Source organism: Molothrus ater, chromosome 5 (assembly GCF_012460135.2).
Source record: "Molothrus ater isolate BHLD 08-10-18 breed brown headed cowbird chromosome 5, BPBGC_Mater_1.1, whole genome shotgun sequence".
Taxonomy (NCBI): Eukaryota; Metazoa; Chordata; class Aves; order Passeriformes; family Icteridae; genus Molothrus; species Molothrus ater.
The window spans coordinates 49,257,683-49,312,444 of NC_050482.2; the positions used below are offsets into that span (position 1 = coordinate 49,257,683).

Consider the following 54,762-nt stretch of genomic DNA (forward strand, 5'->3'; position numbering starts at 1 on the left):
ATGACATGACTAGCTTGAGAAGATAGAGAAAACAATGCATTCCAAGCAAGCAATAGAAATTATCCATCACTGAGTGCTCAGTTTGCAATTGCTCTGTGATTTAGGCACTTCTCTTGAATTAATTACTGAAGAAAGGAATGTAAGGGTGTATCTGCTTCCCCCTGTTTGAATTGAAAAGGGAAGTGTGCAGAAAAGCACACGGGGTGTGTACATAGGCTTACAACCCTTCTCCTTCAGGTGTGGAATAATGCTTCACAGAGACATCCTCCTGGTTAGTGTTTGGGGTTGGGACAAAATGCCAACATCAGACCTTCCCCAAAAAATGTTCCAGGGCAAATCCAGGTTATGGGTCCTGTAAAAGGTCATCCCTCCTTTTAACTACATTCAGTGGCATTCATATCATCCAATCCATACATTCATACCAATACCATACAATCTAGAGCAAGCTTTCCAATGGAAATGTTCTGAAAATACCAGGTGACAGGAAGAAAACATCTCTGCCACGTTATAGCTCCTGTCTGTTAAATCTACTGTAGCCAGATCAATGCAGGTATACCAAGTAGCATGGGGAAAAGTTGGAGGTACACAGAGTTTGTATCCTGCCTGTTAGACTCCAAATGTAAAGCAGGAGCAACAAACAATGAGGATTTTAAGGAAAGGCTTTTGCCATTGAGGTGGTTAAAGTGATCAAAAGTAACAGAACAGACAAGGATGGGCCTTTCCTGAAACACCAGATCCTGAATGCAGAATGTCACCCAAAAGCAGCATCAATTCACAGGATTACTTGGTTCTCTCCTTTCCACTTACTCTTCGGTTTTGGAGTTTTCTTTCACTTTGTGTTGGCATGAGTAGTCTGTGATCAAAGCCAGATGATTCAGGGAATAAAGGGAATACTTAGATAATATCCGGACAATGCTTGTGTCTTGTACAGTTGCTTATTTTAAGAGAACAAACATGGCAAAATGAGGGGCAGGCAGGGCAGGTCCCAGTGTAGTATGGATCCAGGTCCAGAGGAATCACTTTACAGCCCCTTTGGTATCATTGCACTTAATTTTTTAAACACACCAAGATTATTTTAAGTACACAAGGGGAAAAAATAAAAAGGACATGTCACTATTTACCACAAGACTCGATTTTCTTTTTGGTGTTTGTACAGATCCAAGATCTTTTCTTGGATGGAGGAGAGAATCATGCAACACATATGTCTCTTCACTGCTGATTTTCTTTCTTTCCTCTCTGGTTCTTTGTCCTTCTTGCTAAACTGTGAATGGCTCTGTTGTGCAACTCTGTGGACTCAGTAATGTGAATGAATTTCACAGTTGTAGACATTTTCACAGAAGTACAGTCACAGTTCCACTGTCAAGGCTACACTGAACCCAGAGCAGGTTCATTAAACATATAAAGCTACTCCTCATCCTCCCTGTAATGCCTGTTCAGGCATTATAGGGGTTGGGGAAAAAAAGTCTATAAATTTTTGATGATGGGGTGGTTAACAGGAGGAGCAGATGACTAAAAGAAGCCATTCTCCACCTTCTCCCTCCACAAGCCTTCTGATCAAGGCTTGGTGCCTTACTGAGGGGTCTGTTGCTGTCACACACAAACTACCAGGCTCAGCACTAAATTGAGGAGGTGAAATGCAATGGCTGTAATAGAAGGGTGCTCAAAGTACTTGATGAAAGATCCCCCTCCTAGCCTGTCATTCAAGGTATTAACAGAATATAGGCAATATTGTGGAGGATTTCAACTCAGTCCTCTATTAGCTTATGAATAATTTAAAAATCGAGTCCTTCAGAAATGTGGCATTTGGTGCAATTCTTGTCTCAAATGAGCTTAGAGAAACAGTTTATCAGTCTCCTAATTTATTATTAAAGTTTAGTAAAATTTCAAAGAGTTGCACACTAGAGGAAAATCGCTTTTATGTCTAATTGCTGAGAATAATTTACAGTTATCGGTTTATTAGGAATTTAAGTTTGTAATACAATCCTAATTTCCCTTAATTGCTATACTTGTTCAATTTTATATCCCTAAAAACCTAAGTTAGAATGGTACATTGGGGTTCAAAACTCACACAGTTTACAGTTTTAAGCTGCAAGAGTAATAATCACATCTTTCAGATAGCACATTCTCACCTCATTCTCACAAAGGCACTCCTCAGGTGAGAATCACAGAATGCTGTCTCCCAAAAAAGCCTCATACTGCACGAAATTATATGATAAAAGTGAAAAAAACCCCCCTGAAGATGGAAGCAAAAGTAAGGCTATACAGCAGTGACTTACAGTAAAATACATTAGAGAGCTGATGCATTATTTCAAACACAGAGAATTATAAACCTTGGAACTCCAGGGTAAAATTAAATGTAACAAGAAATCCAAACAAAGCACAAAGGAATGAAGACTCAAATATCTAAACAATCTTAATTATGGTTTGAGAAAACATTTTTTAAATCTCTAACTAGCTAAAAGTCACAACACTTGTTTGCCTAATATGTGATGTTTCTGTATAGATATGAATACACTTGCTCATTTGAAGATGAATGATACCTTTCTACTTCATGGTGTGGAACTGAAAGTTCATGAGAAACCTCTCTTTGTTCTGCAGGGAAGACCAAAAAAACACAACAAGCCCTTAAAAATTTCTTAATCATCTCCAAGTCCACAAATGTAGAACTATCTCAGTACAAACTGCATGGTTTTGCTTGGTTACAGTCACCACAGTAACACTCATGTAGCTGTTAAACAGCTCATCTTCTGGAAAAAAAGAAGAGGAAAAAGCATAAATTAGAAAGCAATATACATACCAGATACTGCAATGCATCACAGGAGTGTCAGTGGCACCATATGGAGCCTGACAATTGGTCAGTGCAACAAGCACACCAGAGGCTACAGCTTCTGGCTCCAGACTGGTACCTCTGCAAATCCAGAGGGGGAAGAGTTAGAAGAACATTTGGAGATTAAAGCCTCTGTGACAGAAGCAGGTGCATGGGGATGTGAGGACATTCCTGAGCTGTCAGTAGGGCCATCCATGCCTCTCTGTCCTGCTGAGCACAGGGAGACACGAGCAACTGGGCTGATGGACCAAGGGCAGCTTGCGAGCAGCCAGCCAGACCTGGCTCCACAGCAGAGCTGTGGATGTCCTATCAAACCTTGTCTATCCAAGAAACAATGTTAACATTGTTAAGCAGGTCTTGATGACAAATTAGGACAACGGCACAGAAATGCTACCACAAACTTCACAGAGGCCACCCAATAGAAATGGTCATTCTGCCAAGAGGTAGTAAGGAAGAATGTTCATAGGTAGTACCAGGAACACCAGATTTTGTAGACGGGAACGAGACTTGTAGAGAAAGCTCAAACCCAACCCCCTGCTGTGCCATTAGCAGCTGTGCTTTCTCTGCACGACTCTAATAATTTCCTGGGTGCTCATGGCACATGGCAGAGATGTAATACTATTAATTACAGAGGGGCTGTAGCTCCTGTAGGCAAAACAGATGTTGTATGTTACACTCTGTGCACATTAGACTGAAAGAGCAAAGAATATTATCCCCAAACTTAAAGCACTACCTGAGTAAAATATTCACATGATAAGAGTTTACCTGACTTCTGCTAACTATTTCCTGGTACAAGAGTCAGATCATGCAATCTGAACTTGGATCAGTGGCCAATCCTATTTTGCATTAATATCTTAAAGGCACACAGAGACAAAGCCTTGCTCTGCTGGGAATAAAAAGAAGCTGAGCCTCTTTCCCTCTCACAAAATATTGTTCATATTGGCCTAGTTTACTCACAAAAAAAGATTGAGGTGAGCTATTTCCCTGGAAAGAACTGCATTTCTAAAAGTTTTCACTGGAATGCCAACAACTCCTAGTTGAACCACAGGCTGAGAGTTCTCAGCCTGTGCTGCCATTATATTTCTGCCTAAATTATGAAAAACAGAGAATCCTTTAAAAAGCCACAGGCTCTTTATGGTCTTGGGAAGAAGAAACCCAACACAGAGCTTTAACCACTGTCAGTTCTGCCCCCCAACAGCATGTCTGAGACCAGCATCTGAAAAAGCTCCCAAAGACTCCAAGACTGCACATTGCTCCTGCAGTGCTACCTGTTTGCCCAGCATCCCTGTGGAAGGAATATATTGAAGCCTGGAGTAGACATTCTCACTTCTGAGTCTAAAACCAGCTTCCTTGTTAACATTTTCTTTGTTCAAAAGTCTCATTGTCAGACTTACCCAGACAGGATTTTTTTTTTCTTTGCCATTGTTAATGGATAACTCTGTCATGGTTGTTAAAAAGGCATATGTGATATGAGTCAGCAGGTGAAGGTAACACACACATGGAGGAGCTAGAAATTCTTCCTTGTTCCTTTCTGGCCATCTTCTGAAAAGCCTGGTTTTGGTTAGCCAAATATTGGGTGGTGCTTCAGAGAAATAACCAGGTAGGCTGAGCCATAAGCTGTCCCAGGAAGATAGGGGTTCATTGCTCCACTTGCTAGGGAAGAAGGCTCAGAGCTGCCAGGCAATTTAGGCAGCAAGACAAACTGAGAAGGAGAAAGGAGCTGAAATTGAGTGTCATTGAGCCCATGGTGCCTCACTGTCCATTTAAATTATAAATACTGCTTTAAAATGTAATTTATTGTTATATCTCTTAAATACAGTGTATTTTATAGACCCAGTCCTAGAGCCAGCACTGTGACAGCGTCCAAAGGATGATTTTTAATTAAGTGGAGGCTGTGCATACATGTAGGGAGCATATTTAACAGATGTGCTGTAATGATGTCAGAATTATAAACTTAAATGAACTTTAGATCTGCATACAAATAAAGAGATACCTGTACATGCTTCTAGACAACTCAGTTTAAAAGAAATTTAAAGCAATCAATTTATGTCAGCACAGAGTTTTGCTATCCAATTACATAAAGTATTAAATATCACAATTAAAAAATTTTGTCATTTATCTAATACAGATTTTTTTCTAAGTTTAACCCTAACTCCCTAACTCTTTTCACCTTATGGTAATTCTCCTTGAAGTAATTACTCAATTTCAACAGCAATAATTTGGATAGCATAAGAGCATGTAACCTCAGCCTTGCTCCCTCCATCATTATGGAAGATTTTGCCTAGAAACATACTTTTTTCCCTTCCCATTATTTGAGATATGACACATAATCAATAACCTGAAACTGCATAAAACTTTCTCATATGATAATGCTATTGATTTTTAAAAGAAATAATTAAACTAACTGTTAAGACGAAGTTCATCAATACAATCTGACTCTTTTGTTCCTCCCTACTGAGTAGGACAAATCAATCAGGGTTATGAAACAGCATAACCAGTTTTCTGGAGCTATTGCACCATTCTGACAACATACTGAATAGCCAGTTTATGCCCCGTTGTTCTCTCCTTGCTCTCCCATCCCCCTGGCACACATCCCTGCAGCTCTAAATCACAACCTTCTCCTGATTCTTCTCTTAATGCATTGCACAGGCCCAAAACTCTCCATCTCCATTCTCTTTACTGGGCTACCTCAGTTTGCTACTTCCTCCACCATGTTCCATCTCAAAATAATGAATGCAATATTAGGAAAGACATACTGTATTTTTCCACATAGAGGTAGAATGCCAAATCGTGTTAAATGTCAAATTTCTTTCCACTTCAATGACAGAAGCAAATCTGCAAATTGGTGCTTCTGCTCTGACTGTATTTAACAACAGGACTTTACTAGTTCTCTGCAAGACAAAGCAGTCCCCTGGCAGAAGTGGAAAAGCCAAAAGCCTGTCAGGGTTCCTCTGGAAGCAAAGCAGCTTCTCCATAGGGATGGCTGGCTCTCATTTTCTCTCATACTCTGATGTCCTTAAGACCTGTGCCACATGAAATCAAATCTCTCCCCACATGAACTTGTGTATACATCAATTTCTCTTTCACCCCCTGTGATCCCACTAACGCCCTCGTCAAGCAGCTGTCGACTTGTGCCACCACTGAGAGCTGCTCCTGCACCCAAGTGGCTGCAGTGAGGAATCTCTTCTGTGGCAGGAGCAGACAGTCTGGCAGGATGGGATCAGTGCCAGGGGAGGAGCACCACAGGTATGTGCCGTGCCAGCAGCCAATGAACCCAGCTCTTTAGGGTTTCTTGATGAAGGTTGTATAAAATGTTCAAGGATTTGGTTGTTTGCAAGGGACACTGCAGCACGTGTGTAGGTCACAGATTATTCATCTCTGCAACAAGTGAGAAAAAGCCTTCAAAATTGAGGTTCATAGGATGCAGATTTAATACCTTCTGTGAAATGCACCCTTTACATGGAACAAGAGATTCAAACCAGCAGTTTATGCTGAAAAAATGGCTAAACACAGTGGAAGAATTACAGAATGTGCATGGCCTAAATCAGACACAGTCAGCAGCCATAGCAGATCCATTACTTTCCACTCAGCAGTCACAGACACTTCTTTACTAACAGTAACATTCATCCACAGCATTCCTAAGATCTATTGGTATTTACAAGTTGCAGGATTTTCCTGAGAGAATTAGGAATTAGCATGTGCTAATTTGACAATGTTATTTCAAGTCCAAGACGGGTCACACACAATTAATAAATCTCCCTGAAAAATAATGCTGTTTTTGGAGGTGCAGGTATCTTATTCAACAACATGCAACTTGATGGCCTGAGAAATTACCTTCTACAAATTGTTTTATTTTTAAAATAATTTGTATATGCATTTTAAAGGCTTATTTACATTAAGTACCATTATTAACTCTGTTAGATGTGTGGGTGGATGTGCAGATCAGCTCACACATGTATCTCTCAGATTAATGTTATTTTAAGCTGTTTACATAGTTCCAAAATCCCCAAGTTTTGGCCCAGTTGATATGGCTCTAACAGGTGTAATTGGAACAAATGTATCAGAGATCAGAACAACGTCAAAAGTAATCATCAGGTCTGTGTTCATAGTTAGGAAGCTTCCCTTCTAACATTTTAGGCTGTAGCTATCACTGAAACACAGGAGTATTTTAACAAGCACTGCCATCAGAGATTAGCAGATTCCCTTAAATAGGTGAAACTTGATACACTAAACCCTGAAAAAGCATTTTTTTGGTCATGTTTAGAAAATAAAAATATGGCATGCCTTGGCTGCCTTTCAGGTGCCAAAATTCAAACCCCAGTGTATGCACCCAGCTCACGTTGAATGCAATGAGAGATGCAAGACACTGCCCACTTGGCCTTCACTAAGTGAAACACAAAAAAAAAAACAAAAAGAAGGGGGGGGAAAGGAAGAGAAAAAAGTGCAGATTTTGCTAGAGATTACACAGCAACAGAGGCAGAGGTCAAACTCCAGAACCCTGACCACCTTCCTCACATACTTCTGGCTATATTCACTGTGGGGAATTAGGCCAAACTGGGGACAAGGCAGTGATGTTGATAAGAAAGTAAAACGGATTAGGAAGCAGTGACATAGTGGAAATAGACAATCCAGAAAGAGAAGAGAAAGAAAATTTAGAGTAACAGATGAAGAGCACTGAAAGCTACCATAAGAAAGGAAGTAAGGTGATGCAACAGCAAGTGTAAATAACAGGAGATGCTGTGATGAGAGGCATTTTTCACACAAGTTAAATAGCTGATTGTCTAAATATTTTCAGTAAATACATAGATGCTTGCCTTTAGTGGGTGTATTTACTATGGCTTGGATGGTAGGCTCACGGCCAGGGTAGAAAACTCTTCTCTTTACTCCTCATCCAGCCCCAGTAACATTTGCAGCTGCTTCAAAAATATTATCAGAGCACTTTGGGAAAAAACCAAAAATCAGCTCTCATCATGCCCTCAGAGTTGAGAAAAGAAGAATTATTTTAATTCCAATTAATTCCATATAAAAGCCACGTAAAGACTTGACACTCACCATTAGGCAGACTCTTCAAAACCGCACTGCTCAAGCTGCTGGCATTTGCAGCACACAGCAAGCAGAAGCCAGAAAGGTGCTGTGACTGTCCCAGAACTGAACACCTCACATCTGGGAGACAACCAACAGCTCACCAGTGCAGTCCAGCATAATCAATATGGCCCTGCTCCTAGGGTAGAGAGAGACTCAGAGCAGGAAAAAGGAATGGACCTTTGGGACAAAAGGAAGGGAATGTGGAAGACAGCAAGAATAGGTATGTCTAACCTTCTGAGCCCTATTTGTACTTTTTGAAATTACCAAACACTCCAAAAAGCTGGAAGACAAGGTGTTTTTCCCTGCTGCAGGCCTATTTTGCATGTGCCTGAACAAGGCCTAAAAACATCCCTATCTTTAAAATACTAAAAGAATTCTCCACTGGCTTCAGAGACAACCACCTCTTCACCAAACCCACCTCCCTGATTACCAGACTCTCTCCTTACATGGTTCTATAAAATTCAAGCTGATACTTTTTCATCCAAAACCAGCATTTATAAAAGCCTCATTTTAAAAATCTGACTGCTGTGAAACTGCTGCTAAGGGGGAAAAAAGGGATCCTTGGTCTCAGCTGTTGTACCTATGCATCTGGTGGCACTGACAAAACTCAACCCCTCAAGGGCCCCAAAACACATGGATCCACACAGCAGCAGAGGGATAAATCCACTTCCACATCATACAACAGTTCCACGTCAGCACAAATCAGAAGAAAATTGCACACAGAGAAGGTTACTTTGTTTTTTCATCCCTCAGTACCCAAGCCTTTTGCATTCCATTGCCCAGTCCCAGTCTTGGAAACAGCCATCAACTGTCCATGCCTTCCATCACGTGGCAACTACAGCCAGCTAAGGGATCTGTATCCCTGTGGGGCTGTGTCTCCCAAGGAGGATGAAAGGGGCAGAGAAGGAGCATCATGAGCTGCGGCCACAGATCTGCTCAAGGTGGTAGATGTCCTTAGGACAGTCAGCAGACAGGACAAGAGGTGCATCCTCTGTTATCACCACATCATCCTCAATGCGCACACCAATGCCACGAAACCTCTCCGGAGCACTCACATCATCCTCAGGGATATAAATGCCTGAAAGAAGAAAGGGAATTAAAACACACAACACTCTCCAGAGCACCACCTTTCCCTTTCTGCACCACCAGGAGAGTGAGGTTGGACTTTCAGCAACATAACGTGTTTGATCCTGAGAATTTTTAATATGGCAAGTTACTCTCTTTCCTCTCACCAACTCACTGTTGGTGGGCAAAGAAAGGAAACTGTCCCTCTGTGCCTAAAGATAATCAGCACATTAATAAGAACTTCCATAGCTACACCTGGCCTTTTCACACTTCTTGCTCTCAGTATTGCATTCACAATGATGATTTTAACAATGTTCTGAATAGAGAGAGAGCAGAGACAAGCATTAAATATAAGTTTCCAGCTGACAGCTCCAAATCTAGTGACAAGGTGAAAGAAAGGTTCCTCACAGGATGCCTAATTTGCAAAGCTAAGTTGTGAATCCCTGTAAATTGCAGACTGCAATGCTTGAGACACTACCAGTGACTGGTAGAAGTTCAGTGGCATGAACACAGAACACAGTACAAGTGAATCGACCCTGATTTCTGCACTGCAGTTCACCTGTGCTGTACAGCCTGAGCTCTACACTACTCTGCTTCCTGAGTTTACTCCCACTATGTGCTACTTTGGCTATGATTGGGAAGGAAATAGGGTTTTCTAATACTGTAATGACTTTGGGAGGGGAATGACTTAAGGCTTTCTAATAATGCTATAGTTTCCAGCTTCACCAGAAAGGATGTGAATGCTTTGGTTCCAGGACCAGCTAATTATTGAAAGGCAATACTGTTACCCTCACTGTTGCATGTTTTTGTCCACCACTGACTGCTTTTTACCTGGTTCAATGGTTATCACCATGCCTGGCTGGAACGGGATTGATCGGGATATATCTGGGGTGTCGTGAACATCCATGCCCAAGTAATGGCCCACATGATGAGGGCAGTATTTTCGAACAGCCTAAGAGAAGACAGAACAAGTGTCACAGAGGCAGTTAAACACAGCCCAACTTGTTCCAATACAAAAGGGAAAAGAGACAGAATAGTTATGTACTTAACTAGCAGTCTTACTGCCACGCCTAGGCCACCAGGGCCTGCCTTCCATGTACTAGAACTGGATGGCCCTTAAAACCCACCAGGCACCTATTATGAGCACATTGCAGATTGCCTTTCCCCTGCACTGACAAGAGCAGCCCAAACCCATCACCATCTCAGCATGGTGTCAACTTTCAAATCGCTGGGCTTTGCTGCCCAACCCTTCCCATCCCGTAAACATCCAAGCCCTGCACAACTCCCATCAGCAGACCTTCACAACTGGCTGCAGCAAGTACAGCTGCTCCGGGCTGTGAAAGTGGTCTCCTATGCACAACAGAGAAAATGCTGTGCCGATTTCATTCAGTAGATACAGCATGATTTTAATCCACCTCTACAAGGCACGGACACCGCCTCTCCCCTCCCACCATCCTGATCCTCCCTCCCTCCCTCTAAAGCAGGAATCAGCGAGAACGCCTCCCTGCTCCACGCTCCTCATTCCCAGGGACCACAGCACTGGCTGTGCTTCCACCTGCCGGAAGGATCCGGCACGACACCCCCCGTCCGCCGGGGCTGCCATGGCACCGGCACCGCGCACAACTAAATCCGGCAGGAACCTGTCCGGCTGCCAAAAGCCGTAGTGCCGTCACCTGGTTCCGCCATCTTTGCAGTACTGGCATCAGCACTCGTGTAGCTCTGCAGTGAGAGTGAGCGGATAAACTTCTCTAACTGAAAACCAATCCTATTTATCTGCAGGTTCAGCTCTAAGGCAGACCAGTTTCCCAGTCTTGTTCACCAGGTAGCTCTGTGAGTCCCAGTACTGACACAAAACGGTGCAGAAGGGGCAGCAGGTGGAATGACTGAGAATAGGCTGCACCTTTTGGTGGCACTGCAGATTTATGTGATGTTAAACAGACCACAAAAATATGAATAACTGCCTGCAGTCAAGCCTGGACCCAGAATCTTGTGTTAGTGCCCATAGCTCCCTTCAGACTGTGCTCTAAAGCTGTTTCTGTGCTGGCAAGTAATGCAGAGCAATGGGAATGGATCTGCAGAGTGAAACAGCAAGAGCCAAGGAACAAATATTCACACTATGTGCATATAAGACTGGGGATTACTTCAGACCAAATTGTGCACCAAATGGTTGAATCACATCTTGGAGTTTAGCCCTGTCTCAGAGAAATTCATTTTTGTGCTGAGACCAGCCCACAACATGAATTAAAGCACCATGTAGCAGCAAATAGAAGAGACATCCTGAAACCACATTCCTGACCCAAATTAGAGCCCTAAAACTACCCAAGGATAAAACAATCAGGATTAGTAGGAGTAAACTAGAGTAAATAGGTAAACTAGAGTAAAAAAATTGAAGTACCTTGAAGAAATGGCTGTCAGTGATGCTGCTCTGCAGGACACCCAAGTCTTTCAGTTTCTGTCCAATAAGGCTCAGCATGAGGCTGTAGATATTTTCCAGACTCATGCCAGGGGAGCAGAGGCTCAAGCAGGACTTCTGGATATCCAGGACAGCTTGATACAGTTCTGCTTGGGGTTTGGTGAACCTGAAGGCCATTGAGTAAAGGAATATCACACAACTAAATCTCTGTTTCCAAGAGAAAAGAGGTTTTGTCCCCAGAACCTATTCTGGGTACAGATTCAGTTCAAGGATGGAGCAGGGGAAAACCAGAAAGCAGAGCAACTGTCTCCTTGTATGAAAGGCTACACCAGCAAATTCACAACTGGCAGAGCTATGTACACATCAACTGAAACTCCTGTTTTCTTACACACAACTGGAGTCAGCCACAGCTGAATGTACAAAAGCCCTCTCTGCACGTTAAGTATGCTGTAATAGCTGAAAATAGCAAGAATCACATATATTCATGCAGTAATTAATGAGGCAGTGGGGAATACAGCTGAATGATTACTTTATATAATTTGATTACTCTGAAGCAGCACAGAATGGGACATGGTAAAACTACAATTAAACACACATTCAATCCATCAATCATTTAAGAACTTATCAAAATTCTTAAAAAAAAACTTACTGCAGCATACCTTCCATTGACAGGCCAGGTACGTGTGATGTCACTCACATAGCAGGAAAATTCACATCCACCATCTAGCAAGACCAGTTCACCATCCTGGAGAATAACAGGAAAGAATGCTCTGTGGGTCAGTCCAGCTATTAATTGATTTTTCTGTCTGACAGCAGGAAAGGAGGTTATGCTTCTGTTTTCACAATGTAGCTGCAGAAAAGTGAATTCCTTTTGCAGAGTAATACCCCAGGTACTACTGTTTACAAATAGGCTATTCCAGTTGGATTGTTGCTCTGTAAGGTAGTCTCTGACTGTTATGCTTATTTACTGTCTGAACTTTTAAGATGAAGATTTTGGAGTAAAAAAAAAGGCATTTGCCTTGAACTATTCTGCTCTCTGAGACAAGTCCTATTCACACCTGGATCACTTACTCCAGCAAATTCTGCCCATGACTCCTTTCACTAGAAGTTCTCAGCTATAGTGACTGAGACAGAGGGGACTTGCAACCAAAGCATAGGATTTCTGAGCTCCCCACAGGATCACCAACAGCTACAAATTTACCCTTGTCATAGGATATGAACCCCAGCAAAATCACTTTGTATCACAAAATCTAAGAGTGTATCACTGCTGTGAATGCATTGGTGAATAGTTTGTACAACCTTCCCTTTCTCTTCTAGGACTTTCTTGACTGTTTTAATGTATCTTTCTGGATTGATCTGGTGATGAAGAAAAAATTTTTGGACATGTGAATATCCAATACAATTCAAAAAAAGCTGTTCCATATCAATGACTATGTATCTCCCAAAAAGTCACACAGAAGAAAGATAAAGGGCCAGGAACAAAACCACTGCCTTAAAGGGGCTAACTAGAAATATAGCAGTAAGATGTTTAAAACATTTGGAGTAAATTCTCTACAGATTTACACAGGTAGAGATTCATTCCACAGATCCATGACTGTGCCAGCAGACATGATGTGGGACGACCAGGCATAACTGCAGCATGTTAAGGAAAAGATTAAAGCAGCAAAATTTCACTGTTAGTGTTACTTCCAGTGCTAGCTGCTATCATTGTGTACAGTTAAGTGACACAGACACAGCAGATAAACCAGCAGTGAGCAGACCTCACTATCCCACTGAATAGGAAGGCCATTAACTATCCTTTTATATTGTATTTTTAAAATTTTTCAGAATAACTGGTTGAATTCTTTAAAACAAATCTGAAATTACAGCACCTGCCATCTTCCAAGCAATTAAACAAGCTAAGTAACAATTTACTGACTAAGGGAATTCAGCCTGTGGTTCGATTGTTCAGTAAATGCCTTATGCTGGGCTTGTCCTCTTTCTTTAAAGCAGAGCCCTCTAAGTAAAAGACTGAAATGAAACATTCAGATACCTCCCAAATTAGACACTTTGCTAGCCTATTTGGAAACAAGATCTGTAAGAAGCAGCACACAAAGGAAGTGTCAAGTTTATGGGTTTAATATTCTACCTAATAGTTTTGGAAAAAAACAAGAGACAATCATTTAACTGAACAACTTTAACAGAAGCAACTGGAGTTACAGCAGCAGCCTGACCTTGGATGACAGAACAACAAAGGAAGCTTCTTCCTGCCAAAAGCAGTCTGTCATATCTTTTGTACATTTGTCTCTGCAGATCATTTCAAGGTCTGCTAGCATCCCAGCTTCAAGAAAAGACAATGCTAGTGGGAAAGTTTCATTCTGCATTAAGACAGAGGAAAACTATGCTCCTCTGAAAAGTAAATAGTGAGCAGAGCAGTGAGGGAATACTGCCCCTGAAAATACTTCTCTGAATCAAAAGAACTACTGTGAGGAAAGCTGGAGAGAGTTCAATTGAATGAGAATCTTCAAAATAAGACAAAACATGTTCCTCTTCCACTTCTTGACATTTAACACTGATCCGTCCCCTACTTGTTCCCTTTCCCTGCTTTGCTGGGCTACATGGAACCAAAATGCATTTCAGCTTCAGCAGAGCAGGAATGCACTTTGCCCTTATATTGCAAAGCAAGGCCAAGGAACGCAAGTGACAGCAGAAGATCCCCTGCGCCTTTGCCCTACCTGTGACAGTGGCTCCCCTATTTTGTGAGGTCCCCAGCACTGCAAGCTGCTGTGAGAGCAGGCATGTTCACTAAATTATCGGCAACCCTGTCTGCAAGTCCTTGCACTGTTCAGAAAATGCTGCAGCAAGAACTGACAGGGAAGAAAGACAAGCTGAATCTGCCACTGACCAAAGTAAAGTTAACGAAGGCAGGATTCCTTTCTCTCGCTCACTTAAAAAATATGTATTTAAGTGCTTTGATCTGTTCAGTCAAAACAAGCAGCAGCTAGGAAACATAGATTTGTATCACAGCACTGCACTTCAAGTTACTGGACAGCACAAGGGTTACCTTGATGAGCTGATTATTCTTCACATAGTGCAAAGTGTTTGATCTGTTGCCACCAGCAACAACAGGGGGGTATGCCAAGATGTCAGCACCACGAGTCCGGCACTCAAATTCAAACTGGAGGAACAATACAGAGAAGAGGAAACCATTAGTGCTGATTCAGGTGATTAACTGCCCTAGAACCACAATAATTCCTGTCCTACAACTGTTTTCTTAATTTGAACAATACAAAGTGAAACTGGAAAGTGAGTTGACTAAATGAAAGTAGTCTTAAATATTTTTCAAGGACTCTGGAGAAAAAAAATACAGAATCATCCACTTTTTCAACAATTTTTCAAGTCTTTACTGGATCTCCAGGAAGCTCTTTCTGGTACAAGCCATTCAATACTGTCTCAAACATTCACTACATTGGCATATATCCAAGTGAGGATTTGTTCTTATATAAAGTAATGCTCTTATTTGCCATACAACTTCGTGAATTTTGAAAGATCCTATATGTCAGCATGACAATATTCATGGTTTGCTTCTGTCTTTTAAAATTGCAAAGTACCAGTATATTTACAGCAGTATCTATTTTTCATGACTGTTAAACTAAGAAGGTTTGAAAGCATGCACTACCTTGATGTCTGAGGGGATAGAAGAAAAAAGCACCATAAGCCTCAAGATCTTTACCTTTCTTGAATGATGAAGCTGATGAAAGCATGGAAATGAACAAATTTACATCTATAAAGACCCTCAACATGTTAATAGCATGTCTTTTCTATGGTTACCAAAATCACATGGGACAGAACACTCCAGGATGCCTACATGGAGCAAAGGTTTTAGGATCATGGTCTGGACTGAAAAACTGACCTGTAAAATACACTTTAATTAAAGTAGTTTTTTCAACTCAGTAGTGCCAGTGCCATGTCAGCACAGGCCCATCCATGTCGTAACAGAGCGTGAAATCCTGCTGATGTTTCTTGAACAGGTATCTCACTGGAATCCCTTACAAAGTTCCTTATCAAATGTGCAGGCCAATTAGTCCTTATTTTGTAACTGAGAGGCATCTAAACTGCTTCAAGATCGCTGGGGTAATCTGATGTAGTAAGGGGCTAGAGGCAAGAGAAGCAGGCTTTACAAAAAGATGTTATAACTACTTAAATTTTGTACAATGGACTTGTACTATAGAATAAGGTGAAAACTTTACTTCCAATTGTTTAGCAGGTTTTGCATTTCAATATAGTACAAAAAGACATCAATAGAAGGAAACTTAGACAAATGCTACATTCCTTAAATAAGGGTACAGGAAGTACAGCTGAAGAATTCCTCACACTGACACTTCTGTATGTCCAAGAAACCACAAGGGTTGAGTGAATAAATGTGCTACAGTGGGAGACAGATGATAAAGAGACCTGACATTTCTGGTTTCCTGGAAGGATAACCAACATCCAGCCCTTCTATCTCACTTCCAGCTACAAAGTACTCACCTTTGCATACAGAAAGGCTTCATCCACAGGGGTTTTACTGGCAAACATAGTCTCTGTGAAAGCCTATGAAAAATAAGGGACTTTCAGTTAGCAAAGGAGCCTGAACTGTTTTTTTTTTCACCTGTTGTCTCTTGAGGAAGGCCCAAAATCAGCTGGCCCAGAACCAGAGGGTTTCACCATTTTCTTTGGTGAAAATGCTGTCAAGACTAGAACCAGTTAAGATGCATTCCTCCCTGTGAAACTGTATTTAGGGGATGACTGACTCTAGTTTTGTATTAAAAAAAAAAAAAAAAAAAAAAAAAAAAAAAAAATTAGATGATTGAGGCTGATCCCATGGTTTGGCATTTTAGAAGTTGTCTCACCTGTGGATTCCCTCGGGTATAATAGGATTGCCTTATGCAGCTTTTCCTTCAGAGAAAGACAACCTGTACTTCTCTTTTCTACTTGGCTATTTATTTTAATAACATTTATGAAACATTAACTACATTTGAGGTATCTGTCAGATTTGTTTAGAAGTGACCAATGAGTTCAAAAGGTATTTGAGGGTGAAGGGGGAATGCAGACACGTTAATAGGAAACATCGTCATAAAAATCCTGTTTTCCTCAAAATAAAAATAATAGATGGGAAAGAAAATTACTTTGGAAAGCAGAGAGGAAGCTGGGAAGGCAGTGAAAAGGCTAGCCTTTGCTTTTAAACAAAATCTAACAGCTGCTGGCTTTTCTTCACTAGAGTTGTGCTAATTGAGAGACTGGTAGACCAAGCAGTCTTCCAGTTTCCCCTTGTCCTGTGGAGGAAGCAAAGCCCAGCCAGTGGCTGAGACACAGCAGTTCAAAAACAGATTAGACCAAAGCTCTCCTTCCAGCTCATGTCACCTCACCAAGGGAATGCACTGGTTCATTAGGGGAACACACAGCCCCATTACCTCTGCTGTCACCCGGCCAGCTATCTTCATCCTCTCAATCTCTGCAGGGGATTTGATCAACCGAAGGTTCTGCACGAGATGTCGAACGGCCTGGATGCGGTTTTTGCTCCGAGCTTTTATGTCAGCCAGGGGCTGCATGTAGTCAGAGTGCAGCTCTGCATGCACTGGTTTTCTCAAGTCATACCAAACCACATTGGATTCACCTGGAATGCAAAACAAAAGTTGACACTCAAATAAATGCAGACATGTTCTCCACATAAGAAACTAACTCACTCCTCCTAAATGACATCTGTTGTTGTATTTGAGAATAATTTTCTCTGAATCTATATTGACAGACTATATAGATACTTTCACTGTCACAGAATACCAGCAATCTCTTCTAAATTTGGAAGATTACCAATTCATAGCGTATAGACTGGACAACTCCCCACTTCTGGGCAAATAATGGGGCTTACAACCATCACTGAATACATGTATCTGGCTCAGATCCATTCAGAGTTCACCTGTCAAAGTTGCACTTGTGTAAGCCAAGCAGCCATCACATCACAGTGCACCTTCTGAATCCTTCTCCCATTCAACCTGTCCACACTGACCATGGAAAGCAATTCACCTTTTTGCATGGAATGAAGACCATTACCAACAACACCTCAAGACACTTGGGGAAACAACTCCTTATTTCAGCCATTCAAAGAAAATGAGCTTACTGAGAACAGACACACTCACAGTGGAAATTTATTCAGAACATCAGTTAAAATCAACATTCTCCTCATGGAACAATTTAAATGCAAATGAGTATAAAAGCCATGGTGAGTCACTGTTGATGTCCACCATGACCCTCCTTCTTTGGTGAAAGTAACCGCACAGAAAGTATCTAAGAAACTGGGCATTCATTAAAGAGTATTGCCCTTAGCTGACTTACTGCTTTTCATGGACCTCTCCCCCACAGAATTAAAAACTTCTGACTCCATTTTAATTTTGATATTCCAAACTTCCATGAATGATCTATAACTTGAGAGGTGCCAAACCATGCCATATGAATTCAGTGTTCCCTTTGTTATTAAATTAAGAAAACCAGCAATTAATGACCATAGTCATCCTCTGTGCTTTCCCCAACTATACACATCTCATACCTTGCCTTGTTTTCTTTTTCAAGCTAAGTAGGTTTGTTCAGCCTGTATCTCACACACATTTCATGCTTTCTTTGATCATCCTTTGCCCTGTGGCTTACCCATTTTCAAGACATCCTTTTTGAAACAAAATAACTGATTCCAATATGGTATTTAATACTCAAAAATTCTCTCCCTCTAGTTGTGTGACCCCTCCAAAGTCACACTTGCCCTTATTATATTGTCATGAGCCTTCTTCAGCTTTATTTTATACTGCATTTAAGTTCTTCCTGGATTATAGGTATTGAGGCTACATAGTGATAGGAGGGAGATGCAAAAGAATATTTCTAAAGGACAGCAATGTTAGTATTTCATGGGCAAGTAATCATCTAGCTAAATGTGAGTGGACTAACAAGCTCCCTGTGTGGATCATTTTCCAAGTCTACTATGAATAAAAAGTGTTCACGTTTCCTGTATGTTATCTGGTCCTGACTCTGTCAGCAAACAGATATGACTAAAACAGAAACATGGTCTTGCTTATCCTGTTCCTTAATATTTCAGAGATATGCAGACTGGCATTCACATGGATACACATGAAAGTCATAAATTTTCAAAACTACATATCCATTGGTGACCCTCAAAGAGCTAACACAAACTTCCAACTGCCTTTGCCACAGCCATACTCCTTGTCATTCTCAAGTTCATTTTAGTTTCAAAGTGATGTCACAGACCACCTCCCAAACCTGACCCATTCAGACTCTGCAAACCACATCCTCATCTCATTCCCTCTCTATTTTTTGTTACCTTTCAGCTTGGCCACCAGGTGCCTGAACTCCTCAATGGTGTAAGCTTCATCTACTCCTGTGAGAGCAATTGCCCCATCTGGGCCTGATCTGGGCCCATCCCACAGCTCTCGATTTGGATCCCTCTTGGGCACAAAAAGTATGGATTTGTGAGATGGCAGTGCTTTGCCAGGAATGCTCTGCAGCACCAGGATGCTGTCAGGCTCCTGAAACCCACAGAGGTACAGGAAATTAGTGTCCTGGTGGAAAATATAAGGGATGTCATTGCTCATGTAGTATGTGGGGTTGGAGAGCAGAATCACTGTGTGGTCCAAACCGTCCCAGCCTTGGGCTTCCTTCTGGATCAACACCATCAGTTTGTGTCGGCGAAGAGCGTATTCCACCTGTGACAATCCTGGGGTTACCTCTCCTGTGAATACAAAACAAATCAGATGCAGAAATTCAAGGCACTAAGGGTATTTTACTAGTCACATGCCTGATTCCTGCCTACTCTCTGATGCCTTACATGTGCATGGCTTCTTTGTAACCCCTCACAAGCCTTTTCCTTGCTCCTCTTCAGCTTCTCTCCCTACAGCACATCCTCATTCAGGCTGCTTCTCCATCATGCAAAGACAGACACTGGTTTTAACCAATTGGATGTTGTGTCACATATTTCTGTGCAAAGGTAGAAACCACAAAACCTGGTAGATTTAAACAAACATCCAAATGTTTGCAGAGAATGTGTAAAAAAAAAGAGGAAGGGGCAAGGCAAACTGAACTTTGACTGCTAAAACTAAAAGCGTTTTACAGCATGGACATTGAACAGAAGTTTGCCTCCTGAGGTTGAGCATTAATTTCCTCAGATAAAGCTAGAATGTTTGTTCAAATACACACTAAGTCAACTCATAAAGTGACTATTTCTAAACCACAAGGGGCAGATTGGGTGTCAGAGATTCTGGGAGATCAGGAAGAAGAACAGAGGTTGCAGAGTCTAACCAGTCACAAGATTCCAGGCAGAAACAAACCACAGATGACTGCAGGCTGCCATCAGACTCCTGTTAAGGGAAGGGATCTTCTCCAGGGCATATGTAGCTTTTGTCAATATTTAACAATTCAGATTTTTCAAAAGTTAAATACTGTATTTCTAATAACACTAAGCAAATGATCTCTCAGATGAAGGCACTGTTTCAACTGCTCCAGTCACAAAAGACATGAAGTACAGCAATCAAGATACTCACCAAAACAGGACTGAAGTTCAAAGGACAACCAGCAACAGCTGAAGTATGTATTTTTAAAATTGTGAGACTCCCTAATTATGATCTAAATTATGATCTAAATTAATATAAGAGCCTTAATCAGTATCTTTGGCTAATACCCTACCTTAACGTAGGTTGAGTTTTGATACTGTTTGTTAACTTTCCACTTTCATAATCTTTTCTTCCTATTTCATGTATTACACAGTAGCAATTCTAGAACAAAAATTGACATTTGACTTGTACTGCAAGTAGATTCTTGCATGAGTGCAGTGGGAGGGGAAATTCTATTTGCATTAACTTTTACACTTTTTCGATTATATGCTCAATACCTATTAGATGAAATAGTCTTTAAAAAGAACCAAACAAACCCAAAAGCCCCACCACATTTATTTTACTCTGTGAATGTAGAAATGACAAGAGAACACAGAAACTGTTTCAATGCAATCTGGCCTCACAATTCCACAATGTTATACTGCAAATTTCCTATGTTCCACTGCATTCCAGTCAGCTTTTTAACTGCCACAGTCCAGTGAATTTCAGAAGCTGCAATGGGGTGAAACATAGGGATCCCAGCTGTCTTCCAACTTTGAGGCCTGGAAATTCTCTTTGCATCAAAGGCATTTGCTTTTTAAAACAATAATTGCAATAAAACAATGTCATATTATTTTAAGGACACCACCTCTACTTTATTAAATGGAAAAATACTTTGGATAACTAGAATTCACTTCCACTGCTTTGGCTGCACTTTAAGGAATCCACCTCATTTATTATGAGCTGTCAATGAGTGCCCTAAGCAACCTGACCTAATGCTGAAGTTAGCCCAGCTTTGAGCACAGGAGGAACCTGTTAACTGTGTGAGGCTCCTTCTGACCTGAATTATTCTACAATTAAATACAGGGGTTTATATATATGCACACACACGCACAAATATTCATCTGTTCTCCCTTTATACCCACCTATGGAAGAACACAGAATATTTTCCTAGACATATTCCTGAATATATTTTTGCTGCAATTTTTGTTTGTTTTTTAGATTTAATTGTGGTGATCTCATGCCTACATGCTCATTTTCATGCATCTCAAAAAAATGCACAACCTTGGCTTCTATCACTACTGTCTAACTTCATAGCCACAAGCTTCTTTTTGTCCTTCTCCTCATATTGAATATTCCTGTGAACAGGGCACATCCTTTAGACAACTGGCGTCCATCTATCAGTGTCCCTCCCCATTCACCTTTGCTGAGCTGCACCTTTGTTTTGTGACTCACAAGACATGGAATATGAACCATTCTGACAGTTCAGCTTGCACAAAAGATTCCTTCTTAATAAAAACCATATTTATTTGCAGGACAACGAGTCCACAAAATGCCATGGCCAAAAAAGGTCTGCAACACCTAAGTAAACAACCCTGAGTACACTATGAGAAAAAAGAAAGAAGCTATCAAAGCCATCACAAATGAAGGCCTATTTTTGGAATCAGTATCATCTCAGACAGGGAAATTAGCTACTAACTATAATTACTGGCTAATGAAAGTAGTCATAAACAGCTGAAACCACAGACAACTCTATAATGCAGCAAATCAATACACTCAGAAAAATGGAAACAGGAAAATATCAATGACCGGCTCATGCTGGGCCCAAACCTCACCTGGTTTGAGCAGATGTGGGTGTGTGAAGGGGCTGGGCTGCCCCAAATACCGGTTTGGAATCTTCTTCTGCTGGGCAGGCTGGATGGAAAATCTTCGGAGAGCACATGACTTGCAAACTGGAGGAAGAGAAATGCACCATGTCAAGGTAAAAAAAAAAACCCAAAACTTTCCAGTTAGGAAACTGCAGAACTGTGGGCTAGTCATCAGACTCATAGCAGCATTCCTTCACTTATATGACATAAATATCCCTCCTTAACTTCTCCATTTGCTGTGCATCACAATAGTTTATGAAACAATGTGCACATAACTCAACTGACAAATATTCATGGAACAGATAGAAATAAACAAATAGATGATAAACCTGACAACCCAGCAACAAAACCCAGGAAGCTCTGTTGGTTCGCACATCCCAATTCATACAAAAGTTGTTCATGAGGCACTCAGCACTCTCCCTCCCTTACTTCCCTCAAACACCACAGGGCTCCACGCACGACACCTGTATATTGTCTCTTCTCAGCTATGTCTTCAAAAATTTTCTCTCACCTGGAACAATTATAGAGTTTTTAAGGCTTTTCCACTGCTGTTTTTTACTAATAATGCTGCAAAGAAACCATCAAATAAGACAGGTTTACACAGGATTTTCTTCTCCTGTCTGGAGGATACCCAAGAGTCCCTGTTTGTGTATTGACCTTCCATGGCAGCAGCATTGGCCAAACGGAACAGTTATGAATCCCACTTCCAAACCACACACAGCCAAAGCAGGTGAGTTTTAAAAACAACTACAAGTATGCATTTGTGAGCTGGGAATGGGCACAATAAGACAAAATCTAAAATTAAAAATGAATTATCAGAAACTTTAGAATTCCTAGTCACAGCCTTTTGCAGCTGGAGAAGTGCTTGTGCCTGAATACAAATCATCCAGACCTGTAGGAAGAAGAGGGTAGCCAGAAGGTAAGTTCAATTTGATGTTTTGGAAAATGGTTGCTCTTTATGTTACTATATGCCTACTAGAAAACCAATTTGTGCTGCCATTCTTAGAACAAATACTTTTAACCTTTCACCAGCATAAGCAAGGATAACACAAGAAAACATCTGCCTTTCAGGTAGCTGAGACTCCGAGGCTTACAGCAAAACATACAGACCGTGGATTTGCTGTGGGAACCAGTATCATTAGCCTCTAATTGAAGATCATTTATGCGTGACAACCAATAGTCATAACACGACGCGTTCACTGTGTGATGCTTGACTGGAGACCCGGGCGGTGAAATGTAACTGCAGTATTTTGTGCAGCCTAGTTTAAATTGGTGTTTCTACTGTTTTTCCCCACACACACAGCAGACAAACAGGACAGCTCGCAACCAGACGGACACAGTGGGCATTAAATAAAGCAACACCTTGAAGGCAGCGAGGAGCTTTCTACCGTTGCTTTATTATTCAAGTTACTGCCTGTTCTTTCCTAGGATTCAGCCCTGACCGGGGCTGCCACTGCGCCGCCGGCCAGAGCCGCTTTCCCGCGACCCGAGAAGCACAAGCGGGGCTGTAAGCTGCGATAACCGGGTGTCGGTACCGGAGCCGCGGGCGGTGCGGGGTGTGGGGGAGGAGGGGTGTCTGACCTGCGGCGCCGCGCCAGCCCCGGGCCGCCAGGACAAGGCCCCGCTGCGGGAGGCGCGACATGGCCGGGCCGCACAGCGCATGGCGGGGCCTTCCTGCGCCGCGCGCTGACACCATCACGGCGCGCGGCCCGCCGCCAATGAGCGGCGCCGCGCCGGCTCGGGAGCGCTCGGGGCCGCCTGCCGTGCCCGCGAGGGGGAGCCCGCGGCAACGGCAACAGGGGAGCGGCGCCGCACGGGGCGGAGCGCAACTGCCAGGCCATGGCTGCCGCTTCCAGAACGTTTCCCCCCCACGCCGCGGGGAAATGATCGGCGTGGGCGGGGCCTCGGGAAGGCGTGGGAGGGGTGGGCTGGAAGGTTCCACGGCGCCGCGCAACGTTTGTGGGCGCATTCATGGAGCTTATGGGCGGGACACCGTTTGGCTTGGGCGGGGTCACTGGTGGTAGGCGGGACCAGACCAGTTATAGGCGGGACCAGATCGGTTGTGGGCGGGGCCTCTGGCGGGCGGGGCGGGCTGGAAGGTTCCGCGGCGGGTAGGCGGGGGAACGAACGCGTCTGGGCCGCTGCCGTGCCGCCATGGACTCGCGCAAGCTGAGTGAGCTGCGGGCCTTCGTCCGGCTGTGCAAGCAGAACCCCGGCCTGCTGCACACCCCGGAGCTCGCCTTCCTCCGCGAGTGGGTGGAGAGGTCGGTCCCGGGCCGCGGAAGGAGGCGGCCGTGAGGGGCGAGGGGGGAGGGGTGTTGTGGCGCGGGACGCGGTGAGGGGAGGGGGGCGTGTCTCCTGAGCGCGTGCCGGCGCGCGGGCGCGCCGCGTGGCCGGGCCGGGGGCGCGCAGTGTCCCCCTCACGGGTCCGCTCCGGTCCCGTCCGCCCTGCGGCCTTCCCGCCCTCTCCTCCCCTTCCCGCTGGGATTACTCCTGCCGCCTTAAAAAGCCTTAATTCATTTTTTGTTTTGTTTCGTTAACTCTGGCTATTCCCATTGCAAAAAGCCTGCCCCCCGGCCATCTCAATGGCTGAGCTTTCCAGGCTGGAAAGCCCCAGAGTGATACTTACTGAGCTAATTCTCGCATTACGCAGCAGAGTTGGCTAGCCTGTCTTAAAAAGGAGCCGAGTTTGTGGGGAGCTGAGTGACGTTGGTTTACATCCTGGTACCCAAAAGCACAAAATACTTGGCAGCTATGTAAAAATACCTGTCCGAAACGTGGTTTACTCTTTGAAGTTTAACGTCTCAAAGGTAGTCGAATTCTCCGCTCCTTGTGAACCATTTAGGTGCCTGCTGTTAGCGCTGTGTGAGCGGGGCCTGCCATAACAGATGCTTCCCAGATAAAAATTCTCTTTGGGTTCCACCCGGAGCGCCCTGAAGTACGAGACTGGAAGGGTTGGGATTCTTTGCAGCTGGCAGAGAGCCCACAGAACCCCTGTGTTCAGTTACGGTGCCTGTGCTTGGCTTTTATGAGTGCTGCGCTAAAGAACTCTTGGGAAGTGAGGGATATACTTTCAGGTGCGCATGTTAAGCAAAGAGAATTTAAAAGATTTTTATCTAGTGACAAGCTGGGATTTGTTTTAGAAAATTTGTGTTAACCTTAAGCAGGATTTTTTGTGTGTATATATATATACAGAGAGAGAGAGAGAGAAGTAGACACTGGCATTTCACAATACATCCTATAATGAAAATGGCTACAATGAAGTGTTTATTCATGGGGTTTTTTCAGTGATATTTAAATTTTTTATGCATCTGAAAAATACTGTGCTTGTAAAGCCACTGGTATTTAACTGAACTTGGCTTTGCAGTACTGACAGTAGATACACCTCTGCCTAGGAAGGAGATGGATGTCTGTCTCATCCTATTGCAGGTCTTTTATTCCTTTTGCTGTTGCATAAAATACTTCAGTAACTTACCTTAGGCTTCTTCCAGTCCTTCTCTTGGGTAAATCTGAAGGTGTGGACAGGCTGCTTGAAGAGGGAGAGGAAAGAGGAAGAACACTGACTTCTTTCTTTTTTGCATAAGAAAGTGTTAGGGAATGGAATGATGACCATCTGACTTTCTCCATGTTAATGGGAAGGGCTTTAATTTCCAGGTTAATTTTTAGAATTTATTGGTGCTTGTCTTATTAATACAGTAATTGCATTTAGAGCCATGAAATGTTTTTTACATGTAAAATCTTCACTGAATGTCTTTATCTCAAAAGATAAAAAATACTCTTTTAAGTTTTCTGAGAGTTTTCATATTTAAGGTAAATATTTACCTAAGTAATACACTTGGATAATGGTAGTGGTACCCAAATTACTTACCATTCACACGTGTCTGGAATTCTGGGGGGGTTCCCTCTGCCTTTACATAATAGTTTTGTGTGCAGTAGAACTGTTAAGTGCCTGATCATTCTTTGGAAACTGCTTCAAACAGCATGGCCTGCCTTCAGGTGGGAATAAACTCGATAATTCTTATATCTCTGTCTGGCTTACCTGTCTTAATCTGAAAGACATAGTTTGTTTAGCTAGGTAGTGTTAAGAGTGATTAGAAGAATGACTATATTATACTAAAATCCATCATTTAATTTTTTTACTAAAATTCTGCTAATTGCTTTGATTCATTTTTTTCCTTAAACCTAGTGATTCTAATTTAAATTTTGCTAACTACTCATGAAGCCAGAATGGGATGCTTTATTTCTTATTGGCTGTTAATTTTGCATCAGTAACCTTAAGTCTTACCTGTTTCATTCACTTGTTGTTTTCTAACTCTTGTTCTGCCTAGCTGTTGTATTTAACTTCTGTATTGATCCTCTTTGCAGAGAAAGCATAGGGTAGTGTGTGAGTGTGTTTGGAAAGTGTTTTGACATTCCTTTTATCAAGCCCATTTTTCATAATTGCATAAAAATACAAATGTTTTACTTGAATTATTATGAAATGAGTCATTAAAGGAAACACATTTCAAAACCCTGCGACTGAACAATAGCAATCTTTAAAAATAAGCCACAGAATCCCTAATTGATGAATAAGGCCTTTTGCCTTTTTTTACTTTTTTGTTCAAATAGGTTTTACCCTTTTGAATTCATGGTAATCCAATTTCTCTCTGAAGATAATTTTGCTGTCAATAATAAAAGTGTTGCAGAAATCACATTTGCAGTTCTTCCAACAAGTCATAAATGTGACACTTTTCATGGCCCTGATGAGTGGAAATGTGCAGTCACTGTTGCAATGGAGTCCTGACAACTCCCAGTTGTTACTGGCATCAGACACTAAACTCTTTGTGTGCCTTGTGTGTGTCTGTGCTTTTTCTACAGCTCAGTACCTGCCTTTCCCTACAAGAGTGTCTTGTGTTTCCATATACTGCTGAGGTTTAATGCATTCCAAACTTTGCATATATCCCTGCTGTGCATTCATTCTTTGTTATCAAATACTGGGATAAGAGATTTTAGAGTAACTTGCTTTTGAGTTGTTCTGGGATTATAACTATAGTTTAAATAGAGATCACCAGGACAGCAAGAATATTTTCACGTACTGTGAGTGAAACAGTTTAGCCTTGGCAGTTCATGAAATAGCATATTATGAAACATGCATGTATATTAGTAAACATTTCTCAAACTGAACTAAACTTGGGTATTTTTGGAGGGATATGAAGAATGCAGAGGAGACTGACTCATTTGTTTCAGTCTTGAGGTGATTTAAGGTTTCGGACTTACAACCAGCTAATACCATGGATGTTAGCTATTAACTCTGTTAAAATGCTTTGTAATTTGTAGTTTTCTTTTTCTATGCAGAAGGAGAGTTCCAAGACTTCACTAGATGGTCCCTGTAGTCCTCTCCTTGGTTTCTAGAGACTAATAGAGTTATGTGTTCTATTGTCAGCCTACATGGGCAAAAATTTAGGAGGAACTTAGGAATTTAGTTAGTCCATGTTTTGTGTTTTCTGCCTGGCTGGGTAATGATTTCTCAGACCGCAGTTGTTTAGTCCTTGCAGTATAACTTTGATTAGTCACTTTAATGTCAACATCCCAGGGACACAGAGATTGTTGTGATAGCTTCAGAACATGCTGATGTTTGTCACTTGTTGGGGTTTTGTTGGTTGGATGGTTGGTTGGTTTTGGGGTTTTTTGACAGTTTTTTTTTGTGTAAATGAGAAGCAGTTTTATGCTGTTCGCTTGCCTTTCGCTGCAGGGCCTTGTGCCAGGACCTGTCAATCTTGTCAACTCCTGCAACTCCTTTTACCCTTTCTCCCCCATTCATCCCTATCTCTGTCCTCTTCTGCCTCATTCTGGGTTTTTTTCAGCCAGTTTGAGGCCTGACTCTGAGGTGCTCCTGAGAGGAGGAAGGAAAGAGGGGAGAATGAACTTCAGTAGCTTGACTTAAGAAATTATAACTTGTCATCCTTGGGATACAGTTTTGTGTTGCACTAATTCCTGAAAGCAGATAGTCCTACATCCTTCCAATTCCTCCTGCCCAGCCCTGTTTAGTCACCTCCTCCTCTCCCTTCTATCCCATCTAACCAGCTGTGTGGGGCTCCAAGGAGTTGTTGAGTTCATGGAAACATTTTTATTGAAAACCATCAGTAGGTGGAAATGTGGGGCAGGGGATGGCTTGGAATGCTATTCCTTGTGGTGTGCTGTCATAGGTATGATTAGATGTTCTATCTAAGAGCTGGAGAATCCAGCATCTGCTTATTCCTGGCTGCTAATCAAAGTCAGTAGCATGTGGAAGTTTATTCTATATTGACAGAATGCTGTCTCCACCAAGATTGCTCCTTAACTGTGGTGAATGAGAGGCAGGAATATTACAATGTGTAAGAGAAATTATTTTTTTTTCTAGGCAGTAGGGTTTTTTAAATTAAATAGGCATTTTAGGTTGTTTTCTTTAATTATTTGACCTCTGTTAAAAAAAAGTTTCTAATCATAATATCTGGTTTTGATTCAAACATAAGTTACATTTAAAGGAGAAAATCCATTTGGGCCAAGAGGCAGCTTTTCCTTGTGAGAAAGGGTGGGTGGGTGAAGGGTGTGATGCAAGTGAGTACAAGTCTCAAAGGAGTTGTACAACAGTGTGCATTGCACTACACTGAGAAAAGTGTGGAGGATGTGTACTCTATTTACTGCTTTGCCAGTGAAATGGATCATCATGTTTTGTGTTACAACAAGAAGCTGAGATTATCAGGATTTGAATCAATAAAATACATGCCACTATTTTGATAATCTTACTGTTTTGTTTTGTCTTTTCTCTGTTTTGCTGAAAAGTATGGGAGGCACAATACCACCTGCTCCAGCCAATGCCTCCACGCAGGAGACAAGTAAGGTGAGATATGAAGAATTTATCACTGAAAAATGATGCTGGCAAAATTACTGAGAAGCAGAAGGGGAAAATTTGCTGTCAGTTTTCAGTCAGAGAGGGTGAATGTGAGAGTTCAGTGTGAAGCCTGCCCATTGTGTTTTAGATAACTTGTTACAGATGGCTTCCTAGTTAATTTCAAGTGTTATCATGCTCCATTTCCCTAATCCTGAATGCCTGATGTTCTCTGTAATGCAAATGCTATACAGAGTCTTGATTTTTTTTTTATTGTTTGTTTTCTCTTGTCTGTTTAGAAACCATTTCTCTAGTCATTAGTGGATTATATTATAATCTTTTCGTGAGAAGTATTAACGAGCATGATAAGTAATGAAGGGATCAGTAGAACTATCAAATTTTTAAGGCAGTATTGTAGAAGATGTTGGCTTTTGTTGATTCGTTTTAAGGGAGAAAATAAATTTGCCTTGTAGATATTTATATCAGGATATTTTCAAGTTTGAAATACTTTCGGAAGAAAGATGTTTTTTAACTTTTTAACGAGACAGTGGGTGCTGGAATTACTGGCCAGTTAGAGCAATATGGAGGGATTGTGTATAAGTACTGAATATAGTCTGTGACAAGAGAAGTATAAAGACAAGCAGCTTGTATCTATGATAATAGACAGGTTGTGCTAAGTTATGGAATTCAGATGAAATTTAGTTAGAAGTCAATAAAACGTTTGAAATTTTTGAAAAAATATCTATGTAGAAGTGGCAATAATCTCAGACCTTGGCAAATGAAAACAATATTTAAACCACTGTCATCAGCTTATTGTTCCCTACTAAAGGACATTAGCTTAATGGTATTAAATTGAGAGAATTTTCGATCCAGAGAATATGTGAGGGAAGGCAGGAATATTGGAAGGGTTTGTTAGTAATCACTGCAAAACTGGATCTGAATTGGATGTTATTTGGATTATTTGGTTTTGGTTATTGAATTAAAAAATTTGAAGGACCAGCTTTACCAATAATAGAAGCTCATAAGTCCCGATTTGGGCTCTGAAATATTTGCATACATGATAGGTTTAATCTGAGAGGAGGGAAAAGGAGATTCGTATCTTAAAAATAAAATAGTTCAGCTGTACCACAATCTGATTTCTCAAAGACATTGTTATTTTTGAGAGTGGAAATAGATCATTGGTCAGAAATAATGTGTGCTTACAAATCTGTGTCTCTCTCAGGGCAAAGCAGAGGAACACCCAGAGGAGCCCGTTAAACCACCTGAACCAGAAAGTGAAGAGAGCGACTTAGGTGGGGAAAATAGTGACTTGATTGCATTTTGCCAATCTGAGAATGATTCTGAAAATCCTGTCTCTGTAGATGGAGCTTAGTCTTGCGTTTTGTTCTTCCCCCAGAAATTGATAATGAGGGAGTGATTGAACCAGACAATGATGACCCTCAAGAAATGGGAGATGAAAATGTGGAGGTAAGTAAATCTTCAATGTAGCAGTAGGAAAGATAGGAGGCTTTGAGTGTAATCAAGGATAGCAGTTGAGGGAGGATGAATACTTTATTATCTGTGTAACCAGCTGTTGTTTTGTCTCATTTTCTTCTAAACAGAAAACTAACTGGCTTAAAATCACATTCTTTTCCTTTTCAAGGTTAGAGTCAATCAAAAAGTTCCATGTGGATGATCAGGTCAGAAAATGCCAAAGAAGTTTATCAAAACACCCATGCAAACTAGATATGTAGAATTCTACCATTATTCAACTTAACTTTCAAGTCTTTTATAGCTAAAAATAATGTTGACTAATGTCTTCAAGCTGAAAACAAAGGTTTTGTGGGGTTTTTTGACCTATGATTTCAATGCAAATTAAAATGAAGGTTCTGGAATTGGACAACTGAAGCATTTTCTCCATTGGTGAAGTCTTAGTGTGGTAATTTTGGCCTGGACTCTACAGCTTTTGGGGTTTGTGTGTGTGTTTTTCATTTTATTTTGTTAGGTAACTGAAGAGATGGCGGATCAAGCTAATGAAAAGAAGATGGAAGCAATAAATGCTCTCGGTGAAGGTGATAAATTGTTTTTTAGTACTTATTCAGGGACATTTGTTTTGGTTTTCCTCTTATAAAAAAGCAGGTGAATATCTTGGACCATTATGAATGCTTTTGAGGAGGAGGAAACATACTTCTTGTTCGATACCCAAAATTATCTAGAGCTTGAAAGTTCTTCAAGTACTGTTTTTCCAATGTAGCCATAGTTTGGGAAAGGTGGAAGGGGGAAGGAGGTACTACAGCATCTTAATTACAAATTGGTCATGATGATAATTCCCTCCATATTATGTTTAGTGTCTTTAGTGGTTTGTCTTAAAGTAGTGAAAAGGGTAAAGATGTGACATTCTGTTTGATTGCATTCAAAGTTAAATATACAAATTTAACTGGGAAAATATCTATTCTCCTCAAGCATTAATTTCGGAGTTTGTACTTCTGTAACACAGCAAGATGGAGAAAGTGATTTTTCTTTGTTGCTAATCTTCTATCTAAGAAGTGTTTAGGCACATAACGCTGTGTAAGGCAAGTTTGGGAATTCAGATGTTATTTCATTACATAATCATTGAAACTTCACTGGTACTTGTATTTAGGGGACCTTCAGAAGGCTGTTGACTTATTCACAGAAGCTATCAAGCTGAATCCTTGTTTGGCCATCTTGTATGCCAAGAGGGCAAGGTGAGTCATAACCTAGTGATTTTATGTCTCTGCCTGTTCTGTTATTCTCCTTAAGGAGCCTAAGTATAAGGCAACTTTGAGGATCTGTGTAAACTTCAACCACAGGAGGGAAAGGAAAGTGTTCATTTCATGCAGTTTCTCTTCTGTTTGACTCACCAGATTTGCTGTAGCAGCCATATAAAGAATCTTGGTAAGAGAGTAAATAACAGAATAGTGCTCCAAAATGCATTGTAGTAACATTAAGGACACTTTGCAGGAGGCACCCTGGCAGTCATGCTTGCACTGCCTGAGTTAGAACTGAAGCACCTTTGCAGCTACATCCCCCACACTCCCAGTCAGATCAGGTTTCCTTACTGTCTTGACCCTGGGTTTCCCAGCAGACTCTCAGACATCTGGATTCTTAAAATAATTTAATCGTGGTGCAATAACAAATTAACAGCTTGAGCTGGTGCCTCTGAGGAGGGATTCCATACAAAGAAAGCCCTGGGCTTTTATACCTTCACAGTCTGTGCTTGTGAAAGTCTGAGATCATGGGCTCCTGCTGTGTCTGAGTGTCCAGTCACCTGGCTGGGCCACAGGTCCCTGTGCAAAGGTTGACACCAGTTCTTGCCCGGGGCTCTCACCACCTGGAGTCCAATCTTCAGCTGACACTGCAGCTGCACATGGAGTATTCCTGCACTGAAAGTATTCCTCAACAATAGTGCTTTTGGTATGTTGAGGTAGAATAATGCTGGGTTACAAACACTTCTAAAATCTGAAGTGTGTTGTAGGATTAAGATGATGATTGAAATGACACTGTTTAGATGCAAACTTAGATAAGAATCCTGTGAATTCTCTCCCTGTTGTACCTACTAAATGAATTAGTTAGTAGAACAGGTTCTGTTCAACAGTCATATGTTTGAACAGGATGCATCTGTATCTCAGCCCATTCTTCACCCCCCTTACTGCTGCTTACATCTACCAGACTGCAGATGATGCTTTGGGAACTTTCTAAATTCATAATGAACAAACATCTTTATCTTCCTGATTCTTCAGGAAGGCTTGACAAGTATGGGTGGCAGAAGGAGATTTTTTTTTCTGTTCTTACACAAAGGACCACTAATCATGGATGATATGATAATTAGTGGATCTTTCCCATAGCAATTTTATTCAAAGAGAACATAAACTTTCATAAGATTAATTAGTGTTCTTTGTAATATAAAATACTGTTCCATTGTAATACATCTTGACTGGTACTTGCCTTGCTTTTTTTCCCTTTCCATATCAAAGTTTTTACATGCAACACCACTTGTGTACCTTAATACACTGTTGCTGTTGCCATCATAACAGTATGTTTAAAATCTCTTTCAGTGTCCTGTCTTCTCAGGACTGGGTGTAGCAATGAAGACTAAGAATGTTAGGAGAAGTTTAAAAGTTCCCTCTATTTGGTCTGTTGTAGAAAGAAACTGGGATATTGTAAAACTTTCCATGCTGATCAAGTGCTAGGAGTAATCCATAGCTTTGGTTGTGAGGGGTTTGTGTGTTTGAGAGACATGGGGCTTTGTGGAGCCAGCACCATTGAAATGGCTCTCATTGATGAGGTGTAGCTTTGGGACACTTCCCTGACACCCTGTCCCCTGTTTGTTCCTAGAAGACAATGTGTGACTTTGTGCTTGCTTTATAAGAAGCCTTAATAATGAAGTTACTTACAGGAATTGTTGACAAACTGTTTTTAAAGACATGTAAAAGGAAGATATAGAGTTAGATGTAGAGGTAGAAGTTCTGGCATGGAATATGTTGAATATTGAATATTTCTGTCAATTCAGGAATGGTTTTTAGTGTTTCCTTAAGAGATTTTTAATTTTAATTACTTGAACCTCCTAAAGTACCATTCTACTAGTTAGTCTGAGATGCTTGTGTGGTGTAAAATTTTCAGGTTTTACATTTAACTGATAAGGGAATGGGGCTTCTTGCTGAGTTTGTGTTTGTTTTGCTGCTTTTGATTTTGATGACTCATGTCCTACCTCCTTTTCCTCATGACTCTAGCTATTGATCCTTGTAGCCTGTGTAACTCCTTATGCTTTCTTTGTGTTACTGTGTTAAGAACTGTGCAATATGGTGTGCAGAATATTGTTTTGTTCAAATTGCTAGTTGCCATTGGCCATAGACCCCAACCACCATGGGACCGTCCTTTGCATTTCTGTATCCTCTCATCTGCACTGAAGTTATTCTTGCTGGCAAGGCTTGAGTCTGAACAATGAATGCTTTCAGTTCTTGCTCATGACTCACCTACGGTGCTGGGAGGGTGAGACTAAATTTTAGTGACTTTGTTATCTATGTTACTATGAAATCTTTTTGAACTCAGCTCTTCAAATGCATTATCTCACTAGCTTGCCTGTTAGTCATCCAAAATTATTTCCAGCTTAAGTTAGTAACTTGGTATTTCAATATGTATGATAAATGTTCTTGTTCCCACAGTGTTTTTGTGAAACTACAGAAGCCAAATGCTGCCATTAGAGATTGTGACAGAGCCATCAAGATTAATCCTGACTCGGCACAGACCTATAAATGGAGGGGGAAAGCACATAGGTAATGAGCTGCACCTGTACTTGATATTATCTTTACTTGGGGGGAATAGTTTTGTTCACACATTCTCTCCTTCTCTGTGCCTCTGAACTGTTTGTCTTGTACCTGAGACCTGTTTGTTAGCTGTGAGCCAAGAAACCATTGTGTTGAGTATGTAGCTTAGAGAATAGAAAGGATGGTGATATATTGATGGCAATTTATGAGTAGTTCTCCTGGTGCTGTTCCCCTCCACTCGCCCTTCTGCTCTCATCTTCTAATGGCTTCCTGCTTTTCTGAATAATATTTTGTAATTATTTGGTAAAGATAGTGAGATCTAGGACTGCTTGTTTTATTTGTTTGGAGGTCTTTTGTTTTCACTTAGTTTGTTGGGTTTTTTTACTGACCCATAATTCTTGAACATTTCTCTGCTGTCCTTTTCCCTTAGACCCTGGAGCTCTTTTACATCGTGAATTGAAGCACCTGGTTATTAGGGAACCATTTGTTGCAAACAATGTAATTATTTAAAATGGTGTTAGGAATCCCACCAACTGTAGTTCACCTTTTTTTTTTTTTTAATAACAATAAATCAAGAAATAAGGTGACAATTCTTATGGCTTATATAAAAGTGGAAGAAGTAAATGCTAATATAACTTGAAAAAAAGCATCTTGGACAGTGTTTAGAGACTAGTTTGTTAACTGTATCTGCAGTTTTAATTTACAGTGTGAAGCCTAAGAGTGGGAAGACAGGAGAATAGTTTGAATTAATACCTCTGTGAGCAAAAGTGCTTTCACCATTTAGTAATACCACCATTTGCTTAAATTTTTAATTGTCAAGAGTATGTATAAATTAATAATAAAGAAGTGTGCACAGAGGCTTACATGACTGCTTTAATGAAGATGTGGTGCATCCACTCACGAGGTTTGAGTGCTGAGTAAGGGGGTCCACTTAAGCCTGGTGGTAGTAGTGCTTCATGTGTTTAGCTAGGGTACCCTTCTCCCTGTTAGGTCATTCTTTATAGCAGACGATGACATAATCTCATGGAGAGTTTTTTACTTACTGTTACTTCAAACAGAAGTTACCATAAGGATATGAAGCAAACAAGTGTCCTCTAACAGTATTGTAGTGTGCAGCTTAGAGGAGTCACCATGGTTCTTAAACTCCTTGTAGCTCTAGGTAAAATTTCTGACTGATGCATGGTTAAATGTTTTGAAGAGCTGCAAGTGTTCAGTTTTCCCTTCTGACTGTTGGTGTCTTCTGAATTCCAGACTTCTTGGTCACTGGGAGGAGGCTGCTCATGATCTTGCATTAGCTTGTAAACTGGATTATGATGAAGATGCAAGTGCCATGCTGAAGGAGGTGCAGCCAAGGGTAGGTGGGGAGGAATGTTGGAGGTCTTTCCTGGATTTGTCTGAGTGACACAGCTGCCTTCATATTCTTCAACAGGCATTGTGTGGAAGAAATGTGTTTGTATGTGTTCCAACACTTCAGACTGAGTTTATAAATACTTCTGTCTTTAGTAACAGCTGTTTATGGCTGTGTGTAGAGAAATTTAATGTGTGGGGCTGGACATGTGACAGAAATATGAAATATGTTCATTTTTCAATTTTTAAAAGAAGAATCTGAAGCAGTTGAAGTTTCCCAGGTATTTTAGAATCTAGACTAAAAACCTTCTGAAAAGCAGAGATAGCTGATAATTGATTTTTTTCCCCAAGATATTTCTGAGTTGATCAAAGCTTTGACCTTAAGCACGTTTTCCAAAGGAAGCATTTTGCTGTGGTTTGTACTTTCATTAGCCAGCCCCATGAGGGCAGCCTCAGCTCTGCACAACTGGTTTTCAGCTGTTCTCCCCTGGCTGACCCCAGCAATCTTCTAAGGAGAAACTTCTGTAACACTATTGATAGCAGGCTTTCTTTTTAATGTTTTTGCTGTTCCTTTGAAGTGATTGACACACTACAGATGGCAGCTGTTGCGGGAGTTTGGGGGAAGGTGGAGCCTGCAGGGCTGGCCTCCTGTAAGGAGAGACCTGGAGCCAATTCCAGCTGGTGCCAAAGCCCAGCGAGTCAGTGATGCTAGTGGTGCTTCTGTGAAAAGATATTTAAGAAAGGGTTAAAAAATACAGTGTAACAGCTGTGAGAGGGAGGGCAGTAAAGAAGAAAAACATGAGAGAAGCAACCCCTCTAGAGACACCAAGATCAGTGAAGAAGGAAGTGGGAGGAGGTGTGCTAGGCATGGGAGCAGAGATTTCCCTGCAGCCAGTGAAGGTTGAGCACGTTGTCCGTCTTGAGCCCACGGAGATCCACATGGGGCAGATCCACCCTGCAGCCCATGGAGGATCCCATGAGAGAGGAAGTGGATCTGCCTTGAGGAAAGCTGCAGCTCATGGAGAGTTCCCTGGGGAGCAGGCTCTTGGCTGAAGCTGCAGCCTGTGGAGAGAAGCCTACACAGAAGCTGGTTTTGTGGCAGGAGCTGCAGCTCAGGGGGGACCCATGGTGGATCAGTCTGTTGTTTAAGCAACGTACCTTGTGGGTACACTGGAGCAGTTTGTGAAGAGCTGTATGCTGTGGGGCAGGAAAAATGTATGAAAAGGGAGGAGTGGCAGAAATACAGTGTTATGAACTGATAGTGGCCCCCATCTCTCTCTGCTCTTCAGGGTGGAAGAGAGGGGAATGAAGCAGTAAAGCTGAGCTTTGGGAAGAAGGTTGCTTTAGTTTTGTCCTTGTTTCTTATCATCCTGCTCCATTTTTAATGGGCAATAAATTAAATGAATCCTCCCCAGGTTGAGTCTGTTTTGCCTGTGATGGTAGTGAGTGAGTGATCTTGTCTTCATCTCAAGCCAAGAGTTTCTCCATCTTATTTTTCTCTTCCTGTCCTGTTGAGGAGGGCGGAGTGAGAGAGCGGCTTAGTGAACATCTGGCAGCCAGCCAAGCTTAAACCCCCACATGCATAAACATTCCTGTGTCTAAGAACTTCAGCTTTTCTACCATGTCTTTGCTGTCTCCAGCAAAATGACAATGGAAACCATTTTACAACCTACTAGTCTTCTCTTTTGGAGACTATTGATCTGTGGTTAATTTAATTAGGTCTTAGGTCTCAACTGGTTTTCATAAGAAGTAATACTTAATGCTTGGCTGAGGGGGAGCCTTTTCTTTCCCAGTTAATCTGCCTGAGCACAGAAACAACAGAGTGAATACATGTGATACATTGATGTGTAGTTGCTAACTGCATGTGAATTTGTATATGTAGCTCTAGGAGAAACATAGGCTCTTTCCATGAGTGATTTTCAAAATGATGTGTTCATCTAATTTATTCACTTCAAGCTTCCCTAGAATTTTTACTTTGTAGTACTTTCAGCTAAATTTTAAGTCAAATTCTAAAAACATTTAGTTCCTTTTGAGAAATACTTAGAAATAACAAAAATCTAAAATTTGGAAACTATTTATGCTTCAGTAAAAAGAAAACAACACTTAACTTTCTCTTAATGAGCCATTAAATATCAGTTATGTCAGGATCTGATAGCAGGTACTGCATTCACTCCCTATCATTCCTGCTGCCTCTGTGGTGTTTCTGAGGGTTCCCAGGACAAGGTGAGAGATGAGAATTTGATTCCATGTTCTCAGAAGGCTGATTAATTATTTTATGATATTATATTAATGCTGTACTAAAATTATACTAAAATAAAGGATACATCAGATGGCTTAGCAAGAATGATAATGAAAGCTTGTGATTGAGTCAGAGAGTCTGACACAGCTGGATGTTATTGGCCATTAAGAAAAAACAATTCACATGGAACCAATCAAATATTCACCTTTTGGTAAACAATGGCCAGACCAAATTCCAAAGCAGCAAACACAGGAGCAGCAATCAGATAATTATTGTTTTCATTCCTCTGTGAGGCTTCTCAGCCCCCCAGGAGAAAATTCTGGGCAAAGAGGATTTTTCAGAAAATATCATGGTGATACTGCCTCCAGCGTGCTTTCTCTGGCAGATGCACTTCAGGAGTAATGTAGTAATGTAGTATGGAAGGAGTATCTCCTAACTAAAATAAGTTGTATCAAATGTCTTCTATTTAAAAAGCAATTTTTTCCTTTAAAGAATAAGGGTATTTCTCTAAAAGAATACAAGAGTATCCATTGTCTAAGCAGTACCTTTGTTCTTGCAAACAGATTTTGCTGTGCGTTTTTCAGTTACAGGAATATTACAGAGTAACCATCATTCACTATTTCTGAAATCATGAAACATTTTTGCAATTATTTATAAGGATACCTTCTGTTTTGGGAAACCAGTGCTGCCAATAATTCTGTTGTTATTAAGAGCCCTGAGTGAGGAGCCTTGGGAAGTTCATTGTGAATTCTTCTTTCACTGGGACTATAGATTTAATACATTTGGGGAAAAAGTTAGGAAAAGGAAGCAAACTTCCTCCCCACCAGCCCTTTCTTGGGTTGGTTGAGGAATTATTTGGTCTGCTTGTGTTGGTCTGTACTTGCTGTAGAGGCATCTGAAACAGTGATAACACTATCTAGAATGTGTGTATGTGCAGTGGGAATTATACTTCCTATTGTGCCTTTTTCCAAGACAGTTGCTGGTTTTAGCCCCAGAGAAATCAATATTTCAGGATAAAAGCATAAAGGGATATGAGATAATAACATGTTCAAGTTCTAACAATAATGCAAGTCCCAAAACTGCTACAAAAAAAAAAAAAGAAGGTAGAGTGCATGTTCTGGTGAATCCAGTCGGGGTTGAGTAGACATGAATGACTGACTGCCATGGGAAGGAAGTAGCAAATGGCTCCTAAAACAAAAAGGCTTTTAGGATGTGAAATCAGATCTTAGTTTTAAGAACTGGTAGGATGGGTTGGTTATGCTTCCATGGGTTGGTTATGCTTCCATGTGTTTTGTACTGAAATACATGGTGTGAGATGCTAGAAATGAATAGGAACTCCTGGTATTCCATTGTGACAGGCTCAGAAAATTGCAGAACACCGACGGAAGTATGAGCGGAAGCGTGAAGAAAAGGAAATCAAGGAAAGAATGGAAAGAGTGAAGAAGGCACGGGAGGAGCATGAGAAAGCACAAAGGGTGAATATTCAGGCTTTAATATTTCTTAATAATTTGGACAGTGTTAATTTTGGTTACAATTAATTACAAAGGAAAGAAAATCACTAAATGCATGTTTTAAATTTTGGAGAGTTGGTTTCTGTCTTGGTTACTTAACCAATAATGAAGTCTGGAGAAGAAGGCATTTGAGTTCATCTGCTTTTATTGCTTGTGACAAAAGCAGTCTCTGGAATCTCTACTAGTCCTGTATTTCAAGAAGTCAGTTATTGTGTGACTATTCCAGAATAAGTTTCACTTAAAGTACTTAGGTGTCCCAAAGTGGGAGGTTTTAAATTCAGAATAATACTTTGCTTCTCTTCCTCAATTCCTGGTACAGCTTGCTTGCCTCTTTTTTTTTTTTTTTTTTTGTGCTTTAATAATATATTTTAATATGTGGGGGTTGGGAGTTCTAAAAATACAGTTGGGGAGCTAAAACAAATCATACAGTATTAAGTGTTTGTATTCAGTAGAAGCATACCTTGCATAACTAACCTGCAGTCGTGTACAAAATTAAGAACAGACAGAGCAATTTCTTGTCAGTGGCTTTGAAGATAGTAGAGTGCTTTGTTTCTTGTGATGGCAGATCTGCCTGAACAGTCTCAGCTGTTTTTTTTCTCCTAAACCCAGTTGAGCAGTAGAAAACAGGCTGCACTTCCATTGTTTTGTGTGGAATGATGTGCTTTCATCCACAGGAGGAAGAAGCAAGACGACAGGCAGGAGGAGCTCAGTTTGGTGGCTTCCCAGGTGGCTTTCCAGGTATTTTATTTTTAAGCACAAATACTTGAGGTAGAGGTGGCTGTTGTTTCCATATGGAGTATTATAACTGTAGTTTTTATAGCATTTGTTCTCAAGACAGAAAAATCCTATGTGAAGTTTAGAACTCGTATAGAAATAACTCTTGGATCGCTAGTGGTAAGAGGATGGGATTTTTTCTCTTGAAGAGGATTGATGCTGTGTAGCAAGTAGAGGGAAGGCAGAAATCAATAATTGAATAACAGAATGAAAGGATTTAGGTCTGGGATAACAAAAGAAGCAGAATTTGCTTGATAATGTGTTTAAAAACGAGTATAAAAATGTTTTCTAAATTACTCAGGGTGCCTTGAATCCATTTAAGAGCGATAGTTTTAAAGTTGAAAATTTGGGTTGAACATGAGGGAAATCTCTGCTGATTGCAAGCTCTTGTTAACAGAATAGTTTTTTTAGGGAGGTAGTGCTGATTACCTTATAAGAAAGTTATCCTTAACAACTTCACAAAAATCAGGCTTTCCATGTTATACAATGAACTGGGGAGAAACAGAAGTACTGATACTCTTGAAGATTGAGATGTAGTTAAGAGTTGAGATAGGCTGTGTGTGCTCCAACTGGATCAGCAGCCAGATAGCGACCAGATATGCGTCATGCTCAGCACAGCTGGGGAAGAAGCTGCAGAATAAGGATTCCATAAAGAGAACCTCAAGCATTTTGCTTCAGGGATGTTTTTCTTGGGGTTTTGTTGGAGTTTTTTCCCATTGGTGGCACAATTTTTCAAAACCCAAAGTTCCTGCCTAGTGTGGAATGTGCCTAGGACATAATACTGAGCTGCTTCTGCCCTGAATTGTTCACCCCAGGCATTCAAACTCCTTATCTTCCTGAGCTTGAGACCTACCTCATTTTAGTTAACCAGGAAAAGAATTGTACTCAGTACAAACCTCTTATTCAATTGGTTTAAAAACATGGATGAAATGAGATGTCTGTCTTAACAGAAAGAGAAGGTGAAGAGCCTGCTTTCCATTGAGTGGGCCAGCTGCAGCCATATGGAAGACACGGCTTTAGAGATGTGGCAAGGAGTAGGTCTTGGTCTCAGTGAGCATAATTACAGTATGGCTGAGTTGAACATTTTTCTTGTGTTGGATTTTCAGGTGGCTTTCCTGGGGCTGCAGGCATGCCAGGAATGGCAGGTATGCCAGGTCTCAATGAGATCCTCAGTGATCCAGAAGTTCTTGCAGCCATGCAGGTGAGTATTTGTTAAAGTCAAAGCTACACCTTCTGAATGAGCCTAAGGGGAGGAAGGAAGTTGTGACCTTTTGGATGGCAATGGGGGGTGCTTGCTTATTTCTGTTGTAAAAGTCTTTCTTCATGTGTGTGACACCAGACTGTATGGGTTAAATGTTAGCTGTTTTGCAAACTAATGGAAGCTTAATTAAAGATGACACACAAACCCTGCCCCCCATCTATGATAGGCAAAACTGTGTGTTCTATACAGAAAGTCTCTCAAATGGTCCTTTTCCACACATTATAATTCACTTGCTTATTTTTTGAATGCACACACTTTATAGCAGGATAATTATGCACAAACAAAAAAATTGATAATATTTTTCTTACACAATGTATTATAATAATATTGTGATGAGAATTGCCTTTCTCTTAGGAGATAAAATATTTGAGGTTTTGCCAGAGACAAAGTAGTATCAGAATAGTTCTTCATCTGGCATTTTCTGAAATCATATTCAGAAAGCTTACTTCCCTGGTAGGCTTGATTAATTGCTCAGTGTCATAACTACTTCTACTCAAGAGAAGTATTTCAACAGATTAAAGGGAACGTGTCTGACAACACCATTTTAAGGGCAGGTGGGCTAGAAAAAGTCAGAGCTGAGTGTGTAGTTCAATTTGCATTCTAATATGATCAAGTACAAAACTGTCTTGTTTCTTTTCTCTGGATTGCTGTGAGTAGAGTTACATATTGTCCTCAGCTCATTGAAATAAAGGCATCACAAAGGAATCTTATTCAGTATGCCCTGGAATCAGAAAAAATCATCACTTTCCATGCAAAAGTTAATGGGTTTGTTCCCTTAATGGTTGCTGATGTTGGAAAACACACCTTTACTTAGGCTGCCACAGTCAGCAGTGTTGGCTCACATGCAAACCAAGCAGAAAGGGCCCTTGATTGTAGCTGTCTTCCTTACCTGGCTACTTCCTGCTGCAGCACTGCAGTTTGTGATGAGAGGTTGCTGAAAACAGTGTTGAGGTGCAGCTAAATATTAAGTGCTTGTCACGTGCCTTTAAGAAGACTCCATTGCATGCTGATTACATATGCCCCAGCATAGGGTAGGACTCTTGAAAAAATGTGTGTTGACAGTGTCTTCTGGTAATGCAGGCAGGCTTTAGCATGTACAGCTATCTAGATATGATTTATTAGAACTTGATCTCTGTCTACACTGCCACCTTTTCCTAAAATGTCCAACTCTGCTTTCTGGTCTTTTCTGAATTGGCCCTGTAAGCTCTAGTTTGCAAAAACAGTAGTTTCTACTGCTTGGCATCTGCCCAGTGCAGCTGTGGAATATGTTGATGGATAATGTAAGCTGGCAGCTATTATGTCAGTTATCTGAGGTAACAAAACAGTCTGAACATACTGAATCGCACAAGTCACTCCAAAATTCCTTTGTAACTGTAGAGGCTTTTCATAGTGAGGAGTCAGTGCCAAAATGGGAGAATTTTAAGAGTAAAGGCCACTACCTCAGTCTCTTTAGACTTGCTGTGATTTCATCATTTTGGAGACTATTCTCCATGAGTTAACACTGAAATGTACCTAAATCTTGTTGCAGTTCAGTAAAACCTGACAACTGTGGATGCCTGAAGACAAGCCAGATTAAACTGATTTTACTGTTAACTTCATCTTGTCATCCATAGAAGCAACCAAAGAATCAGATATGGCTGCCTGTGGACATGTTTAGGGGAGTTATTGCTTGTCATTGGCATAAATCTTGCCTGGGCAGGGTGTTGGCCTAGATGATCTCCAGAGGTCCCTTCCAACCCTAACAATTCTCTGATTTTGTGATCTCTGCAAACCACTATAAAAACTTCTTTCTTGAGGAAGATTTCTGGTTCCATTACATGGAGATTTAGTTCTTCAGTTTTTTTTTTCTCAAAGCAGCAAAACTTCTCTTGCATTTCTTTTCACAGCTTCTTAATGGTAGGAAGTTGTGACTTTTTGCAGTGACTTCTAATGCATGCTTTTTTAGCTCATTTGCCCCTAAGCTTTCTAGTCTCCAGAAGAATTGACTGTAATTTTAGTGTTTTATTTTACTGTTTTGTCTATCTGGTGGGTTGTCTAGTACTTAATGTCTTGCATATGCAACTGCTTTCTCTAGACACATGACATCTGCATTTTGGAGTCAAATAGAAGTTTTTTCTATAAGAAGTTATGTGTAAGATGAACCTATGGATTCCTTATTTGACATGTAGCCATATGTTAGACACAGACTTCCAACAAAATGTGTTAAGTTGGAAAAAAAATAATACTCTTTCTTGGAAGTATTATTTTTCCTTCTGCAACTAAAGACCAGAACAGTAGAAAACTGAATGTCTCCTAGTACCATTAATAGAATGGCTACCATTCCACCTTATGCACTAAACATTTCCCTCCAGAAATGCTGATATCCTCAGTCTTACACTTTATTTTGATAATATTGCTCATCACTGTCAAACCTTGGATGTTATAAGCACTCTCTAAGGTTGAGAGCTTCCAGGGAATCACAAAAGTACAGAATCACTTATTTGCTGTGAATTTATAGGAAAGTGAAACACATAGCATAAAACTGGATATTTAACATTCATTTAGGAGTGCTTTGACACAAATTAGTGACTAAGATTACTTTGCTTTTTGTTCCAGATTCATATAGAAATTAAACCACAGACTTAACAACATGACAATCTTTATAATCACATGCCCTATTTTGAAATCAATTCAAGAAGTCTGAGGTTGTGAAAGTCTGCCTTTTTTTTTTTTTTTTTTTTTTTTGCATGGGAATCCTGTAAAGTGGAGAGAATGTATCTAATCTCTCTTTTCTGAACTTCAGCATTCTGTTGCAGATTATCTTTTGTGAAGGAGACAACACCTTTGTAAGTCCTCCCATAAGACTGGACTCTTGGTTCCCAACATGTATAAAATATGACTGAGGTGTGTGGGTGCTTTCAGTAGAGTCCACACCTACCAAATGCAGTTTAGGATCAGACTTGTTGAACAGCTTTGGACTGAGTCTGATGCTAGAATAGATACAGGATGAGGTTATTGTAGCACAGACAGCTCTGAGCACACTGGTAATGTGATGATTTCCAAAGGACATGCCTGCTGTAGCAGTGGGTTGGAAGTCTAGGAAGCAGTGTGTCTTTTGGTGAAAACACTTAAATGTCCTAGAAAGGACAGCAGATGAAATTAGAGCTAACATCTGTGAATTGTATTGAACATAATAAACTGCTTACACTTTGGTTGAATTAAAGAAAATTGGAATTTTTTGTAGATACTGCTTATAATGGAAACATTTTTCCAGGCTGAGATGTAAAATTGTTACATACAGAGTCATTATGTTCAAAACATACACAGGTAAAACAAGTAAAACCAGTTCAAGTTTGGTGGAGGCCCAAGGTATACTAGAAGTATGGGAAAAAATTATTAATACCTTTTACCTCTCATACTAAATAGAGAAGATGGAGCTTTTTTTTGGGCACTGACTTTATTCAACAATGTGGATGTATTTATCAACTGCAACAGAGTGTGTGATGAGAGACAGCAAGGTTCTTTTCCAAGTGTGAATTCTCAGTGGAGGTGAGGAATGACTGAGAATTAGATGGATTTTAAAAGCCAAACATTGCCACATTGTCTGCTCACAACCCAACAGTTTCAGGCTTTTGCTGCTAGAATGAAAAAATGAGAAAATCAGCTGTTGCTCAGAGTAGAGTTATCCTATCATGCACGATACATACATCAAACTCCTACCTCCTTCAAAATGCATTTTAAAGATGCCTGAACAGAAATAATACAGTAGGTAGGTGTGGCTGTGTTTGATAGCTCCTGTTCTGGGAAAACAGAAGTCTTATCTGATCCCCCTTGTCATACACTGAACTGTTGGTGTAACAAGTTCAGTAATGACTCTGGTGTTTAGTGACACAGTTTTAACAGCCTGCACTGTATTATTGGGTTGTCTTCAGAGAATTCTTGCCAGAAGTCTAATGTAGTCTTGTCCTGTAAAAGCTGAACAAGACTAGATTCATGTGGAACTACATAGTCACTTTTGAAGAGTTGTTTTACAAATGTCCTAATTTTTCTTCCTTTTTTCTTTTTTTTTTTCTTCTTTTTGTCCTGCAGGATCCAGAAGTTATGGTTGCATTCCAAGATGTTGCCCAGAATCCAGCAAATATGTCCAAGTACCAGAGCAATCCCAAGGTCATGAATCTCATCAGTAAATTGTCTGCCAAATTTGGCAGTAAACCATAAAATCCCTGGTTCTTAAAAATCATACCTGAATGGCAAGGATTTGATTTGGCTAACCAGTGTTGCAATAAAATAAACCATTTTACCTCTGATCTTCTTAAGAAGAGAAATGGGGTGTTCTAAGGAGAACTGCTCTCTAGCCCCAGGTATTGACTTTATTCAATTACTGGTTTCTAGAACTCAAATTATATTCAGATGACCTAGTTTTCAACCATCCCTTCTTGTCCAACAGTTGCAACCTTTCATTGTAAGTGTTACAGACAGTTTTCTCTGAATTATCCTTCTGATAACAAATTGTAGTATTCCAGGAGTATAAGATAAAAACATGCTATTTTCTTTTTTTTTTATTGCTCTCACTGAGCAAAGGGGAAAGAACTTGAACGACTGAAGTCTGTCTTAATCCCTTTAGGACAGAAAAATAGCAAAGGTGGGACAAGTCTGAAGAATTAACTGGATAAAGGAATTGTCCACAAATACAACTTTTTTTTTTTAATGGGTGATAGACTTTTTAAAGCTATTATCAGTATAATCAGACTAGCTTGTTACACACTGGAACTTCTGGCAGTACTGCAAATACTATATCATTTTGATCACCACAACTGTGCAGCAAAGGTACAATTCTACCATTTGCACAATCTGGCATGAAGTACATATTGCTGAGGCCATAGATGTTTTGTTACTTGTTCGGTTCTTGTCCAGCACCTTTAGGTAACATTTTATTTATCAGTCTGGGTATGGGAGAGCAGCTTCCTGTCTGTGCTTGTACTCTTGTCCTTTCTCAGTTGGCAGGCCCTCTGCTGGCTGCACTCACCCTTCCTTGGGGCCATGCTTACCAGGTTGCATCTATTTGGAAACTTTAGGGAAGGAATCTTGTTCCCATCACTACCTCTGTCCCACTGAATGCAAGCCATCCAGAACATGTACATGCAGAGTTACACACTGGTGAAGGGGAGAGCACCCAACAAAATTGCAGCTCTGGGTTCTGAGTCGTTTTGGGTTCTTACATGCTCACTGATTAAAATTTCTTGGTCAAAGTCCTGCTGTCTCTGTAGAGGTGATGACTTGTTCTTCACCACATTCTGTGATCTTCCATCTTTTCTTGTAGCCTCTTGTTTAAAAAAAAAAAATCTGTTGTTGTGGTTTCATACCCCATGGTTTTGAGGCTTGTGATACAGAGGAAAAGGTGAAGTAATTGGAACAGACAGAACATTCTTCGAACACGTGCATTTATCAGCACGGGTATCTTTGATGCAGTGTCTGTCCTGATGGTGTTCAGTGGATTTGGCTACCAATAAGACAGTTGTTGCTTCTGTTTGTCTTGGCTAAAACATCTTCATGTGGAAAAAATGACCATAGTTACCTGTTCACCCCTTGAATTTCAAGGTTTGTGTTACTCTTTTGTAATTCTGTATCTTGAGCCATAACTGATGTTACCATTTTTAAGCAAATCTGGTTTGATGTAGGAACTCTACAGCAGTTGCAAAAAAGTAAATCCCCAAATGCTTTTTCTCCTACTAATGACCCTGCACAATGAAATGTGAATCTTTTTGCTTAAGAAATACAGTTCTGAATACTTCTCTTAGCCTTTAAAAATAAAGTATGGTTTTGAAAAACACAGCTTTTTGGGTTTGTGTACCTTTCTGATAAAAATTATTTTGCTTAAATTAAATGTGGAAGTGCTTTATTCAAATTGTATATATAACTTGTGTTTTAAATTGGAACAAAATGCCTAAGGGCTCATCTTCATGACTGAATGAACTCAAATTACAATTGTGTGTTGCTGTGTGCATGGCTTTTGGTCATAGTCTTGATTTCCCATTCTCAAGAAGAGATACTTGAAGTAGGTCACCCCTCAATATAGGCTAAATCTTGACTTCTGCATTCAGGCTAGTGCATGTGTTGTGCACAAATTAGAGTATCTTGAATATAGATTTATTCCCTACGGTTTCCTGTTATTCCAACTTGGCTGTTTGTGTCTGTCTTCCCATGAGTAGTCAAAAGTAGGAAGTTACTCCTACCTAATAGAAATGGTCATATCTGTGTCCTGCCTGCTTGCTTACACATCAGTTGCCCTTACTGAGAGTTGATTGATTCTATAAAAGCATTCTCTCATTTTGATGTTGGCTTTAACAGTTTAGCTGAATTCTTGTTCTTTGGGAATACACATCCTATGACTCCCTTGGTGTGTGAGCTTTTTTGGTTGTAGTGTTGCTCAGCAAGTAAATTGATGAGCTGTCTGGACTTCATCTCAGTTCCCTGAGTTGGTGTGTGGACATCTAAGCAGCTAAACTGGTTTGAACAGAAGTGCAAGTGCAGAATGCTAACTGCACAAGAGATGAGCAAAGACGGGTAGTTCCAAATGTGGGATGTACGTAGCTAAATGAGGAAGTTGTTAATTTCATTGGTTGCTCCTGTATTTACTGGCAGATCCTTCAGGTTGTTTGTTCTGTTGGAGCATTGCGTGGGGGTGGTTGTTGTAAGTGCAGTGGCAATAATCAGCTCTGCTGGCAGTTTGTCTCTGAAAGCTGCAAAAGCATATCCATGTCAGCTGGGACAGAGTGCTGCCAGCCCTGCCCCTAGCTCAGGTGTGCCTTCCTGCCTTGTGCACAAGTCCTGCACTGAGCTGTTTGGTTCATCCCATGCCCAGATTCAATGAGCCAGGAGTGCAGTGATGCACCTGCATCTGACTGGTAGAGAGGCTCACAGCCTTGTTCCTGTGTGAGTCCTGGTGACTTGAGTGTCCTCTCTGGTTCAGCTGCTGCCCCAAGGGAAGCAAGTGTCAGCTCAGTTGCCACATCCAGGCTGCTCTAGTTCACGGGGAGTCCTTTTGCATAGTAATGTGGAAAATACAAAGCTTGGTGCCTTTATCAGAAATTTTTGGAAATTTTATCTCCCTTCATTGTTGGTACTTGTTGATAATTGTTGGCTTGTTTTGTCTTTGTGGGAAGGCAGTGGCTGGATGAGTCTCAAAGTTGGATGAAGGCAGATGGGACAAAGCCAGGTGGAGCAGTGATAGGCCAGAGGAGAATGGGTCAGTGGGTATTAAAAAGCCACATAAAAGTAAAACCATGCTACAGAAACAGCTTTTTGCAAGTACTATATGTAGTTTAAAAATCTGTCTTTAAATGCCACCTTGTTTTTCTTGTATGTGACTTTCATAGCTTTTGTATAAAGCTCATACAAGCCATACTCTTGCATATGCCTGTACATTCCTCTTCTGTGGAATGGAAGAGGAAATAAGATTGTTATGGGAGCTCATGGCACCTGCCGTGCAAGCAGAATCCTTCACCCATTGGGATGGGAGACTCTGGACATAGCCAGGGGGAGCTAGAGCCAGGTTAGCCTTGGCTGTACCTTCCCATGGGTCATGGCATGCTGCTGACTGGAAGTGTTTGGAGCCTCTTTGAAATCCCCCAGGGCCGGTGGGCTGAGGGATGCTCATGGCAGAGGCTCTGGAGGTTGTTTCCTCTTTGCTCCAGGGCACTCTGACCTGGCAGTCACTGGTGCTGACAATGGTTGGTAACTTGGAGCTGGAGGGTGGCTCACTAGGAAAACAGTAGCAGTGTTTTCTTCTGATGCCTAGAGAAAGGTGTCCTGTGAAACATATTCAGAGCTCTGCAGAGGTGGGCCTCAACCTTGCTTCACACATGATGGAGTGAGGGCAGCATTGTAAGAAAGTAATTCTGGATTACCAAAGAGCTGAAGTGGAGTAAAAAATGGTGGTGTCCAATTGAATGCAGACACCTCCATGTTCAGTACCACAAGACAAATCATAGGAGGTCAGTAGTGATATAAGAAAATGCAAATACAGAGGAAGCAGGAACAGTTTTAATGTGGCAAATAAATGAGGCAGATCAGGTGGTTGCTGGTAGATCTGAACTATGGAGCAAGAAAAAAAAAAATTAATCAACTGGGCAACAAGTCACTGATCACTTTGTGAATCAAAGCTTGGGTACATCATACTCACTTGATGTGACCCTCACAAACAGGAACTTCTGTAAGACAAACCTTTCCTTGTCCCTGCTGACTGGAGGTCCTGAGGTCCCAGAGAATGTAAATACCGAGGACTCTCCTGTAAATCTGAATCTTGATAAATAACCAAATCCAGATGTTCATTTGTAATTTTGCTAACAAAGTGTTACTACTGTTTATGTCTGCTTACAAACACACTTTTGAAAGCTGTATCCTATATGTATGATCTCAGACAAGCCTGAGATCTTATAAATAACTAAATAAATGTATTTGCAGAATGTGTTACATCTCTTTTTGTTAAGTGGGTTACAACTTTGGCACGTTTGTTGTTGCACAAGATTTTTTTTAATGTATAAACATTTATTTCAGAGGTTACAAGGAATGTGAGTTGCTACTGTATGTAAAGAAATGTGAAGGATTACAGGGTTTAGGTTAGCACTTTATCTTACAGTTTCTTCTTGAAGTACAGCAGCTGCAGCAGTCCAGATGGTACACATAATTTTTATGGAACAAAAGGATTCCAAAAAACAAGGTACTTATTACTCAAGTGTCAAGTAAGTAACAAGGAGGTGAGGTCTAAAGGAGGTAATAGTAAATTGAATTCTATTATTGAAACATTTAGTTTTCTAACAATCTCAGTGGTGGGTAAGAGTTCTAGAAATGAGTTGAATTTGCGTTTCACGTTTCAGAAGGAAAAATATCATAGCTGAAATCATGTAACAACCAGCACAGTGTTCTATAAAATTAGCTTTTAAATGGGCTGAAGGTACAAGATGTTAGGAAATCATCAAAAATAGATGGAAAAATATCAAAGTACTATATTGAGAGTGAAATGTCTGAGCTGCTGCCAGCTGCATTGCCTCTCATTAGAGAAAATTCATTCTGATGTTTAGCCACTAGTGTCTAGTTCTTATTTGGAAGAGAAAACCACCTGTGCTTTCTTATTTCAGATTTTTTAACAATTGGTCTAAAATATGGCTTGTTGCTGAGAGTGTATAAGGAAAAATTAACACAACTGTTCTACAAGATGATTTGCCCTCACACTTTCTTTTGTGTTATCCTACAATGAGGAAAAGTTCTTGAAAAATAAAAGGTTTTTCCGAAGCCATTTTATAATCTGGCACATTTTTTTCTCTAGTCTCTTGTGTGAAAACTTTTCAAACTAGATAAAGCAAGATTCTGAACTGGAATTAATTAGTAGCCTTTACAAAAAAAAAAAAAAAAGACCAGAAAAATGTACATTTAGAACAGATGTTAGACATTTATCAAGTGTCTGAGGGAAAAAGCAACATCAAGGCAACAAAAAATTGTGTTTGACAATTACTTAGTCTATGTAAAACTAAGGGTGGCTGAGGGACATTTGGTCTAGTTAGGTTGAGCAAGTACCATGATAGGAGATTAAATGTAATAGTAATGCAAGTAATTAAAAAAAAAAAAAAAGAATTTCAACTTTTCTGATATCCCTGGACCTAGATGAAGTGCATAGGGAACATTCTGCTTCATTGCAGAGGCTCGGTCAAAACTGGTTCATGCAGAGTTCACACACACATGTGCTTTTTAATCTGTGTGTGATTACAGTGCTTGCTTCTGGAAGAGGCTGGTTTTACCTTGGCCTTAATACCTAAGCCTGATCTTGACAAGATGGTGTGATCAAATTGCTCTATTTAATGAACTCAAATTATCAGCACATGCAATCTCATTTGTTAATTTCTAGTTGCTTTTATCTGTGCTGTACTGGGAGTATGATCCAGTTTATCCACCTTCTCTGAGAGAGAAAGTTTTGCAACAGATTCAGAAAGTAATTTTGAAAGTAGTAATTAAATTCTGTCATTCTGTCTTGACATGTTTGGACTCTCTAATGAATTGAATTTCTGGGCAAAAATAAAGGAGATATGTATTTCTATTTTTTTTTTTAATGTTAGAATAAGGAGAGTATTAGGGAAGAAATAGTTTAAGTTGAGAGTTCATTCTTTACTTGCAAAGGTAGGACACAGTGCAGAGGCAGTAAGTTTGCCCTCTGGAGTCACCAACAGTATCCTCATTCCTTGTCATGAATCAGGAACAAAGTTTGGGTCAGCCAAAGAAAATCCATCAAGAGTAAAGTTTCTCAAGATTGATTAATTTCCTGTACAGGAACCTACAGAATTTCGCAAGCAAGAAATGACAAAGCTGTAGTTCATGTACACAGAATATGTTTGTACTTGTAGTTGCTTAATTTAGTTCACTTCTTCCAGGCTTTCCAGTAGAATTGGCAGATTTGAGGAAAGGTAGGTGGTTTGGGCTGCCTGTCCTTCCTTAAACCCCACTTGTGCATGTTATGTGTTTGCCTGGAAACCTGGTGGATTTGGGGCATTTATGTGAAGACCTTAAGGCCATGTCTTCAGGAAACCTTTTATGTAGATAAAGGGTTTAGCTTTATGCAGGTTTTTAGGTACCTGCCTTTTGTTTTCCCTTGGTAGAATACAAAGCATTAAGTTTAACTTAATCTGTAGTGTGCCCTCCTATTTCTGGGACAGCTTCTCTAGGTCTGTGTGTTCCAAAAATAAAGCAATTTGCTTTTAGAATATTGCAGCTGTTGTGTTACCTGTTAATACTCTGTTTTGCAATATATACAGGGCATAGTGTTGTATTAAGAATATTGCTAAATACAGTTGAAACAGAGTAGAGTTATTTGGGTGCATGTTTATGATGGAATTCCAGTCTTCTTCGTCCAGAATGAACGGACTCTTTGGTGAAAGCTTCCCTTCACACAAGAGGGACAAAACCCCAAAGAACAGCAGTAATGGGGGTCTGTGTCCTGTTTGAGGCATTCCTCCCAAAAGCTCATGGACCTGATTGTGTGGTCACTTTTTGCATAATTGTTCCCTGGATTTGTAAAGCTGCTCCTGCCTGCTTTAGTGACAGGAGATAGCCAGTGACCTGTGTACACCTTAATTCTAAATTAAGGCCTGAGTCTTTTGTACGTAGGAGTGTGTCACAGGTAAGTGTATTATTAAGAGTGTATCAATGTGGGTGTAACTAAAAACCTTTCATTAATGATTAAATCATGATCAAAGATAATTAATTGACACCTAAATGAAAAGGGAATGATGATAGAATTGTTATTAAGCAATAATTGAACAGCAATTAAACAGTGATTTAACAATGTTTTAAATTATTGTTTAAACAATAATTTACACGCTGGTCAAACTACTACTTACTGTACATCTAATAATTCAGCTATAGCTGGATTTATAAAAGCTGCAGCAAGTATACACTATACTTTAAGGCTTAATGTAAAATGTCACTTTCCTCATTATAGATCTCAGATGTTTGGTAAGGGGCTCTTTCAACCTCAAGCATTAACCTTAAGAGCCATCCCTGTCTAAGGGGACATCACTGCTGAGCAGCCTTGGTGCTGTGCAGGAGACCCTAGTGGGCTCATGGGGGCTGCAGACATTTATTTTGAGGTTAAAATGACTGACTCCTAGTCAGAGCCCCTTTTGGTGTACGTGCAGGTGTGCAGCTGTAGCAGTTTCAGTTCTGTCTAGTTCCAGCTCAGGCTGGTGCTGATCTCCTGATAAGAGAGGCCTGAACTCTTTGTTCCTGGATAAGACACGGCTTAGGATGATTCTCAGGGTTTGCACTGCAGGGATGATTTCAGTCAGGTCTCCTTTTGGTGAACCAAAGTACCGTCACTCAGTCAGAAGGGGTGCATCCAGCACAGGGATCTTACATTATAAAAAAAAAAATTGGGTCTATCAGTGGTATCAGCATTGTATAAAAGAATTGTGGTCTCTTAGGTTGCTGGTATCAGCATCTAAATTCTGAGTACAGGAGTGTGCTGGAGAACTTCACTGGAAAATTATTTTTCTCCAACTGAAACACTTGTTTTAGGTAGAGTAGCCTGTGTTCTTTATACCTGCCTTCCCTCAGAGAAAATAATGAGATTTTCCTCACAGAAGGGTAGAGACAAGGGGTCTGTTAACAGCCGCCTGATGAAGGAACGTCTTCTCAAAAGGGAATGGCTTACCCCACTTGTGTGATAGAAACTCTTGGGAAGAGGGTAATGTTACAACAGCCCTGTCCTTGTTTAAGTCATGGATGGTATGGTGATTCCTACCAGAGATGTAAGCACTAGGAGCTCTTGCAGTTCAAACAAGAGGCAGCTGAGGAGTTGAGGCTGAAGGACTAGGAATTGCAATTATGAAGAAAAAGTTATGAAGTTGTTCTTTCTTTCAGAAAGAGAGAACAAGATATGATTCTAACAATAGAAACCAAAGAGCCCAGGAGTAACATGATACAAAGCTAAAATTCATTCATATCTTTAATTATAGTATTTTTCTGAAGTACAGGTGAAACTAACAAAAGGGTAGTGATTATTAACACAGACAAAACCGTGAAGCAATCTGGAAACCCGTATAAGACATGAGAATGGCAAAAAACCCAGCAGGATATGAACAGACATGGGGCTCATCTCCCAAGTGCAGTTCTGAATTGGGGCATGTCCAAACTCATTTAATTTCCTCAGCTCCTTCATGCTTGTGGAACCTCTCCTACATAAAAGTTGAAAAGGAGGCTGTAGCATGATTGATATTTTCCCAAACTGTGTGTCTGATAGCCTTGTCTCTGTACCCTAACTGCAGTGAGCCACAGCTCCCCTGTGCTTTGGCCAGCTACCTTTGTCTAGTGCTGTCCTGCTGGGACTTCTCACTCCAGCCTCAGCTACCACAGGAGATGTTCTGTTTGTAGTGCTGTGCTTCAGCTGCAGGCTCTCAGCATGGCAGCAAAGGAGGAGCAAGGGCTTGCAGACTGGGAAAAGGAGTAAACAAAATAGAATAATAGAATTGTTTAGCTTGGAAAAGACCTCTTAGTTTGAGTCCAACCACAACCCCAGCACTGCCACATCCACCACTAAACCATGTCCCCAAGTGCAAAATCTACATGTCTTGTAAATAACTCTGGGGATAGTGACTCAACCACTTCCCTGGACAGCCTGTTCTAGTGCTGGCTAACACCTTAATTAAAAAATTTCTTCCTAATATCCAGTATAAACCTCCCCTGGTGAACTTGAGGCTGTTCTTTCCTGTAGCTTTTTTTCTGGGAGAAGAGGCTGAACCTCACCTTGCTACAACATCCTTTAAGGTGTAGAGTGCAAGAACATCCTCCCGGGGGTCCTTTTCTCCAGGTGTTTGAAAATGCATCAGACTCGATTTGTCCACATGGAATAAGAAGAAACTATTGTCTTGAAAAAGTGATACTTTGAAGATACTAGACTTTTAAGTAGGTAGAAGGGACTGTAGTTAGCAAAAAGCAGAATCAGAATGTGAAGTTTAGTATTGCTTCCTCGTTGTAATTAAATGCTTATGTTAATGTTTGGGAAAGGGAATCACAGAATCACAAAAGGAGTCATGTTGAAAAGGGACCACAGTGGTCATCTGGTCCAACCTCCCCGTTTGAACAGGGTCATCCCAGAGCACATGATGGTGCTTCTGGGTCCTTTTCAACTCAGACTGTTCTGTGACTCTCAAGTGAAATTGCTTAAAATAAAAAAAGAGTAAATAATGGCACTATTGCTATTAAATATGGCACAAGATTGTGTCCAGAGTGTTCTTGAACATCTTCAGTGAGGGAGATTCCACAACCTGTCTGGGCTATCTGTGTGTGGTGTATCTATTCCAGTGTGTGGTGACTTCATAGTAAAGAAATTCTTCCTCATATTCAGGTGG

General features: G+C 40.7%; 2 protein-coding genes across 2 annotated transcripts; one reads left to right on the plus strand and one right to left on the minus strand.

Annotated features, from left to right (window-relative positions):
- Positions 1-1,935: 1,935 nt before the first annotated feature.
- XPNPEP3 (X-prolyl aminopeptidase 3) lies at positions 1,936-23,315 on the minus strand. The gene is made up of 10 exons (XM_036401094.2): positions 23,227-23,315; positions 21,613-21,729; positions 18,733-19,140; positions 16,823-17,025; positions 15,900-15,962; positions 14,434-14,547; positions 12,050-12,135; positions 11,373-11,556; positions 9,809-9,929; positions 1,936-8,990 (listed from the first exon to the last, which is right to left on the minus strand). The coding sequence occupies exons 1-10, from the start codon at positions 23,285-23,287 to the stop codon at positions 8,824-8,826; spliced, it is 1,524 nt and encodes a 507-aa protein (XP_036256987.1). The 5' UTR covers positions 23,288-23,315; the 3' UTR covers positions 1,936-8,823.
- A 437-nt stretch (positions 23,316-23,752) lies between these two features.
- Positions 23,753-46,699, plus strand: ST13 (ST13 Hsp70 interacting protein). Its single transcript, XM_036400557.2, has 12 exons — positions 23,753-23,909; positions 28,447-28,504; positions 29,715-29,784; positions 29,889-29,959; positions 30,477-30,543; positions 31,113-31,197; positions 33,655-33,765; positions 35,008-35,110; positions 38,701-38,817; positions 39,528-39,591; positions 40,734-40,828; positions 44,957-46,699. The coding sequence occupies exons 1-12, from the start codon at positions 23,800-23,802 to the stop codon at positions 45,083-45,085; spliced, it is 1,080 nt and encodes a 359-aa protein (XP_036256450.1). The 5' UTR covers positions 23,753-23,799; the 3' UTR covers positions 45,086-46,699.
- Positions 46,700-54,762: the final 8,063 nt, after the last annotated feature.

Coding starts and splice junctions, on each gene's coding strand:
- XPNPEP3 (XM_036401094.2), bottom strand. CDS start 23,287: ATGTCGCGCCTCCCGCAGCGGGGCCTTGTCCTGGCGGCCCGGGGCTGG. Junction 19,141..21,612: donor CCCACATCTGCTCAAACCAG/GTGAGGTTTGGG, acceptor TTGTATTCACAG/GAGAGGTAACCCCAGGATTG. Junction 15,963..16,822: donor CTGGCCGGGTGACAGCAGAG/GTAATGGGGCTG, acceptor TATTTTTCATAG/GCTTTCACAGAGACTATGTT.
- ST13 (XM_036400557.2), top strand. CDS start 23,800: ATGGACTCGCGCAAGCTGAGTGAGCTGCGGGCCTTCGTCCGGCTGTGC. Junction 28,505..29,714: donor CCACGCAGGAGACAAGTAAG/GTGAGATATGAA, acceptor TGTCTCTCTCAG/GGCAAAGCAGAGGAACACCC. Junction 38,818..39,527: donor AGCATGAGAAAGCACAAAGG/GTGAATATTCAG, acceptor TTTCATCCACAG/GAGGAAGAAGCAAGACGACA.